Source organism: Oncorhynchus keta, unplaced genomic scaffold (genome assembly GCF_023373465.1).
Source record: "Oncorhynchus keta strain PuntledgeMale-10-30-2019 unplaced genomic scaffold, Oket_V2 Un_contig_1249_pilon_pilon, whole genome shotgun sequence".
Classification (NCBI taxonomy): Eukaryota; Metazoa; Chordata; class Actinopteri; order Salmoniformes; family Salmonidae; genus Oncorhynchus; species Oncorhynchus keta.
In genome coordinates, this window is record NW_026277894.1 from 7,499 (window position 1) to 73,421 (window position 65,923).

Consider the following 65,923-nt stretch of genomic DNA (forward strand, 5'->3'; position numbering starts at 1 on the left):
AGAACAGGTGTGACAAGATGCTGTACAGGTGTGACCGGGAGCGGCCAGGTGTATGAGGAGGTCACCCTTCATCCCTAAATTCGGTCTGGCCTGACTTCATGTGTGGAACAACAGCCCACCTGTACCAAGTCACTGATGCTGTTACACAGTGTGTGTGTGTGTGAGAGAGGGTGTTTCTCTTGTTTTCCTGGCTAGTGGTGTGTGTGTAATAGGACAAACTTTACCCTCTGTCCGTCTGATGGGCACGGCCCATTCTGATTAACATTGTGAGAGAGAGAGACTAGTGCATTCTATTTGTCCTGGCTATTGCATTCTATAATAAAGACCTACAGTACTTCTATCTAGTCTACGGGCACGGCCCATGGGTCTGATTAACAGTGTGAGAGAGAGAGAGACTAGTGTTTTCTCTTTTGTCCTGGCTAGTGGTGCATTCTAATAAAGACCTACAGTGCATTTACCCTCTGTCCGTCTGATGGGCACGGCCCATGGGTCTGATTAACAGTGTCTGAGAGAGAGACTAGTGTTTTCTCTTGTTTGTCCTGGCTAGTGGTGTGTGTAATAAAGACCTACAGTACTTTACCCTCTGTCCGTCTGACGGTGTGGGCTGATTAACAGTGTGTGAGAGAGGAGACTAGTGTTTTCTCTGGTTTGCTGGCTAGTGGTGTGTGTGTAATAAAGACCTACAGTACTTTATTGACGGGCACGGCCCATGGGTCTGATTAACAGTGTGAGAGAGAGACTAGTGTTTTCTCTGGTTTGTCCTGGCTAGTGGTGTGTGTGTTAATAAAGACCTACAGTACTTTACCCTCTGTCCGCCTGACGGGCACGGCCCATGGGTCTGATTAACAGTGTGAGAGAGAGACTAGTGTTTTCTCTGGTTTGTCCTGGCTAGTGGTGTGTGTGTTCTAGTGTTTTCTCTGGTTTGTCCTGGCTAGTGGTGTGTGTGTGTGAGAGAGACTAGTGTTTTCTCTTGTTTGTCCTGGCTAGTGGTGTGTGTGTGTAATAAAGACCTACAGTACTTTACCCTCTGTCCGTCTGACGGGCACGGCCCATGGGTCTGATTAACAGTGTGAGAGAGAGAGACTAGTGTTTTCTCTGGTTTGTCCTGGCTAGTGGTGTGTGTGTAATAAAGACCTACAGTACTTTACCCTCTGTCCGTCTGACGGGCACGGCCCATGGGTCTGATTAACAGTGTGAGAGAGAGACTAGTGTTTTCTCTGGTTTGTCCTGGCTAGTGGTGTGTGTGTAATAAAGACCTACAGTACTTTACCCTCTGTCCGTCTGACTAACGGCCCATGGGTCTGATTAACAGTGTGAGAGAGAGACTAGTGTTTTCTCTGGTTTGTCCTGGCTAGTGGTGTGTGTGTAATAAAGACCTACAGTACTTTACCCTCTGTCCGTCTGACGGGCACGGCCCATGGGTCTGATTAACAGTGTGAGAGAGAGACTAGTGTTTTCTCTTGTTTGTCCTGGCTAGTGGTGTGTGTGTAATAAAGACCTACAGTACTTTACCCTCTGTCCGTCTGACGGGCACGGCCCATGGGTCTGATTAACAGTGTGTGAGAGAGAGACTAGTGTTTTCTCTTGTTTGTCCTGGCTAGTGGTGTGTGTGTAATAAAGACCTACAGTACTTTACCCTCTGTCCGTCTGACGGGCACGGCCCATGGGTCTGATTAACAGTGTGAGAGAGAGAGACTAGTGTTTTCTCTTGTTTGTCCTGGCTAGTGGTGTGTGTGTAATAAAGACCTACAGTACTTTACCCTCTGTCCGTCTGACGGGCACGGCCCATGGGTCTGATTAACAGTGTGTGAGAGAGAGACTAGTGTTTTCTCTGGTTTGTCCTGGCTAGTGGTGTGTGTGTGTAATAAAGACCTACAGTACTTTACCCTCTGTCCGTCTGACGGGCACGGCCCATGGGTCTGATTAACAGTGTGAGAGAGAGAGACTAGTGTTTTCTCTCGTTTGTCCTGGCTAGTGGTGTGTGTGTAATAAAGACCTACAGTACTTTACCCTCTGTCCGTCTGACGGGCACGGCCCATGGGTCTGATTAACAGTGTGAGAGAGAGAGACTAGTGTTTTCTCTGGTTTGTCCTGGCTAGTGGTGTGTGTGTAATAAAGACCTACAGTACTTTACCCTCTGTCCGTCTGACGGGCACGGCCCATGGGTCTGATTAACAGTGTGAGAGAGAGAGACTAGTGTTTTCTCTGGTTTGTCCTGGCTAGTGGTGTGTGTGTAATAAAGACCTACAGTACTTTACCCTCGTCTGACGGGCACGGCCCATGGGTCTGATTAACAGTGTGATTATATCACCATGACAGACCTGGTGGGGGTGTATCATTAAGTCCATGACTGAGGACTCAAACAGCAGTTCTGTAGACTGACATGTTCAATGTACAAAAGAAAACAATAAGGACATTATTCTAATGGTGTGTTAGAATCTAATGGTGTGTGTGTGTTAGAGTCCCACAACGATATGACGGCATTGCTCAAAAAAACACCGTCAAATTGTTGGCGTGTTCGTGTTAGAATCTAATGGCGTGATTTCATCTGTCCTAAAACAACAATACATTCTCTCATCTCATCTGTCCTAAAACAAAAATACATTCTCTCATCTCATCTGTCCTAAAACAAAAATACATTCTCTCATCTGTCCTAAAACAAAAATACATTCTCTCATCTCATCTGTAGGCCTACAACAAAAATACATTCTCTCATCTGTAGGCCTACAACAAAAATACATTCTCTCATCTCATCTGTCCTAAAACAAAAATACATTCTCTCATCTCATCTGTCCTAAAACAAAAATACATTCTCTCATCTGTCCTAAAACAAAAATACATTCTCTCATCTCATCTGTAGGCCTACAACAAAAATACATTCTCTCATCTGTAGGCCTACAACAAAAATACATTCTCTCATCTGTAGGCCTACAACAAAAATACATTCTCTCATCTGTAGGCCTACAACAAAAATACATTCTCTCATCTGTAGGCCTACAACAAAAATACATTCTCTCATCTGTAGGCCTACAACAAAAATACATTCTCTCATCTGTAGGCCTACAACAAAAATACATTCTCTCATCTCATCTGTAGGCTAAAACAAAAATACATTCTCTCATCTCATCTGTGTCCTAACAACAAAAATACATTCTCTCATCTGTAGGCCTACAACAAAAATACATTCTCATCTCATCTGTAGGCCTACAACAAAAATACATTCTCTCATCTGTAGGCCTACAACAAAAATACATTCTCATCTCATCTGTAGGCCTACAACAAAACTACATTCTCATCTCATCTGTAGGAAAAATCTTTGGAACAAACACAAAGTTTCATCATATTCTTAAAAAAAAAAAAAAACATATTTTATTAATTTGTTTGTTTGCCAAGTCTTCATTTTTTTGGGAGAGAAACCATAACAAACCAGGTAACGCATCAGAGGGAATCACAGTCAAATCACATTTGGTTTGTCACATACACATATTTAGCAAAAATGGTTGTGCACCCTCACCATGGTAACGCGTCAGAGAGAATCACAGTGCACCAGAAGTAGTATTACCAGTTTAATTAAAGGGGACATTCCACCACTGTTAAACCTCATTCATCATCTCCAGTATACAACTTAGTTTGTCCCAAATGGCATCCCTTATATTTAACCGGGCAAGTCTGTTAAGAACACATTCTTATTTACAATGATGGCCTAGGAACAGTGGGTTAAACTGCCTTGTTTGGGGGCAGAACGACAGATTTTTACCTCGTCAGCTCGGGGGATCCAATCTAGCAACCTTTCGATTACTAGCCCAACTCTAACCACTAGGCTGCCTGCCGCCCCTACACTCTAACCACTAGGCTACCTGCCGCCCCTACACTCTAACCACTAGGCTACCTGCCGCCCCTACACTCTAACCACTAGGCTACCCTGCCGCCCCTACACTCTAACCACTAGGCTACCTGCCGCCCCTACACTCTAACCACTAGGCTACCTGCCGCCCCTACACTCTAACCACTAGGCTACCTGCCGCCCCTACACTCTAACCACTAGGCTACCCTGCCGCCCCTACACTCTAACCACTAGGCTACCTGCCGCCCCTACACTCTAACCACTAGGCTACCCTGCCGCCCCTACACTCTAACCACTAGGCTACCTGCCGCCCCTACACTCTAACCACTAGGCTACCTGCCGCCCCTACACTCTAACCACTAGGCTACCTGCCGCCCCTACACTCTAACCACTAGGCTACCTGCCGCCCCTACACTCTAACCACTAGGCTACCTGCCGCCCCTACACTCTAACCACTAGGCTACCTGCCCCTACACTCTAACCACTAGGCTACCTGCCGCCCCTACACTCTAACCACTAGGCTACCTGCCGCCCCTACACTCTAACCACTAGGCTACCTGCCGCCCCTACACTCTAACCACTAGGCTACCCTGCCGCCCCTACACTCTAACCACTAGGCTACCTGCCGCCCCTACACTCTAACCACTAGGCTACCTGCCTACACTCCCCTAGGCACTACACTCTAACCACTAGGCTACCCTGCCGCCCCTACACTCTAACCACTGGGCTACCTGCCGCCCCTCCACTCTAACCACTAGGCTACCTGCCGCCCCTCCACTCTAACCACTAGGCTACCTGCCGCCCCTACACTCTAACCACTAGGCTACCTGCCGCCCCTACACTCTAACCACTAGGCTACCTGCCGCCCCTACACTCTAACCACTAGGCTAGCCCCTACACTCTAACCACTAGGCCCTGCCGCCCCTACACTCTAACCACTAGGCTACCTAGGCTACCTGCCGCCCCTACACTCTAACCACTAGGCTACCTGCCGCCCCTACACTCTAACCACTAGGCTACCTGCCGCCCCTACACTCTAACCACTCTAACCACTAGGCTACCTGCCGCCCCTACACTCTAACCACTAACCTGCCGCCCCCTACACTCTAACCACTAGGCTACCTGCCGCCCCTACACTCTAACCACTAGGCTATTTTCCCTGCCGCCCCCTACACTCTAACCACTAGGCTACCTGCCGCCCCTACACTCTAACCACTAGGCTACCTGCCGCCCCTACACTCTAACCACTAGGCTGCCTGCCGCCCCTACACTCTAACCACTAGGCTACCTGCCGCCCCTACACTCTAACCACTAGGCTGCCTGCCGAACACTCTAACCACTAGGCTAACACTCTAACCAAGGCTTTAAAACCACTAGGCTACCTTTTGCCCTACACTCTAACCACAGGCTACCTGCCGCCCCTACACTCTAACCACTAGGCTACCTGCCGCCTCTACACTCTAACCACTAGGCTACCTGCCGCCCCTACACTCTAACCACTAGGCTACCTGCCGCCCTACACTCTAACCACTAGGCTGCCTGCCGCCCCTACACTCTAACCACTAGGCACCCTCGCCCTACACTCTAACCACTAGGCTGCCTGCCGCCCCTACACTCTAACCCTAGGCTACCTGCCGCCCCTACACTCTAACCACTAGGCTACCTGCCGCCCCTACACTCTAACCAACCTGCCACCTCTACACTCTAACCACTAGGCTACCTGCCGCCCTACACTCTAACCACTAGGCTACCCTGCTGCCCCTACACTCTAACCACTAGGCTACCTGCCGCCCTACACTCTAACCACTAGGCTGCCTGCCGCCCTACACTCTAACCCTAGGCTACACTCTAACCACTAGGCTGCCTGCCGCCCCTCCACTCTAACCACTAGGCTGCCTGCCGCCCCTCCACTCTAACCACTAGGCTGCCTGCCGCCCCTACACTCTAACCACTAGGCTACCTGCCGCCCCTACACTCTAACCACTAGGCTACCTGCCGCCCCTACACTCTAACCACTAGGCTGCCTGCCGCCCCTATATAGACCACAACTTACGGAAAAGTGGTTGAATTCCACTAAATGAAAAAATAAGAGATTTTTTTTTTTTTAAAGACAGATATTTAATCATTCAATCTACGCAATTAGAAACCAACCAACCTCAGGACAGGTGGGAAAGAATGAACCTATTCATGAACAATTAAACAAATTGACAATTTAAAACATCATTTTGTCACAAACAAACATAAAACATCCTTCAGGCCATTGGTTACATGAGAGGGACCAATGAGGCGATAGCCCTTTTATGTTAAACAATGGAGTCCCATCTGTCCCAGCGTTCATCCCAAACGGCACCCTCTGCACTATTTTTGACCAAGGCCCTATATGGCTTACCCTCTAGGCCCTGGTCAAAAGTAGTGCACTACATAGGGAATCGGGTGCCATTTGGGACGAACACTCAAACAGGCGATTTCCTTAAATTGAAAATGACAACAGCTGGATATCGCCATGTTTAAACTCTTTCTGAATGCAGGAAGTAGAAATAGTTTTTTTATTTACGATTACCATATGAAACTCAAGTGCTTAACTTAACCTTTTTTTTTAAGTAACCTTGTAAAAAGAAAAAAAAGGCATTATGTGTGTTGCCTTCCAACGAGACAAGCTGAGCTCCACATCACCATGGAAACAGAATGTTGTGGCACCCTATTCCCTACAGAGGTTCTGGTCAAATATAGTGCACACTGCACTATATAGGGAATAGGACAGGGTGTCAGAATAAAACTAACAGGAACCTGGGCCCCTACCCTCCTCTAGGTTTTATCTCCAACCCTGTTCCTGGAGAGATACCCTCCTGTAGGTTTTAACTCCAACCCTGTTCCTGGAGAGATGCCCTCCTGTAGGTTCTCTCCAGGAACAGGGTTGGAATTAAAACCTACAGGAGGGTATCTCTCCAGGAACAGGGTTGGAGTTAAAACCTACAGGAGGGTAGCTCTCCAGGAACAGGGTTGGAGTTAAAACCTACAGGAGGGTATCTCTCCAGGAACAGGGTTGGAGTTAAAACCTACAGGAGGTATCTCTCCAGGAACAGGGTTGGAGTTAAAACCTACAGGAGGGTAGCTCTCCAGGAACAGAGTGATTACATTTATCACCACTGACCCCCATAACAGAATCATATCAACCCTCTCTAGTTATTACCACTGACCCCCATAACAGACAAACACACAACCTCTTCCCTTCAATATGAATTACCCTCATTATATATATATTTAGAAACTGGGTGATTCGAGCCCTGAATGCTTATTGGCTGATAGCCGTGGTATATTAGACCGTATACCACGGGTATGACAACATTACGCTGTTAACCAGTTTATAATAGCAATAATGCTACTCGGGGGTTTGTGGATTTAAAAAAAAATATATATTTTATTTATTTAACCATTATTTAACCAGGCAAGTCAGTTAATAAGAACAAATTCTTATTTACAAAGACGGCCTAGGAACAGTGGGTTAACTGCCTTGTTCAGAACGACAGCTCGGGGATTTGATCTTCGCAACCTTTCGGTTTCTGTCCCAACGCTGTAACCACTAGGCGACTCCGCGATGCGTCATGCATGAAGAACAGCCCTCAGCCGTGGTATATTGGCCATATACCACACCCCCTCTGGCCTTATTGCTTAAACATACCACTTTAATTAAGACATTAGGAGAAACCATCCAATATTATACAGAACTTGGTCTGCGTCTCCATTGGTAACCCATTCCCTGTATAGTGCACTGCTGTTGACCAGAGCTCTATGGGGCTTCCTACGGTCCCGGGTCAAAAGTAGTTCACTATAATATAGGGAATAGTGAGCCTTTTGAGACACACACATTAAGACATTGGTTTGTCTGGCTCACAGATGGCTGCCTGTTGCTATGATACTGCGGGCTACACTGGCATCCTTCCCGTTGCTATGATACTGCGGGCTACGCTGGCATCCATCCCGTTGCTATGATACTGCGGGCTACGCTGGCATCCATCCCGTTGCTATGATACTGCGGGCTACGCTGGCATCCTTCCCGTTGCTATGATACTGCGGGCTACGCTGGCATCCTTCCCGTTGCTATGATACTGCGGGCTACGCTGGCATCCATCCCGTTGCTATGATACTGCGGGCTACGCTGGCATCCATCCCGTTGCTATGATACTGCGGGCTACGCTGGCATCCTTCCCGTTGCTATGATACTGCGGGCTACGCTGGCATCCTTCCCGTTGCTATGATACTGCGGGCTACGCTGGCATCCTTCCCGTTGCTATGATACTGCGGGCTACGCTGGCATCCATCCCGTTGCTATGATACTGCGGGCTACGCTGGCATCCATCCCGTTGCTATGATACTGCGGGCTACGCTGGCATCCTTCCCGTTGCTATGATACTGCGGGCTACGCTGGCATCCTTCCCGTTGCTATGATACTGCGGGCTACGCTGGCATCCATCCCGTTGCTATGATACTGCGGGCTACGCTGGCATCCTTCCCGTTGCTATGATACTGCGGGCTACGCTGGCATCCTTCCCGTTGCTATGATACTGCGGGCTACGCTGGCATCCTTCCCGTTGCTATGATACTGCGGGCTACGCTGGCATCCTTCCGTTGCTATGATACTGCGGGCTACGCTGGCATCCTTCCCGTTGCTATGATACTGCGGGCTACGCTGGCATCCATCCCGTTGCTATGATACTGCGGGCTCCGCTAGGGACTCTCATTCCGTTGCTATGATACACTACCCCATAGGGACTCTGAAGTAGTGCACTACCCCATAGGGACTCTGGTCAGAAGTAGTGCACTACCCCATAGGGACTCTGGTCAGAAGTAGTGCACTACCCCATAGGGACTCTGGTCAGAAGTAGTGCACTACCCCATAGGGACTCTGGTCAGAAGTAGTGCGCTACCCCATAGGGACTCTGGTCAGAAGTAGTGCGCTACCCCATAGGGACTCTGGTCAGAAGTAGTGCACTACCCCATAGGGACTCTGAAGTAGTGCACTACCCCATAGGGACTCTGAAGTAGTGCACTACCCCATAGGGACTCTGAAGTAGTGCACTACCCCATAGGGACTCTGAAGTAGTGCACTACCCCATAGGGACTCTGAAGTAGTGCACTACCCCATAGGGACTCTGAAGTAGTGCACTACCCCATAGGGACTCTGAAGTAGTGCACTACCCCATAGGGACTCTGAAGTAGTGCACTACCCCATAGGGACTCTGAAGTAGTGCACTACCCCATAGGGACTCTGAAGTAGTGCACTACCCCATAGGGACTCTGAAGTAGTGCACTACCCCATAGGGACTCTGAAGTAGTGCACTACCCCATAGGGACTCTGAAGTAGTGCACTACCCCATAGGGACTCTGAAGTAGTGCACTACCCCATAGGGACTCTGAAGTAGTGCACTACCCCATAGGGACTCTGAAGTAGTGCACTACCCCATAGGGACTCTGAAGTAGTGCACTACCCCATAGGGACTCTGAAGTAGTGCACTACCCCATAGGGACTCTGAAGTAGTGCACTACCCCATAGGGACTCTGAAGTAGTGCACTACCCCATAGGGACTCAGAAGTAGTGCACTACCCCATAGGGACTCAGAAGTAGTGCACTACCCCATAGGGACTCAGAAGTAGTGCACTACCCCATAGGGACTCAGAAGTAGTGCACTACCCCATAGGGACTCTGAAGTAGTGCACTACCCCATAGGGACTCTGAAGTAGTGCACTACCCCATAGGGACTCTGAAGTAGTGCACTACCCCATAGGGACTCAGAAGTAGTGCACTACCCCATAGGGACTCTAGAAGTAGTGCACTACCCCATAGGGACTCAGAAGTAGTGCACTACCCCATAGGGACTCAGAAGTAGTGCACTACCCCATAGGGACTCAGAAGTAGTGCACTACCCCATAGGGACTCAGAAGTAGTGCACTACCCCATAGGGACTCTGGTCAGAAGTAGTGCACTACCCCATAGGGACTCTGGTCAGAAGTAGTGCACTACCCCATAGGGACTCTGGTCAGAAGTAGTGCACTACCCCATAGGGACTCAGAAGTAGTGCACTACCCCATAGGGACTCTCAGAAGTAGTGCACTACCCCATAGGGACTCTGGTCAGAAGTAGTGCACTACCCCATAGGGACTCTGGTCAGAAGTAGTGCACTACCCCATAGGGACTCTGGTCAGAAGTAGTGCACTACCCCTAGGGACTCTGAAGTAGTGCACTACCCCTAGGGACTCTGGTCAGAAGTAGTGCACTACCCCTAGGGACTCTGAAGTAGTGCACTACCCCATAGGGACTCTGGTCAGAAGTAGTGCACTACCCCATAGGGACTCTGGTCAGAAGTAGTGCACTACCCCATAGGGACTTTCAGAAGTAGTGCACTACCCCATAGGGACTCTGGTCAGAAGTAGTGCACTACCCCATAGGGACTCAGAAGTAGTGCACTACCCCATAGGGACTCAGAAGTAGTGCACTACCCCATAGGGACCCAGAAGTAGTGCACTACCCCATAGGGACTCAGAAGTAGTGCCCTTCGTAGGGAGCCGGCCAGTCCTTCACGGCCCCCGTGTGTCCGGGTGCATTAGCTGCTGCACCACCAGGTCTATGTTGATGATGGGGTTGAAATACAGAGCCCAGTAGAACAGACAGTTACACACAAACTGAGGGACCACCGGCCAGAACAGGGCGAAGGCAAAACCCTGGGAGGACATCCTCCACAGGTGACCCCACATCTTCTGAGGGAGACTCCTGGAGGGGAGAGGGAGACTTCATTACATTAAACAACTAACTATGCAGAGATGGTGGAGAGAGAGGGAGGGATGAGGTAAGGGTGAGAGAGGGTGAGGGAGAGATGAGAGAGATGAGATGGGGGAGGTTGGGGGTGGGGGAGAGATGGGGGGTAGTGGGCGGACAGAGGGAGGAGAGGGGAGTGAGACAGGAGAGAGTAGTGAGGGATGAGATGGGGGGGAGGTGGGGGAGAGAGGGGTATGAGTGAGGGATGAGATGGGGGGAGGGGGTAGTGAGGGGGATGGGGGGGAGAGTGGGGAGAGAGAGAGGGATGAGGTAGGAGGGTGGAGAGAGAGGGAGGGATGAGGAAGGGGGAGAGAGAGGGTAGTGAGGGGATGAGATGGGGGGAGGGGGTAGTGGGGGAGAGAGAGGGAGGGATGAGGTAAGGGTGAGAGAGTGTGGTAGTGAGGATGAGATGGGGGGGGTAGTGGGGGGAGAGAGGGAGGTATGAGGTAAGGGGAGAGAGTGTGGTAGTGAGGATGAGATGAGGGGGTAGAGGGGTAGGGAGGGATGGTAAGGGGACGGAGATGGAGACAGTGAGACGGACAGAGAGACAGTTGGTGTGATGGGGACGGAGACAGTGAGACGGACAGAGAGACAGTTGGTGTGACGGAGATGGAGACAGTGAGACGGACAGAGAGACAGTTGGTGTGACGGGGACGGAGACAGTGAGACAGACAGAGAGACAGTTGGTGTGATGGGGACGGAGACAGTGAGACGGACAGAGAGACAGTTGGTGTGACGGGGATGGAGACAGTGAGACGGACAGAGAGACAGTTGGTGTGACGGAGACAGTGAGACGGACAGAGAGACAGTTGGTGTGACGGGGATGGAGACAGTGAGACAGACAGAGAGACAGTTGGTGTGACGGAGACAGTGAGACGGACAGAGAGACAGTTGGTGTGACGGGGACGGAGACAGAGAGACAGACAGAGAGACAGTTGGTGTGACAGAGACAGTGAGACGGACAGAGAGACAGTTGGTGTGACGGAGATGGAGACAGTGAGACAGACAGAGAGACAGTTGGTGTGACGGGACGGAGACAGTGAGACAGACAGAGAGACAGTTGGTGTGACGGGACGGAGACAGTGAGACAGACGGTACCTGATCTCAGCTCGGTTATAGAACCTCCACAGGACACAGCCCTCCAGCACAGACAGCAGCACGGCGTTGACGATGATGAACCGTGACGTCCAGTAGTGAACCGACAGCCAATCCCAGGCAAACTCAGCGATCAGCTGGTACGGAAGGAGGTACTTAACTAGGAACTCCGCCCACTGGCGCCAGCTGGGGTGCCCCTGGAGGGAGAGAGAGGGAGGGGTGGGGGAGAGTGAGAGGGGGTGGAGGGAGTGAGAGGGGGTGGAGGGAGAGAGAGAGGGGGGTGGGGGTGGGAGAGGGGGTGGGGGGAGAGAGAGGGGGTGGAGGGAGAGAGAGAGGGGTGGGTGGAGAGAGAGAGAGGGGTGGGTGGGTGGAGAGAGAAGAGAGAGGGGGTGGAGGGAGGGGAGAGAGGGGGTGGAGGGAGGGAGGAGGGGGTGGAGGGAGGAGAGGGGTGGGTGGAGAGAGAAGAGAGAGGGGGGTGGAGGGAGGGAGAGAGGGGGTGGAGAGGGGAGGGGGTGGAGGGGTGGAGGAGGGTGGAGGGAGGGAGAGAGAGGGGGTGGAGGGAGGGAGAGGGGTGGGTGGAGAGAGAAGAGAGAGGGGGTGGGAGGGAGAAGAGAGAGGGGGTGGAGGGAGGGGGAGAGAGGGGGTGGAGGGAGGGGAGAGAGGGGGTGGAGGGAGGGAGAGGGGGTGGAGGGAGAGAGAGGGGGTGGAGGGAGGGGAGAGAGAGGGGGTGGAGGGAGGGAGAGAGGGGGGTGGAGGGAGGGAGAGAGGGGGGGTGGAGGGAGGGAGATGGGGTGGGTGGAGAGAGAAGAGAGGGGTGGAGAGAGAAGAGAGAGGGGGTGGAGGGAGGGAGAGGGGTGGGTGGAGAGGGAGAGAGTGGAGGGAGGGAGAGAGAGGGGGTGGAGGGAGGGAGAGAGAGAGGGGGTGGAGGGGAGGGAGAGAGAGGGGGGTGGAGGGAGGGAGAGAGAGAGGGGGTGGAGGGAGGGAGAGAGAGGGGGGAGGGAGGAGAGAGAGTTGTCTATGACCAGACTACATTTACAGTAGTTTACGTCTCGTTGTCTATGACCAGACTACATCTACAGTAGTCTACGTCTAGTTGTCTATGACCAGACTACATCTACAGTAGTCTACGTCTAGTTGTCTATGACCAGACTACATCTACAGTAGTCTACGTCTAGTTGTCTATGACCAGACTACATCTACAGTAGTCTACATCTAGTTGTCTATGACCAGACTACATCTACAGTAGTCTACGTCTAGTTGTCTATGACCAGACTACATCTACAGTAGTCTACGTCTAGTTGTCTATGACCAGACATACTGACTACATCTACAGTAGTCTACGTCTAGTAGTCTATGACCAGACTACATCTACAGTAGTCTACGTCTAGTAGTCTATGACCAGACTACATCTACAGTAGTCTACGTCTAGTTGTCTATGACCAGACTACATCTACAGTAGTCTACGTCTAGTTGTCTATGACCAGACTACATCTACAGTAGTCTACGTCTAGTTGTCTATGACCAGACTACATCTACAGTAGTCTACATCTAGTTGTCTATGACCAGACTACATCTACAGTAGTCTACATCTAGTTGTCTATGACCAGACTACATCTACAGTAGTCTACGTCTAGTTGTCTATGACCAGACTACATCTACAGTAGTCTACGTCTAGTTGTCTATGACCAGACATACTGACCACATCTACAGTAGTCTACGTCTAGTAGTCTATGACCAGACTACATCTACAGTAGTCTACGTCTAGTAGTCTATGACCAGACTACATCTACAGTAGTCTACGTCTAGTTGTCTATGACCAGACTACATCTACAGTAGTCTACGTCTAGTTGTCTATGACCAGACTACATCTACAGTAGTCTACGTCTAGTTGTCTATGACCAGACTACATCTACAGTAGTCTACATCTAGTTGTCTATGACCAGACTACATCTACAGTAGTCTACATCTAGTTGTCTATGACCAGACTACATCTACAGTAGTCTACGTCTAGTTGTCTATGACCAGACTACATCTACAGTAGTCTACGTCTAGTTGTCTATGACCAGACTGACCACATCTACAGTAGTCTACGTCTAGTTGTCTATGACCAGACTACATCTACAGTAGTCTACGTCTAGTTGTCTATGACCAGACTACATCTACAGTAGTTTACGTCTAGTTGTCTATGACCAGACTACATCTACAGTAGTCTACATCTAGTTGTCTATGACCAGACTACATCTACAGTAGTCTACATCTAGTTGTCTATGACCAGACTACATCTACAGTAGTCTACGTCTAGTTGTCTATGACCAGACTACATCTACAGTAGTCTACAACTAGTTGTCTATGACCAGACTACATCTACAGTAGTCTACGTCTAGTAGTCTATGACCAGACTACATCTACAGTAGTCTACATCTAGTTGTCTATGACCAGACTACATCTACAGTATCTACGTGTCGTTGTCTATGACCAGACTACATCTACAGTAGTCTACGTCTAGTTAGTCTATGACCAGACTACATCTACAGTAGTCTGAGACGTCTAGTTGTCTATGACCAGACATACTGACTACATCTACAGTAGTCTACGTCTAGTTGTCGTCTATGTCTGGAGTCGTACCGACACGCCTACCTTTATTTATCAAATAAATACAATCAGACGTGACAGTTGAGCCGTCCAATGGTACCTGGTGGTTGAGGGGAGGCTGTCCTCCATTGGCTCGCTGGTGCGTGAGAGAGGCGGGACAGCAGGTGTGCAGGAAGGGGAGGAAGGTTTCGGAGTAGTCGAAGAGGTAGAGGTAGAGGATGGTGAGGCGAGGAGAACTCTTCAAAGCATAGAGCAGGAACAGAGATTTACCTGCATTCACAGCCTGGTGGGGGGTTGAGAGACGAGAGGGGTAGACAGGAGAGGGGGAGACAGAGGGAGGCAGGAGAGAGGTAGACAGGAGAGAGGTAGACAGGAGAGGGAGAGACAGGAGAGGGTAGACAGGAGAGGGGTAGACAGGAGAGGGGTAGACAGAGGGAGAGAGGAGAGGGGTAGACAGGAGAGGGGTAGACAGAGAGGGTAGACAGAGGGAGGCAGGAGAGGGGTAGACAGGAGAGGGTAGACAGGAGAGGGGTAGACAGGAGAGGGTAGACAGGAGAGGGGTAGACAGAGGGAGACAGGAGAGGGGGTAGACAGAGGGAGACAGGAGAGGGGTAGACAGGAGAGGGGAGACAGAGGAGGCAGGAGAGGGGTAGACAGGAGAGGGGGAGACAGAGGGAGGCAGGAGAGAGGTAGACAGGAGAGAGGTAGACAGGAGAGGGTAGACAGGAGAGAGGTAGACAGGAGAGGGGTAGACAGGAGAGGGGTAGACAGGAGAGGGGTAGACAGAGGGAGGCAGGAGAGGGGTAGACAGGAGAGGGGTAGACAGAGGGAGAGAGGAGAGGGGTAGACAGGGAGAGGGGTAGACAGGAGAGACGGAGGGTAGACAGGAGAGGGGTAGACAGAGGGAGACAGGCAGGGGACAGAGGGGTAGACAGGAGAGAGGGGTAGACAGGAGAGGGGTAGACAGGAGAGGGTAGACAGAGGAGACAGGAGAGGGTAGACAGAGGGATAGAGGAGAGGGGGTAGACAGGAGAGGGGGAGACAGAGGGAGGCAGGAGAGGGGTAGACAGGAGAGGGGTAGACAGAGGAAGGCAGGAGAGGGGTAGACAGAGGGAGAGAGAGAGAGGGTAGACAGGAGACGGGGGTAGACAGAGGGAGGCAGGAGAGGGGTAGACAGGAGAGGGGTAGACAGAGGGAGGCAGGAGAGGGGGAGACAGATGGAGAGAGGTAGACAGGAGAGGGGAGACGGAGGAGAGAGAGTAGACAGAGGAGAGAGGAGAGAGGGGGAGACAGAGGGAGAGAGAGGAGAGGAGTAGACAGAGGGAGAGAGGAAAGGGGTAGGAGGACAGAGAGAGAGGTAGACGGAGGGAGACAGGAGAGGGGTAGACGGAGGGAGACAGGAGAGGGGTAGACAGAGGGAGACAGGAGAGGGTAGACAGAGGGAGAGAGGAGAGGGGTAGACGGAGGGAGACAGGAGAGGGGTAGACGAGAGGGAGACAGGAGAGGGGTAGACAGAGGGAGACAGGAGAGGGGTAGACAGAGGGAGACAGGAGAGAGGTAGACAGAGGGAGACAGGAGAGAGGTAGACAGAGGGAGACAGGAGAGGGGTAGACAGAGGGAGACAGGAGAGGGGTAGACAGGGAGAGAGGTAGACAGGAGAGAGGTAGACAGGTAGACAGAGGGAGACAGGAGAGAGGTAGACAGGTAGACAGAGGGAGACAGGAGAGAGGTAGACGGTGGGAGACAGGAGAGAGGTAGACGGTGGGAGACAGGAGAGAGGTAGACAGAGGGAGACAGGAGAGGGGTAGACGGTGGGAGACAGGAGAGAGGTAGACAGGAGAGGGGTAGACAGAGGGAGACAGGAGAGGGGTAGACAGAGGGAGACAGGAGAGAGGTAGACAGAGGGAGACAGGAGAGAGGTAGACAGAGGGAGACAGGAGAGAGGTAGACAGAGGGAGACAGGAGAGAGGTAGACAGAGGGAGACAGGAGAGAGGTAGACAGAGGGAGACAGGAGAGAGGTAGACAGAGGGAGACAGGAGAGAGGTAGACAGAGGGAGACCGGAGAGAGGTAGACCGGAGAGAGGTAGACAGGAGAGAGGTAGACAGGAGAGAGGTAGACAGGACAGAGGGAGACAGGAGAGAGGTAGACAGGAGAGGGGTAGACAGGAGAGAGATAGACAGAGGGAGAGAGACAGTTCAAACCATCATTAAACCCTAAATGACTTATCAAATGATGCATACAGCATATCTTAACGGGCTTCAACTTCAACCAGAGCATATAAAGTATTTATTAAAGGGTGCGTCAATAGTAGAGGTCGAACGATTATGATTTCTCAACGCCGATACCGATTATTGGAGGACCGAAAAAGCCGATGCCGATTAATCGGACGATTCTTTTAACATTTATTTGTAATAATGACAATTACAACAATACTGAATGAACACTTATTTTAACTTAATATAATACATCAATAAAATCAATTTAGCCTCAAATAAATAATGAAACGTGTTCAATTTGGTTTAAATAATGCAAAAACACAGTGTTGGAGAATAAAATAAAAGTGCAATATGTGCCATGTAAGAAAGCGAACGTTTCAGTTCCTTGTTCAGAACATGAGAACATATGAAAGCTGGTGGCTCCTTTTGACACGAGTCTTCAATATTCCCAGTTCTTCAATATTCCCAGTTCTTCAATATTCCCAGTTCTTCAATATTCCCAGTTCTTCAATATTCCCAGGTAAGAAGTTTTAGGTTGTAGTTATTATAGGACTATTTCCCTCTATACCATTTGTATTTCATTAACCTTTGACTATTGGATGTTCTTATAGGCACTATAGTATTGCCAGTGTAACAGTATAGCTTCCGTCCCTCTCCTCGCTCCTCCCTGGGCTCGAACCAGCAACACAACGACAATTAGCGCGCGCTAACTAGCTAGCCATTTCACTTCGGTTACACCATCCTCATCTCGGGAGTTGATAGGCTTGAAGTCATAAACAGAGCAATGCTTGACGCACAACGAAGAGCTGCTGGCAAAACGCAAGAAAGTGCTGTTTAAATGAATGTTCAGGCGCCTGCTTCTGCCTAATAATAATAATAATAATAATAATAAATGCCATTTAGCAGACGCTTTTATCCAAAGCGACTTACAGTCATGTGTGCATACATTCTACGTATGGGTGGTCCCGGAATCGAACCCACTACCCTGGCGTTACAAGCGCCATGCTCTACCAACTGAGCTACAGAAGGACCACACAGCGCCTACCACCGCTCAGTCAGATAATATGCAACGCAGGACACGCTAGATAATATCTAGTAATATCATCAACCACGAGTGAATATGATTGTTTTTTATAAGATAAGTTTAATGCTAGCTAGCAACTTACCTTGGCTTACTGCATTTGCGTAACAGGCAGGTCGTTATTGCGTTGGACTAGTTAACTGTACGGTTGCAAGATTGGATGCCTCGAGCTGACAAGGTGAAAATCTGAACCCTGAGGTTCTGAGGTGGCTCGACCCAGGCAGTTTCTAAGTTAATATATAATAAGTGGTATTTCTGGGTTCTGAGGTGGGTTCTGTCACCTTGTACTCCCAGAGGTTCTGAGGTGGCTCGACCCAGGCAGTTTCTATATAATACGTAGTATTTCTGGGTTCACCTTGTATTCCCAGAGGTTCTGAGGTGGCTTGACCCCCAGTTCCTTGATCCTCTCCAGTTCAGCCATCATCGCTCTCCTGTGGGCCTGGTTGTCTATGTTATAGGGAGCTCTGGTCAGCTCCTCATCACCGAGCATCAACAATAACCTGAGAGATATATCATAAAGCCATTAAATAACCAGGACATAACTATAGTTCTCCATGTTACCTCATCACTACCTAACATCAACAATAACCTGAGAGATATATCATAAAGCCATTAAATAACCAGGTTCTCCATGTTAACTCATCACTTACCTAACATCAACAATAACCTGACCATGAAAGAAAGAGAGCGAGCGAGGAGACAGAGAGAGAGACACAGAGAGAGACACAGAGAGAGACACAGAGAGAGACAGAGAGAGACAGAGAGAGAGACAGAGAGAGAGACAGAGAGAGACAGGGAGAGAGACAGAGAGAGAGAGACAGAGAGAGCGAGACAGAGAGAGAGAGACAGAGAGAGCGAGACAGAGAGAGAGAGAGACAGAGAGAGACAGAGAGAGACACAGAGAGAGACACAGAGAGAGACACAGAGAGAGACACAGAGAGAGAGAGACAGAGAGGAGAGAGACAGAGAGAGACAGAGAGAGAGACAGAGGAAGGATTCTTTATAGACAGAGGTCCAAGCCCCAAGGCGTTCCAACCAGAACAGAACCGTACTACAAACATTCCTCACCGTCCATTAACGTTCTCCTGTAGGAAGGGTTCTTTATAGACAGAGGTCCAAGCCCCAAGGTGTTCCAACCAGAACAGAACCTCCTCCGGCGTCCATTTTGACACAGGCTTACTGACCAAGAGGTCATGGACTCCATCTCCACTGGACCAGTGGTACACCAGAAACATCACCTGGTAGGAGAGACACAGATAGGAGAGACGTGAGACAGGTAGGAGAGACACACAGATAGGAGAGACGTGAGACAGGTAGGAGAGACGTGAAAAAGGTAGGAGAGACACACAGATAGGAGAGACGTGAGACAGGTAGGAGAGACACAGATAGGAGAGACGTGAGACAGGCAGGAGGGACACACAGATAGGAGAGACGTGAGACGGGTATGAGAGACACACAGATAGGAGAGACGTGAGACAGGTAGGAGAGAGGAGAGACGGGTAGACAGAGAGAGAGGAGAGACAGGTAGGAGAGAGGAGAGACAGTAGGAGAGAGGAGAGACGGGTAGGAGAGAGGAGAGACGGGTAGGAGAGAGGTGAGACAGGTAGGAGAGAGAGGTGAGACAGGTAGGAGAGAGAGGTGAGACAGGTAGGGAGAGAGGAGACAGGTAGGAGAGACAGGAGAAAGGTAGGAGAGAGATGAAACAGGTAGGAGAGAGGAGACAGGTAGGAGAGAGGAGAGACGGGTAGGAGAGAGGAGAGACGGGTAGGAGAGAGGAGAGACGGGTAGGAGAGGAGAGACTGGTAGGAGAGAGGAGAGACTGGTAGGAGAGGAGAGACTGGTAGGAGAGAGGAGAGACGGGTAGGAGAGACAGGAGAGACGGGTAGGAGGAGAGGAGAGCGGGTAGGAGAGAGGAGAGACGGGTAGGAGAGAGGAGAGACGGGTAGGAGACAGGAGAGACGGGTAGGAGAGACGGGTAGGAGAGAGGAGAGACGGGTAGGAGAGAGGAGAGACGGGTAGAAGAGAGGAGAGACGGGTAGGAGAGAGGAGAGACGGGTAGGAGAGAGGAGAGACGGGTAGAAGAGAGGAGAGACGGGTAGGAGGGACAGGAGAGACGGGTAGGAGGGACAGGAGAGACAGGTAGGAGAGGAGAGACGGGAAGGAGAGAGGGAGAGGAGAGACAGGTAGGAGAGAGGAGACAGGTAGGGAGAGAGGAGACAGGTAGGAGAGAGGAGAGAAGGGTAGAGAGAGGAGAGACGGGTAGGAGAGAGGAGAGACGGGTAGGAGAGAGGAGAGACGGGTAGGAGAGAGGAGAGACGGGTAGGAGAGAGGAAAGACGGGTAGGAGGGACAGGAGAGACGCGTAGAAGAGAGGAGAGACGGGTAGGAGGGACAGGAGAGACGGGTAGGAGAGGAGAGGAGAGACAGGTAGGAGAGGAGAGACGGGTAGGAGAGGAGAGACGGGTAGGAGAGGAGAGACGGGTAGGAGAGAGGAGACAGGTAGGAGAGAGGAGACAGGTAGGAGAGAGGAGAGAAGGGTAGGAGAGAGGAGAGACGGGTAGGAGAGAGAGAGACGGGTAGGAGAGAGGAGACAGGTAGGAGAGAGGTGAGACAGGTAGGAGAGAGGAGACAGGTAGGAGAGAGGAGACAGGTAGGAGAGAGGAGAGACGGGTACGAGAGAGGAGAGACGGGTAGGAGGGACAGGAGAGACGGGTAGGAGAGAGGAGAGACGGGTAGGAGAGAGGAGAGACGGGTAGGAGAGAGGAGAGACGGGTAGGAGAGAGGAGAGACGGGTAGGAGAGAGAGGAGAGACGGGTAGGAGAGAGGAGAGACGGGTAGGAGAGAGGAGAGACGGGTAGGAGAGAGGAGAGACGGGTAGGAGAGAGGAGAGACGGGTAGGAGAGAGGAGAGACGGGTAGAAGAGAGGAGAGACGGGTAGGAGAGAGGAGAGACGGGTAGGAGAGAGGAGAGACGGGTAGGAGAGAGGAGAGACGGGTAGGAGGAACAGGAGAGACGGGTAGAAGAGAGGAGAGATGGGTAGGAGGGACAGGAGAGACGGGTAGGAGAGGAGAGGAGAGACGGGTAGGAGAGGAGAGACGGTTAGCAGAGAGGGAGAGGAGAGACGGGTAGGAGAGAGGAGACAGGTAGGAGAGAGGAGACAGGTAGGAGAGAGGAGAGAAGGGTAGGAGAGAGGAGAGACGGGTAGGAGAGAGGAGAGACGGGTAGGAGAGAGGAGAGACGGGTAGGAGAGAGGAGAGACGGGTAGGAGAGAGGAAAGACGGGTAGGAGGGACAGGAGAGACGCGTAGAAGAGAGGAGAGACGGGTAGGAGGGACAGGAGAGACGGGTAGGAGAGGAGAGGAGAGACAGGTAGGAGAGGAGAGACGGGTAGGAGAGGAGAGACGGGTAGGAGAGAGGGAGACAGGTAGGAGAGAGGAGACAGGTAGGAGAGAGGAGAGAAGGGTAGGAGAGAGGAGAGACGGGTAGGAGAGAGGAGAGACGGGTAGAAGAGAGGAGACAGGTAGGAGAGAGGAGAGACGGGTAGGAGAGAGGTGAGACAGGTAGGAGAGAGGAGACAGGTAGGAGAGAGGAGAGACGGGACGAGAGAGGAGAGACGGGTAGGAGGGACAGGAGAGACGGGTAGGAGAGAGGGAGAGACGGGTAGGAGAGAGGATTCAGACGGGTAGGAGAGAGGAGAGACGGGTAGGAGAGAGGAGAGACGGGTAGGAGAGAGGAGAGACGGGTAGGAGAGAGGAGAGACGGGTAGGAGAGAGGAGAGACGGGTAGGAGAGAGGAGAGAGGTCAGGAGAGAGGAGAGACGGGTAGGAGAGAGGTGAGACACAGACAGACGAAACAGAAAGTCAATTCCCACTAGTTTCGCACATACTAACATGAAGCATTCAGACTGTCATTCAAATAGACGGACGGACGGAGTAGGGTAAAACTAACCTGTCTCACGACGGTCTAAACCCAGACAGACAGACAGACAGACAGAGACAGAGAGACAGACAGACAGACAGACAGACAGCCACGCAGAAAGATATATACAGACGTTGCTCTCTTACTGCCACATGATCAGAACAAATAGACAAAACCACACACAGTGACCCTTCAACACACACACACACCCCCCCAACCCACCAAGACACACTTTGACCATTTCTGCAACAGAGAGAAAAGTCAGCTGACACACACACTACAATCATTCCTGTCTCCCCCCACACACTACAATCATTCCTGTCCCCCCCCACACACTACAATCATTCCTGCCCCCCCACACACTACAATCATTCCTGTCCCCCCACACACTACAATCATTCCTGCCCCCCACACTACAATCATTCCTGTCCCCCCCACACTACAATCATTCCTGTCCCCCCCACACTACAATCATTCCTGCCCCCCACACACTACAATCATTCCTGTCCCCCCCCACACACTACAATCATTCCTGTCCCCCCCCACACTACAATCATTCCTGTCCCCCCACACTACAATCATTCCTGTCCCCCACACACTACAATCATTCCTGTCTCACACACCCCCTACAATCATTCCTGTCCCCCCCCACACACTACAATCATTCCTGTCCCACACACACACTACAATCATTCCTGTCTCCCACACACTACAATCATTCCTGTCTCCCACACACTACAATCATTCCTGTCTCCCACACACTACAATCATTCCTGTCCCCCCCACACTACAATCATTCCTGCCCCCCACCCCCACACTCTACAATCATTCCTGACCCCCCACACACTACAATCATTCCTGTCCCCCCCCACACACTACAATCATTCCTGTCCCCCCCCACACACTACAATCATTCCTGTCCCCCCACACACTACAATCATTCCTGTCCCCCCCCCACACACTACAATCATTCCTGTCCCCCCACACACTACAATCATTCCTGTCCCCCCCCACACACTACAATCATTCCTGTCCCCCCTCACACACTACAATCATTCCTGTCTCCCACACACTACAATCATTCCTGTCCCCCCCCACACTACAATCATTCCTGTCCCCCCCCACACACTACAATCATTCCTGCCCCCCACACACTACAATCATTCCTGTCTCCCACACACTACAATCATTCCTGTCTCCCCCCACACACACTACAATCATTCCTGTCTCCCCCCACACACACTACAATCATTCCTGTCCCCCCACACTACAATCATTCCTATCCCCCCACACGCTACAATCATTCCTGTCCCCCCACACGCTACAATCATTCCTGTCCCCCCCACACACTACAATCATTCCTGTCCCCCTCACACACTACAATCATTCCTGTCTCCCACACACTACAATCATTCCTGTCTCCCCCCACACACACTACAATCATTCCTGTCTCCCCACACACTACAATCATTCCTGCCCCTCTCTCTCTCTGACCTCTCCCTATCAAACCCCCTCCCTCTCTCTGACCTCTCCCCAACAAACCCCTCCCTCTCTCTGACCTCTCCCCAACAAACCCCCCCCTCCCTCTCTCTGACCTCTCCCCATCAAACCCCCTCCCTCTCTCTGACCTCTCCCCAACAAACCCCTCCCTCTCTCTGACCTCTCCCCATCAAACCCCCTCCCTCTCTCTGACCTCTCCCCATCATCAAACCCCCTCCCCTCTCTCTGACCTCTCCCCATCAAACCCCCTCCCTCTCTCTGACCTCTCCCCATCAAACCCCTCCCTCTCTCTGACCTCTCCCCATCAAACCCCCTCCCTCTCTCTGACCTCTCCCCATCAAACCCCTCCCTCTCTCTGACCTCTCCCCATCAAACCCCCTCCCTCTCTCTCTCTGACCTCTCCCCAGGACCCCCTCGCTGATCTCTCCCCATCAAACCCCCTCCCCTCTCTCTCTGACCTCTCCCCAGGACCCCCTCGTTGACCTCTCCCCAGGACCCCTCGTTGACCTCTCCCCAGGATCCCCTCATCATCTCCCCAACCCCTCCCTCTCTCTGACCTCTCCCAAAACCCCTCCCTCTCCCTCTCTCTTACCGCGACACAGGTGAGTGCAGTGAGAACTCCAGAGAAGAACCCTCCTGCTCCTCTACCAGGACTGGTCTTGGGGATTCCTCTGGCTGCCTGATCACCATACCTACAGACAGGTTACACACAGACAGACACAGGTTACACACAGACAGACACAGGTTACACACAGACAGACAGGTTATACAGGCTACAGCCCGGTAGCAGACTGGTAACAGACCCGGTAGCAGACCGGTTACAGACTGGTAGCAGACTGGTAGCAGACCGGTTACAGACATGCTACAGACCGGTAGCAGACTGGTAACAGACCGGTTACAGACCGGTTACAGACATGCTACAGACCGGTAGCAGACTGGTAACAGACCGGTTACAGACCGGTTACAGACATGCTACAGACCGGTAGCAGACTGGTAACAGACCGGTTACAGACCGGTTACAGACCGGTTACAGACATGCTACAGACCGGTAGCAGACTGGTAACAGACCGGTTACAGACCGGTTACAGACATGCTACAGACCGGTAGCAGACTGGTAACAGACCGGTTACAGACCGGTTACAGACATGCTACAGACCGGTAGCAGACATGCTACAGACCGGTAGCAGACTGGTAACAGACCGGTTACAGACCGGTAGAAGACTGGTAGCAGACTGGTAACAGACCGGTTACAGACCGGTAGAAGACTGGTAGCAGACTGGTAACAGACCGGTAGCAGACTGGTAACAGACCGGTAGCAGACTGGTAACAGACCGGTAGCAGACTGGTAACAGACCGGTTACAGACCGGTAGCAGACTGGTAGCAGACCGGTGGCAGACTGGTAACAGACCGGTTACAGACTGGTAACAGACCGGTAACAGACATGCTACAGACCGGTAACAGACTGGTTACAGACCGGTTACAGACATGCTACAGACCGGTAACAGACTGGTAGCAGACCGGTAGCAGACTGGTAACAGACCGGTAACAGACCGGTTACAGACTGGTTACAGACCGGTAGCAGACTGGTAACAGACCGGTAACAGACCGGTTACAGACCGGTAGCAGACCGGTAACAGACCGGTAGCAGACCGGTAACAGACCGGTTACAGACCGGTTACAGACCGGTAGCAGACTGGTAACAGACCGGTAGCAGACTGGTAACAGACCGGTTACAGACTGGTAACAGACCGGTTACAGACTGGTAACAGACCGGTAACAGACTGGTTACAGACCGGTTACAGACATGCTACAGACCGGTAACAGACTGGTTACAGACCGGTTACAGACATGCTACAGACCGGTAGCAGACTGGTTACAGACCGGTAGCAGACTGGTTACAGACCGGTTACAGACATGCTACAGACCGGTAGCAGACTGGTTACAGACCGGTAGCAGACTGGTTACAGACTGGTAACAGCCCGGTTACAGACCGGTAGCAGACTGGTAACAGACCGGTAGCAGACTGGTTACAGACTGGTAACAGACCGGTTACAGACCGGTAACAGACGGGTTACAGCCCGGTAACAGCCCGGTTACAGACCGGTAGCAGACTGGTAACAGACCGGTAGCAGACTGGTAACAGACCGGTTACAGACTGGTAACAGACGGGTTACAGCCCGGTAGCAGACTGGTAACAGACGGGTTACAGCCCGGTAGCAGACTGGTAACAGACCGGTAACAGACTGGTAACAGACCGGTAGCAGACTGGTAACAGACCGGTAGCAGACTGGTAACAGACCGGTAGCAGACTGGTAACAGACCGGTTACAGACTGGTAACAGACGGGTTACAGACCGGTAACAGACTGGTTACAGACTGGTAACAGACCGGTTACAGACCGGTTACAGCCCGGTAACAGACGGGTTACAGCCCGGTAACAGACTGGTAACAGACCGGTAGCAGACATGCTACAGACCGGTAGCAGACTGGTAACAGACGGGTTACAGACCGGTAACAGACATGCTACAGACCGGTAGCAGACTGGTAACAGACCGGTAGCAGACTGGTAACAGACCGGTAACAGACATGCTACAGACCGGTAGCAGACTGGTAACAGACCGGTAGCAGACTGGTAACAGACCGGTAGCAGACTGGTAACAGACCGGTAGCAGACTGGTAACAGACCGGTAGCAGACTGGTAACAGACCGGTTACAGACTGGTAACAGACGGGTTACAGCCCGGTAACAGACTGGTAACAGACCGGTAACAGACCGGTAGCAGACTGGTAACAGACCGGTAACAGACCGGTTACAGACCGGTAACAGACCGGTAACAGACCGGTAACAGACCGGTAACAGACCGGTAACAGACCGGTAACAGACTGGTAACAGACCGGTAGCAGACTGGTAACAGACCGGTAGCAGACTGGTAACAGACCGGTAGCAGACTGGTAACAGACCGGTAACAGACTGGTAACAGACCGGTTACAGACCGGTAACAGACCGGTAACAGACCGGTAGCAGACTGGTAACAGACCGGTAGCAGACTGGTTACAGACCGGTAACAGACCGGTAGCAGACCGGTAGCAGACTGGTTACAGACCGGTAACAGACTGGTTACAGACCGGTAACAGACTGGTTACAGACCGGTAGCAGACTGGTTACAGACTGGTTACAGACCGGTAACAGACGGGTTACAGACCGGTAACAGACGGGTTACAGACCGGTAACAGACTGGTTACAGACCGGTAGCAGACTGGTAACAGACCGGTAACAGACTGGTAACAGACCGGTTACAGACCGGTAACAGACGGGTTACAGCCCGGTAACAGACCGGTAACAGACGGGTTACAGACCGGTAACAGACTGGTTACAGACCGGTAACAGACTGGTTACAGACCGGTAGCAGACTGGTAACAGACCGGTAACAGACTGGTAACAGACCGGTAGCAGACTGGTTACAGACTGGTAACAGTGGTAACAGACCGGTAGCAGACTGGTAACAGACCGGTAGCAGACTGGTTACAGACCGGTAGCAGACTGGTTACAGACCGGTAACAGACTGGTTACAGACCGGTAACAGACTGGTTACAGACCGGTAGCAGACTGGTTACAGACTGGTTACAGACCGGTAACAGACGGGTTACAGACCGGTAACAGACGGGTTACAGACCGGTAACAGACGGGTTACAGACCGGTAACAGACTGGTTACAGACCGGTAACAGACTGGTTACAGACCGGTAGCAGACTGGTAACAGACTGGTAACAGACCGGTAGCAGACTGGTTACAGACTGGTAACAGCCCGGTAACAGACCGGTAGCAGACTGGTTACAGACTGGTTACAGACCGGTAACAGACGGGTTACAGACCGGTAACAGACGGGTTACAGACCGGTAACAGACGGGTAACAGACCGGTAGCAGACTGGTAACAGACCGGTTACAGACTGGTAACAGACGGGTTACAGCCCGGTAACAGACTGGTAACAGACCGGTAGCAGACTGGTTACAGACTGGTAACAGCCCGGTTACAGACCGGTAACAGACTGGTAACAGACCGGTTACAGACCGGTAACAGACGGGTTACAGCCCGGTAACAGACTGGTAACAGACCGGTAGAAGACCGGTTTGGGGTGTCTACATGCTTCTGTAGATACAGTGCATTCAGAAAGTATTCAGACCCCTTCCCATTTTCCCACATTATGTTACAGCCTTATTCTAAAAAGGATTAAATAAAATATTTTCCTCATCAATCTACACACAATACCCCATAATGACATCACAATACCCCATAATGACATCACAATACCCCATAATGACATCACAATACCCCCATAATGACATCACAATACCCCATAATGACATCACAATACCCCATAATGACATCACAATACCCCATAATGACATCACAATACCCCATAATGACATCACAATACCCCATAATGACATCACAATACCCCATAATGACATCACAATACCCCATAATGACATCACAATACCCCATAATGACATCACAATACCCCATAATGACATCACAATACCCCATAATGACATCACAATACCCCATAATGACAAAGCTAAAATAGGTTTAGAAATGTTTGAAAAAAATTAAATAAACTGAAATACCTTATTTACATAAGTATTCAGACCCTTTGCTATGAGACTCAAAATTGAGCTCAGGTGCATCCTGTTTCCATTGATCATCCTCGACAGGTTTCTACAACTTGATTGGAGTCCACCTGTGGTAAATTCAATTGATTGGACATGATTTGTAAAGGCACACACCTGTCTATATAAGGTCCCACAGTTGACAGTGAATGTCAGAGCAAAAACCAAGTCATGAGGTCAAAGGAACTGTCAGTAGAGCTCAGAGGCAGGATTGCATCGAGGCACAGATTTCGGGAAGGGTACAAAAACATTTCTGCAGCATTGAAGGTCCCCAAGAACACAGTGGTCTCCATCATTCTTAAATGAAGGACGTTTGGAACCACCAAGACTCTTCCTGGAGCTGGCCGCCCGGCCAAACTGAGCAGTCGGGAGAAGGACCTTGGTCAAGGAGGTAACCAAGAACCTGATGGTCACTCTGACAGAGCTCCAGAGTTCCTCTGTGGAGATGGGAGAACCTTCCAGAAGGACAACTATCACTGCAGCACTCCACCAATCAGGCCTTTATGGTGGAGTGGCCAGACGGAAGCCACTCTTCAGTAAAAGGCCCATGACAGCCCGCTTGGAGTTTCCAAAAGGCACCTAAAGACTCTCAGACCTGATGAAACATGATTCTTTGGTCTGATGAAACGAACTCCTTGGCCTAAATGCCAAGCATCATGTCTGGAGGAAACCTGGGACCATCCCTACGGTGAAGCATGGTGTTGGCAGCATCATGCTGTTTTTCAGCGGCAGAGAGACTAGTCAGGATCAAGGCAAAGATGTACGGAGCAAAGTACAGAGAGAGATCCTTGATGAAATCCTGAGCGCTCTGGAGCAGGTTGTCAGACTGGGGAAAAGGTTCACCTTCCAAAGGGACAACGACCCTAAAGCACACAGCCAAGACAACGCAGGAGTGGCTTTTGGGCAAGTCTCTGAATGTCCTTGAGTGGCCCTGCCAGAGACCGGACTTGAACCTGATCTAGCATCTCTGGAGAGACCTGAAAATAGCTGTGCAGCGACGCTTCCCTTCCAACCTGACAGAGCTCGAGAGGATCTACAGAGAAGAATGGGAGAAACTCCCCAAATACAGGTGTGCCAATCATTCACATGAAGACTCGAGGCACCTTTGGTAGCGATTACAGCATCAACAAAGTACTGAGTAAAGGGTCTGAAAACGTACGTAAATGTGATAGTTTTTTAATAATAAATTAACGAGGGAAAATAAACAATTTCATCAATTTTAGATTAAGGCTGTGACCTAACAAAATGTGGAGTAAGTCAATAGGTCTGAATACTTTCCGAAGGCACTGTATGTATATATACAGTACCAGTCAAAAGACAGGACGTAACCCCTTGAATGATTAGGTTTCTTCATTTTTAAAAACTATTTTTCTACATTGTAGAATAACAGTGAAGACATCAAAACTATGAAATAACACGTATGGAATCATGTAGTAACCAAAAAAAAGTGTTAAATGGAAATATATTTTATATTTGAGATTCTTCAAAGTTGCCACCCCTTGCCCCGAAGACAGCCATGCACACTCTTGGCATTCTCTCAACCAGCCTCATGAGGTAGTCACCTGGAATGCATTTCAATTAACAGGTGTGCCTTGTTAAAAGTTCATTTGTGGAATTTCTTTCCTTCTTAATGCATTTTGAGCCAATCAGTTGTGTTGCGACACATTAGGGGAGTTATACAGACAAACCATCTCAATTGGGTTGAGGGTGATTATGGAGGCCAGGTCAAAATAGCCCTTACACAGCCTGGAGGTGTGTTGGGTCACTGTCCTGTTGAAAAACAAGTGATGTGCAAACCAGATGGGATGGCGTATCACTGCAGAATGCTGTGGAAGCCATGCTGGTTAAGTGTGTCTTGAATTCTAAATAAATCCCTGACAGTGTCACCAGCAAAGCACCACCACACCTCCTCCTCCATGCTTCACGGTGGGAACCACACATTCGGAGATCATCCGTTCACCTACTCTGCGTCTCACAAAGACACTTTGGTTGGAACCAAAAATCTCCAATTTGGACTCCAGACCAAAAGGACATCCACCGGTCTAATGTTCATTGCTCGTGTTTCTTGGCCCAAGCAAGTCTCTTCTTATTATTGGTGTCCTTTAGTAGTGGTTTCTTTGCAGCAATTCAACCATGAAGGCCTGATTCACGCAGTCTCCTCTGAACAGTTGATGTTGAGATGTGTCTGTTACCTGAACTATGAAGCATTTATTTAGACTGCAATCTGAGGTGCAGTTAATTGCTGTTTTCTGAGCCTGGTAACTCTAATGAACTTATCCTCTGCAGCAGAGGTAACTCTGTGTCTTCCTTTCCTGTGGCGGTCCTCATGAGACAGTTTCATCATAGTGCTTGATGGTTTTTGAGACTGCACTTGAAGAAACTTTCAAAGTTCTTGATATTTTCCGGGTTGACGGACCTTCATGTCTTAAAGTAATGATGAACTGTCATTTCTCTTTGATTATTTGAGCTGTTGTCGTCATAATATGGACTTGGTCTTTTACCACATAGCCCTATCTTCAGTATACCACCCCTACCATGTCACAACACAACTGATTGTCTCAAACGCATTAAGAAGGAAATAAATTCCACAAATTAACTTTTAACAAGGCACACCTGTTAATTGAAATGCCTTCCAGGTGACTACCTCATGAAGCTGGTTGAGAGAATGCCAAGAGTGTGCAAAGCTGTCAACAAGGCAAAGGGTGGCTGCTTTGAGTAATCTCAAATAGGCCAGCAGGCTCTGTGTGTTAGTACAGTACCTCTGATAGAGCCAGCAGGCTCTGAGTGTGTTAGTACAGTACCTCTGATAGAGCCAGTAGGCTCTGAGTGTGTTAGTACAGTACCTCTGATAGAGCCAGCAGGCTCTGAGTGTGTTAGTACAGTACCTCTGATAGAGCCAGCAGGCTCTGAGTGTGTTAGTACAGTACCTCTGATAGAGCCAGCAGGCTCTGAGTGTGTTAGTACAGTACCTCTGAAAGGCCAGCAGGCTCTGGGAGATCTTGGGGTTCCCCTGGATCTCTGCTCTCCTCCTACCCACCACCTCTGAGAACAACCGCTCTACTGCATCTCTGAAAGAGGGAGGAGGCAGGTAGAAAGTAGGGAGAGGGGTAGAGGAGGGAGAGAGGAGGAGATGAGAGAGGGGTAGAGGAGGGAGAGAGGAGGGGATGAGAGAGGGGTAGAGGATGGAGAGAGAAGGGGATGAGAGAGGGGTAGAGGATGGAGAGAGAAGGGGATGAGAGAGGAGTAGAGGATGGAGAGAGGAGGGGATGAGAGAGGAGTAGAGGATGGAGAGAGGAGGGGATGAGAGAGGAGTAGAGGATGGAGAGAGGAGGGGATGAGAGAGGGGTAGAGGAGGGAGAGAGGAGGGGATGAGAGAGGGGTAGAGGATGGAGAGAGGAGGGGATGAGAGAGGGGTAGAGGATGGAGAGAGGAGGGGAGAGAGGGTTAAAATCAGGTTAATGGGATGAAGAAGTCTATAAAATAAATTGTCCGTGTTTACATGGATGGATTTTTGGCCTTAGAGCTGGGTAAGACATGCCTCATTGGTTGAAGTTAAACATAAAGTAAAAAGCATCACATTGCAAGGTGGTGGGTGACACGCTGATACCCTGCCTGTAGCCCAGGTCTGCCCAACTCACTACTACTACTGATCTGCCTGTAGCCCAGGTCTGCCCAACTCACTACTACTACTGATCTTCCTGTAGCCCAGGTCTGCCCAACTCACTACTACTACTGATCTACCACGCTGATACCCTGCCTGTAGCCCAGGTCTGCCCAACTCACTACTACTACTGATCTTCCTGTAGCCCAGGTCTGCCCAACTCACTACTACTACTGATCTACCACGCTGATACCCTGCCTGTAGCCCAGGTCTGCCCAACTCACTACTACTACTGATCTTCCTGTAGCCCAGGTCTGCCCAACTCACTACTACTACTGATCTACCACGCTGATACCCTGCCTACCATTGACTGTAGCCCAGGTAAGTCCAACCCTCTTCCTGGAGATCTACTGTCCTGTGGGTTTTCAGTCCAACCCTCTTCCTGGAGATCTACTGTCCTGTACATTCAGTCCAACCCTCTTCCTGGAGATCTACTGTCCTGTACATTCAGGCCAACCCTCTTCCTGGAGATCTACTGTCCTGTAGGTTCAGGCCAACCCTCTTCCTGGAGATCTACTGTCCTGTACATTCAGTCCAACCCTCTTCCTGGAGATCTAGACCTCTTCCTGGAGATCTAGTGTCCTGTACATTCAGTCCAACCCTCTTCCTGAGATCTACTGTCCTGTGGGTTTTCAGTCCAACCCTCTTCCTGGAGATCTACTGTCCTGTACATTCAGTCCAACCTCTTCAGATCTACTGTCCTGTACATTCAGGCCAACCCTCTTCCTGGAGATCTACTGTCCTGTGGGATTCAGGCCAACCTCTTCCTGGAGATCTACTGTCCTGTACATTCAGGCCAACCCTCTTCCTGGAGATCTACTGTCCTGTACATTCAGGCCAACCCCTTCCTGGAGATCTACTGTCCTGTAGGTTCAGGCCAACCCTCTTCCTGGAGATCTACTGTCCTGTGGGTTTTCAGTCCAACCCTCTTCCTGGAGATCTACTATATAGAATTGCAATACATATGGTATCGGCACCTAAGTATGGTGATAATATGGTGATGTCTAGAGAGTAGTACCAGTACGTTAAGCTCATGCACCCTAGTACCTTACCTCAGCAGGATGTTGCACCTTACCTCAGCAGGATGTAGTACCTTACCTCAGCAGGATGTAGTACCTTACCTCAGCAGGATGTAGTACCTTACCTCAGCAGGATGTAGTACCTTACCTCAGCAGGATGTTGCACCTTACCTCAGCAGGATGTTGCACCTTACCTCAGCAGGATGTTGCACCTTACCTCAGCAGGATGTTGCACCTTACCTCAGCAGGATGTTGCACCTTACCTCAGCAGGATGTTGCACCTTACCTCAGCAGGATGTTACCTTACCTCAGCAGGATGTTGCACCTACCTCAGCAGGATGTTGCACCTTACCTCAGCAGGATGTTGCACCTTACCTCAGCAGGATGTTGCACCTTACCTCAGCAGGATGTTGCACCTTACCTCAGCAGGATGTTGCACCTTACCTCAGCAGGATGTTGCACCTTACCTCAGCAGGATGTTGCACCTTACCTCAGCAGGATGTTGCACCTTACCTCAGCAGGATGTTGCACCTTACCTCAGCAGGATGTTGACTTTCAGCAGGGGGAAGCCCTCCCACTTTTCCCTGCAGGGGGGGCATCAGTCTTCCTACGACTCCCACCAGAGAGCCAGGCAGTGGCGGCAGAAGCTGTGACCACAGTTCAACGTTGTCAGGGGTTGACCAGGACGTCAGCAACAGTGGCACCCAAACTGGTCTCAGCTGATGGAGGGGCTGGCAGAGGGCCGGGGGTACGGAGAGGGAGGGGGTCAGAGGTCACAGGAGGGGTTAGGGGGGGGAGGAGAGATCGGAGCAGGGTTGGGGGCGGGGGCACAGAGGAGGAGAGAGAACTCAGCGGCACCCCCTCCATCTGCTGGATCATCTGGGGTCTGGACCAGAGAGACACAAAGAATAAGTGAGAGGGGGACAGAGGAGAGAGAGAACTAAAAAGAGGGGACAGAGGAGAGAGAGAACTAAAGAGGGGGACAGAGGAGAGAGAGAACTAAAGAGGGGGACAGAGGAGAGAGAGAACCAAAGAGGGGGACAGAGGAGAGAGAGAACTAAAGAGGGGGACAGAGGAGAGAGAGAACTAAAGAGGGGGACAGAGGAGAGAGAGAACCAAAGAGGGGGGAGGAGAGAGGAGAGAGGAGAGAGAACTAAAGAGGGGGACAGAGGAGAGAGAGAACTAAAGAGGGGACAGAGGGAGCGAGAGAAAGAGAAAGAGAGAAACAAATATGGGGTAAAAAAAAACTAAGGGGACAGAGAGATATTGTAGAACTAAATGACAGGGGGAACCTCTGTGACAGATTTGCTTTGGCACCCCTAACACCAAAGGGGACAGAGAGAGAAGAGAACTAAAAGAGGGGGACAGAGGAGAGAGAGAGGGGACAGAGAGAGAGAGAGAACCAAAGGGGACAGAGAGAGACTAAAGAGGGGACAGAGAGAGAGAGCAAAAGGGGGAGAGAGAACTAAGAGAGGACAGGGAGAGAGGAGAGAGAGAACAAAGAGAGGAGACAGAGAGAGAGAGAGAACCAAAGAGGGGGGGGGACAGAGGAGAGAGAGAACTAAAGAGGGGGACAAGAGACTTTTGACAGAGAGGAGAGAGAGAACTAAAGAGGGGGACAGAGGAGAGAGAGAACTAAAGAGGGGGACAGAGGACAGAGAGAACTAAAGAGGGGGACAGAGAGAGAGAGAACTAAAGAGGGGACAGAGGAGAGAGAGAACCAAAGAGGGGGACAGAGAGAGAGAGAGAGAACAGAGGAGAACTAAAAGGGGAGTTAGAGTAAAGAGGGGGACAGAGGAGAGAGAGAACTAAAGAGAGGGGGACAGGGACAGGAGAGAGAGAACCAAAGAGGGGGACAGAGGAGAGAGAGACTATAGTTTGGGGACTAAAGAGAGAAGACAGAAAGAGCAAGAAACAGAATATGGGTTGTAAAAAAAAACTTGCACTAATTGCACTTCCTTACAACACTATATTGTATATCTACATAATATGACATTTGAAATGTCTTGATTATTTTGGAACCTCTGTGAGTGTAATGTTCACTGTTAGTTGTTAATTATCTACTCCATTTGCTTTGGCAGTTAATTATCTGACAGACATTTGCTTTGGACTAACTATTAACATATGTTTCCTGTGCCAGTAGAGCCCTTTGAATTGAATATAAATGAGAGAGAGAGAGCGAGAGAGAGCGAGACTAGAGAGCGAGAGAGAGAGACAGAAGCAGAGAGAACTAAAGACGAGTACCTGACCTTTGACAGACAAAGGGAGAGAGAGACAAACAGAAAGGGGGAGAGAGACAAAACTATGAACTGTGTAAGACCCCAAATGGCAACTTATTACCGCAAATTAAAGTGTATTGGTCCTTTACACAGATGTTCAATGTTATTGCAGGTGCAGCAAAATGCACACCTTTCTAGCGCCAACATTGCAGTAATATTGAGCAATACACACTATCCAAAAGGAGGGGGAAAAAACAAGAAATATCACAACGACTACTTTTGACCAGAGCCCAGGGTCCATAGCATAGACACTCCTCCACAGCCCTATGGGTCATGGTTGACATATGTACACTCACTATACTAGGGAATAGGTTGCCATTTGGGATGACATTTTTTTCAAATATTACAGAATAACTGGCTATGAGTTCTAACAATGTATTTTATAGCTAATAACAGGAACCCACTTTTATAGCTTCTTTAAATTGAGTAGTACCTGACGTTTTGATAGACATATAGTTTGACTAACTAAATGAGTTAGTACCTGACCTTTTGACAGACATATAGTTTGACTAACTAAATGAGTTAGTACCTGACCTTTTGACAGACATATAGTTTGACTAACTAAATGAGTTAGTACCTGACCTTTTGACAGACATACAGTTTGACTAACTAAATGAGTTAGTACCTGACCTTTTGACAGACATACAGTTTGACTAACTAAATGAGTTAGTACCTGACCTTTTGACAGACATATAGTTTGACTAACTAAATGAGTTAGTACCTGACCTTTTGACAGACATATAGTTTGACTAACTAAATGAGTTAGTACCTGACCTTTTGACAGACATACAGTTTGACTAACTAAATGAGTTAGTACCTGACCTTTTGACAGACATATAGTTTGACTAACTAAATGAGTTAGTACCTTTTGACCTGCAGTTTGACTAACAGTTAGTACATGACCTAGTTTGACTAACTAAATGAGTTAGTACCTGACCTTTTGACAGACATATAGTTTGACTAACTAAATGAGTTAGTACCTGACCTTTTGACAGACATATAGTTTGACTAACTAAATGAGTTAGTACCTGACCTTTTGACAGACATATAGTTTGACTAACTAAATGATGACCTAAATATAGTTTGAGTTAAATGAGTTAGTACCTGACCTTTGACAGACATGCAGTTTGACTAACTAAATGGGTTAGTACCTGACCTTTTGACAGACATATAGTTTGACTAACTAAATGAGTTAGTACCTGACCTTTTGACAGACATATAGTTTGACTAACTAAATGAGTTAGTACCTGACCTTTGACAGACATATAGTTTGACTAACTAAATGAGTTAGTACCTGACCTTTTGACAGACATATAGTTTGACTAACTAAATGAGTTAGTACCTGACCTTTTGACCATATAGTTTGACAGACATACAGTTTGACTAACTAAATGAGTTAGTACCTGACCTTTTGACAGACATATAGTTTGACTAACTAAATGAGTTAGTACAGTTTGACTAACTAAATGAGTTAGACCTTTTGACAGACATATAGTTTGACTAACTAAATGAGTTAGTACCTGACCTTTTGACAGACATATAGTTTGACTAACTAAATGAGTTAGTACCTGACCATTTTGACAGACATGCAGTTTGACTAACTAAATGAGTTAGTACCTGACCTTTTGACAGACATATAGTTTGACTAACTAAATGAGTTAGTACCTGACCTTTGACAGACATATAGTTTGACTAACTAAATGAGTTAGTACCTGACCTTTTGACAGACAGCAGTTTGACTAACTAAATGAGTTAGTACCTGACCTTTTGACAGACATATAGTTTGACTAACTAAATGAGTTAGTACCTGACCTTTGACAGACATATAGTTTGACTAACTAAATGAGTTAGTACCTGACGTTTTGACAGACATGCAGTTTGACTAACTAAATGAGTTAGTACCTGACCTTTTGACAGACATATAGTTTGACCTTTAACTAAATGAGTTAGTACCTGACCTTTTGACAGACATATAGTTTGACTAACTAAAATGAGTTGACAGACATACCTGACCTTTTGACAGACATATAGTTTGACTAACTAAATGAGTTAGTACCTGACCTTTTGACAGACATATAGTTTGACTAACTAAATGAGTTAGTACCTGACCTTTTGACAGACATACAGTTTGACTAACTAAATGAGTTAGTACCTGACCTTTTGACAGACATACAGTTTGACTAACTAAATGAGTTAGTACCTGACCTTTTGACAGACATACAGTTTGACTAACTAAATGAGTTAGTACCTGACCTTTTTTGACAGACTAACTAAATGAGTTAGTACCTGACCTTTAACTAAATGAGTTAGTACCTGACCTTTTGACAGACATATAGTTTGACTAACTAAATGAGTTAGTACCTGACCTTTTGACAGACATGCAGTTTGACTAACTAAATGAGTTAGTACCTGACGTTTTGACAGACATACAGTTTGACTAACTAAATGAGTTAGTACCTGACATTTTGACAGACATGCAGTTTGACTAACTAAATGAGTTAGTAAACAGGAAGTTGCTCAAATGAACACTGCAACAAATGCGTCCTTGTCAACAACTCAGATCAACTCAAACCGACGGGAGGAAACATGTTCCTGGGAAAGAGAGGTTCATACAGGGACTCATATTATGTCTAGCCATTCAATAAAAACAATCATTATTTTAGTTAGCTGATTCTTGACCAAATCACTGTATCTAACGTTAGATGCTAACTAGTTAGCCAGTCAGTGGCAAACTCCCACATAATTGCGCTAACGTTAGCTTACCGTTTGGTATTAAAAAAACAACATTTGTCATCTTTAGTTTCCTACCTCGGGAATAACGGCCGTTGCAACCAAGCTGGAAAATCACATCACTGCCGAATAGATGTTTTTCCAAAGTTAGTTTTGATTGTGCTAGCTAGCTAATAAGACAAGTAGTCAGGCTAAACAGCTTCTCATCTCACTTCTTTCTTGCCAGGGGTATATTCATTACGCGGAAGCAAACAGAGCCGACGGGGAGGGACCTATTAATATTTATTTATTTTTGTTGCAAAAACGTTTTCCGTTTGGAGTGAAAGGTTTCCGTTGCTAAACGTTTTGCAACAAACGATCAGCTTTTGAAGCGGAATCGGCGTAATGAATACACCCACAGACTCGCTGTGGGAAAATGATGCGTTCAAAACAACTGGGAACTCGGAAAGATACGAATTTATATATCGTCGTTAGTGATCTTCAGGTCGGAAAGTCGAAGCTCTAGAAAGAGGCCCGAGTTCTCGAGTTGGATGACTGTTCAAATACATTTCCCCCTCGGTTCTCAATTATTTTCCGAGTTCCCCGTTGTTTTGAACACACTGATGTCGGAGCTTTCCGACTACCTAGTTGCGAGATTCCAGTTGTTGTGAACGCGGCAAAACTCACACTCTGGTCACGTGAGCCGCGCGGTGACGTACTCATGAGCTAAAAAAACAAAAACAATGTGCTAATGCTCTTCCAGTTCAAAGTTCGATTGTTTTGTCCTTTCGTAGAATCTGTTTCCTGTTTATTATTGTTCATGGAAAGTCGTCTGTCACACCACGTATGTAGTAATTATCATAGTACATGTCTACGATTGCAGCGTGTGTGACTTAAGACGGAAGCTCAAAGAATCAAATGGTTAATGTCATCTAAGCTGAGCATACTGGTTACCCAGAGCAAACTGGCTACATCGGGCTCTAAAAAAGAGCGATCAGTGAGTGAACTAACTCTCTATATTGTGCTACATTGAACCTAAACCCATAGTCATCATGGATACTCTCTACACTTATAAATTACTACCACCCACATATACCAACACGAAGGACCCTGAATACAGTTATAGACTAGTGAAGCTCGAACTTGTAGACTGCTGGCAAACTCCAGACCTGAACATCATCATCAAACAAGAAGAGGAAGAGGATATTTCTCTGCAAGTTGAAGAAGAAGAAGAAGAGGAGGAGGAAGAGGATAGCTTTCTACAAGTTAAAGAAGAAGAGGAGGAAGAGGATAGCTTTCTACAAGTTAAAGAAGAAGAGGATAGCTTTCTACAAGTTAAAGAAGAAGAGGAGGAAGAGGATATTTCTCTGCAAGTTGAAGAAGAAGAAGAGGAGGAGGAAGAGGATATCTCTCTATGTGTTAAAGAAGAAGAGGAGGAAGAGGATATTTCTCTGCAAGTTGAAGAAGAAGAAGAAGAGGAGGAGGAAGAGGATAGCGTTCTACAAGTTAAAAAAGAAGAGGAGGAAGAGGATATTTCTCTGCAAGTTGAAGAAGAGGAGGAGGAAGAGGATATCTCTCTACGTGTTAAAGAAGAAGAAGAGGAGGAAGAGGATATTTCTCTACAAGTTAAAGAAGAAGAGGAAGATCACACTTTCATGGTCAAAGTAGAGGAAGAAGAGAAGGACAAAGCTCTTGAAGTTAAAGAAGAAGAAGAGGAGGGTGGTTTTACGGTCAAAAAAGAAGAAGAGGCTATAGAGGTTTTTATTTTTTCTGGTATGTACAGATAATGGGTACGTCCCAAAATGGCACCCTATTCCCTGTAGAGCCCTACAGGCCTTGGTCAAAAGTACTGCCCTATAAAGGGAATAAGGTGCCAATTGGGACGCAGACCAATATTGAGTGTTTGCTAGTACGAACCGTAACATGGTACTGTTTCTTCAGATTTAAACCCAGAACTCTTTATTTCCTTGACGCAGATGGAAAGTGCAACCAGTGGCCTGTCAGTGGGAAGAGTCCCTCCGTATCAGAAGAAGAAGAACAACAGACGCGACCAAAGAAACAGCCCCAGGAACCCCACCACTCCCCTCTGTACTGCCCCGACTGTGGGAGGAGTTTTGTCAGCCCTGGGATACTGAACGCGCACCGCAGAATCCACCAGTCCAGAATAATCCACACCACCACCGGTGAGCCGTCTCACTACTGCCATGACTGCGGCAAGACCTTCGACACCGCCCGCTACCTCAAAAAGCACCTCTTGGTTCACACAGCAGAGAGGACGCACCACTGTTCTCAGTGCGACCGGAGCTTCCTGAGACTCCAGCACCTCAAAGAGCACCAGAGAACCCACAGCGGAGAGAAGCCTCACTACTGCTCCGCGTGTGGGAAGGGCTTCACCAAGGTCCGACTGCTCCGGACACACCAGCGGCTGCATGCCGTGGAGGGGGCCGACGTCGTCGGGGATGGGGCGGAGACGGGGAGGAAGGAAGGTAGTGGGGTGGTGATGTCAGCGATGGGGCGGAAGAGAGCGCTGAGAGTTCTGGCCGGAGTGGACTACTACTACTGCTCTGAGTGTGGGAAGAGCTTCTCCAGTGCGGCCTATCTTAAGGTGTGTAAAATAGAATCACTCTCACACTACGTCTGTACGTTTTTGTTAAGGATGTGCGTATTGACCACAAATGTTTCTACAGATATCAAATCAAATTGTATTTGTCACATACACATGGTTAGCAGATGTTAATGCGAGTGTAGCGAAATGATTGTGCTTCAAGTTCCGACCTTGCAGTAATATCTAACAAGTAATCTAACCGAACAATCACGCTGACATGCAGTTGCCAGACTTGGCTCAGTAGCTGTCTCTCCCATTGAAATAGAACGAATAGAACGCACCTCCCCGTTCCAAGTCAATGATGTCATAATGGGTGAAATAGAACGTCAGTAGCTGTCTCTCCCATTGAAATAGAACAATGATGTCATAATGAAAAACGCACCTCCCCGTTCCAAGTCAATGATGTCATAATGGGTGAAATAGAACGTCAGTAGCTGTCTCTCCCATTGAAATAGAACGAATAGAACGCACCTCCCGTTCCAAGTCAATGATGTCATAATGGGTGGACGAACGGTTCAGTTTGCCAGTCAAATTGCCCGGGTTGGAGGTTCCTAGCCCGTTCCGTTCATTCCATTTCGATGGTGTCTCCAAATAACCACGTACAATAGAAAACCTATTGTCCATGAAACGTTCAGATAGAAATAGTCTATCTAGAACAAACATGCCTCTCTGACATGTAGCATACGGAATCACGTCGGCTCTATTCATGGCATTTCTATTCCGCAAAGTTCAACAACTTTTCGGCTACTGAACGTGGCGGCCCTGTTGTTTCAATTTTGATGAACGATGCGTTTCTAAACACAAGAGATCCTGTAAAATAAAGTTCTAATATGTAATTCTATGTTTCTGTCTCAGGTGCATCAGAAGGCTCACACAGGAGACAAACCATACCAGTGTGCTCACTGTAAGAAATCATTCAGCACGTCGTGGGGTTTAAAGGTTCACCGGCAGAATCGCTCTGGAGAGAAGCCCTACCAGTGCGCCGACTGTGGGAAGAGGTTCTCGGACCTGCGCAGCCACAAAGCCCACCGGAGCACCCACACTGGAGAGAAACCATACACATGCCCTGTCTGTGGAAAAGGCTTTGCCTGGCTAAAGAGCCTACAGAAACACCAGGCCACACACAGCAGCAGTGATGGTGGAGTCATAGAAGTACATATAGAATAATGTAGGATATCCTGAGAGGTTTCACTCCAACCCCAATCTAGCAGGGTAGTTACAACTACGGGACAGGAGGGTAGCTCTCCAGGAACAGGGTTACAGAAGGGTAGCTCTCCAGGAACAGGGTTGGGTTACAGAAGGGTAGCTCTCCAGGAACAGGGTTGGGTTACAGAAGGGTAGCTCTCCAGGAACAGGGTTGGGTTACAGAAGGGTAGCTCTCTAGGAACAGGGTTGGGTTACAGAAGGGTAGCTCTCCAGGAACAGGGTTGGGTTACAGAAGGGTAGCTCTCTAGGAACAGGGTTGGGTTAAAGAAGGGTAGCTCTCCAGGAACAGGGTTGGGTTACAGAAGGGTAGCTCTCTAGGAACAGGGTTGGGTTACAGAAGGGTAGCTCTCTAGGAACAGGGTTGGGTTACAGAAGGGTAGCTCTCCAGGAACAGGTTTGGGTTACAGAAGGGTAGCTCTCCAGGAACAGGGTTGGGTTACAGAAGGGTAGCTCTCCTACAGAAGGAGCTCTCTAGGAACAGGGTTGGGTTACAGAAGGGTAGCTCTCCAGGAACAGGGTTGGGTTACAGAAGGGTAGCTCTCCAGGAACAGGGTTGGGTTACAGAAGGGTAGCTCTCTAGGAACAGGGTTGGGTTAAAGAAGGGTAGCTCTCCAGGAACAGGGTTGGGTTAAAGAAGGGTAGCTCTCCAGGTTAATCAAGTCAAATCACCTGGATTTTAATTCCAGAAATGAGAATTAGATTCCAAATGAAAGCAATCATCTCAGTGTGGTGCAGGAGGACGGGGCTGGACCAGCTGACATCAAAAAATTAAAGGGGACAGTTTGATTAAAAGCTTGAAATAAAAGTACAAATCCAGGTCAAAACACAGGGCCTAATTATAGAAACACAACGTCACGGTCTCATAACACCGGCTGGTAAAGCTCTGTCTGGATGAGGGAATGTTGTTGTGTCTCATAACACCGGCTGGTAAAGCTCTGTCTGGATGAGGGAATGTTGTTGTGTCTCATAACACCGGCTGGTAAAGCTCTGTCTGGATGAGGGAATGCTGTTGTGTCTCATAACACCGGCTGGTAAAGCTCTGTCTGGATGAGGGAATGTTGTTGTGTCTCATAACACCGGCTGGTAAAGCTCTGTCTGGATGAGGGAATGTTGTTGTGTCCCATAACACCGGCTGGTAAAGCTCTGTCTGGATGAGGGAATGTTGTTGTGTCTCATAACACCGGCTGGTAAAGCTCTGTCTGGATGAGGGAATGTTGTTGTGTCTCATAACACCGGCTGGTAAAGCTCTGTCTGGATGAGGGAATGTTGTTGTGTCTCATAACACCGGCTGGTAAAGCTCTGTCTGGATGAGGGAATGTTGTTGTGTCTCATAACACCGGCTGGTAAAGCTCTGTCTGGATGAGGGAATGTTGTTGTGTCTCATAATACCGGCTGGTAAAGCTCTGTCTGGATGAGGAAATGTTGTTGTGTCTCATAACACCGGCTGGTAAAGCTCTGTCTGGATGAGGGAATGTTGTTGTGTCTCATAACACCGGCTGGTAAAGCTCTGTCTGGATGAGGGAATGTTGTTGTGTCTCATAACACCAGCTGGTAAAGCTCTGTCTGGATGAGGGAATGTTGTTGTGTCTCATAACACCGGCTGGTAAAGCTCTGTCTGGATGAGGGAATGTTGTTGTGTCTCATAACACCGGCTGGTAAAGCTCTGTCTGGATGAGGGAATGTTGTTGTGTCTCATAACACCGGCTGGTAAAGCTCTGTCTGGATGAGGGAATGTTGTTGTGTCTCATAACACCGGCTGGTAAAGCTCTGTCTGGATGAGGGAATGTTGTTGTGTCTCATAACACCGGCTGGTAAAGCTCTGTCTGGATGAGGGAATGTTGTTGTGTCTCATAACACCGGCTGGTAAAGCTCTGTCTGGATGAGGGAATGTTGTTGTGTCTCATAACACCGGCTGGTAAAGCTCTGTCTGGATGAGGGAATGTTGTTGTGTCTCATAACACCGGCTGGTAAAGCTCTGTCTGGATGAGGGATTGTTGTTGTGTCTCATAACACCGGCTGGTAAAGCTCTGTCTGGATGAGGGAATGTTGTTGTGTCTCATAACACCGGCTGGTAAAGCTCTGTCTGGATGAGGGAATGTTGTTGTGTCTCATAACACCGGCTGGTAAAGCTCTGTCTGGATGAGGGAAGGTTGTTGTGTCTCATAACACCGGCTGGTAAAGCTCTGTCTGGATGAGGGAATGTTGTTGTGTCTCATAACACCGGCTGGTAAAGCTCTGTCTGGATGAGGGAATGTTGTTGTGTCTCATAACACCGGCTGGTAAAGCTCTCTCTGGATGAGGGAAGGTTGTTGTGTCTCATAACACCAGCTGGTAAAGCTCTGTCTGGATGAGGGAATGTTGTTGTGTCTCATAACACCGGCTGGTAAAGCTCTGTCTGGATGAGGGAATGTTGTTGTGTCAGAAGGACATCAAAATGTCACATAAGTATGTGACTTGTAATTATATATTTTAGATGTTTATATTCATACGCCAGATGTCGTTTGTAAGCCTAGTTTTTGTTCTCTCAAAGTGTTCAGTTGGATGGATTGTGCAACAGGTGATGGTTATCTTTTGGGTTTTTTCCGACAGCAAAATGTGCTCACTATAACATGAAGTGTATGGAGCAATGTTTGGTTTGGATCTGAAATTAATGGATGATGAAAATAAACATGGTCAGTTGTTGCACTCTGATCTGATATGTGTCTTTATTTTGTAGCTGAGCTCAAAGCACATGCTAACGTCTGGTAGCATAACATCTGATTTCTGTCTTTATTTTGTAGCTGAGCTCAAAGCACATGCTAACGTCTGGTAGCATAACATCTGATTTCTGTATTTATTTTGTCGCTGAGTTCAAAGCACATGCTAACGTCTGGTAGCGTAACATCTGTTTCTGTATTTATTTTGTAGCTGAGCTGGCACATGCTAACGTCTGGTAGCATAACATCTGATTTCTGTATTTATTTTGTCGCTGAGTTCAAAACATGAAGTGTATGGAGCAATGTTTGTTTGGTCTGAAATTAATGGATGAGCAAATAAACATCTGATTGCACATAACTGATCTGATATGTGTCTTTATTTTGTAGCTGAGCTCAAAGCACATGCTAACGTCTGGTAGCATAACATCTGATTTCTGTCTTTATTTTGTAGCTGAGCTCAAAGCACATGCTAACGTCTGGTAGCATAACAGTTTTCCACATTGTCACGTCTTCAAATCCGCTTTGAAGCCTTTAAAAAGCAGATCTGGCATTGGAACTGGAGGCGGAGCAAAGCCACTCTATTGAGCAGTGGAGGCTGGTGGGAGGATCTATAGGAGGACGGGCTCGTTGTAATGGCTGGAAAGGATTGACATGGAATGGAGCCAAACGTGGTTTACATATGTATTGTTTGATATCGTTCCATTTCAGACATTACAATGACCCAGTCTTCCTATAGCTCCTCCCACCAGCCTCCACTGGTTTTGAGGTGTGTAACCCCCCTCCAAAACATGGCTGTAGTTACTAAATACACTACTTTAACAGATAAAGTGAAAGATGTTGTTTCGTTTCATGACTTATCTTCATTGATTAATTATACTCTATTGACAAATATGGTTTAACGGTAACCTTTACACAAACATGATTGCCAACAGATTTGTCCAAGAGAAACAATTCACATCATAAACTAGGTTTCCATCCAATTGGCGACAGATTTCCATGCGAATATTCTAGAATCAGCATACATAAAATATGTGCATATTCCCTCCAGTGGTGTTTCCACCAAACTGAATTGTTGCGAGAAAAAAATCAGTGCGTGATGACGTAGGGAACGCAACATGTACTTTTCCCACTTAAGTTTTCATGTACCGAATACATTTTTTCAATGTGTTTCCGTTGCATTTTCAACACTACGGATAGTTTTGTCACAGAAACTGTTAGAATGTATGCACACATGACTGTAAGTCGCTTTGGATAAAAGCGTCAGCTAAATGGCATATATTATTATTATATTAAATAGCAAATGTTCCTAGTCTGGTTTTGGTACGTGCTCTCGATCCAGCAGCTCACAGAGAGATTTTGGGTAGGTTAGTCTACAATAAAGTATGAGATTATGGATAAAGAGACAGAATATTTTGTTTTGTCAAAAGGCAATCAATCGTCGATTATCATATCACCAGAATAAGACCCTCGACATTTATTGGAAAGGAGCATCAAGATCACCGTGCACTTTCACCACCCTGTGAAATTCATGATTTCTACGTATTTCATCTGTAGCCTAATAAACTGCTTGCTTTCCGGACGAGTCGTAGGGGAGGACCACACACCACGTCATCGCGTGAGTGACTCCACATTTACTTCGACATGACGGGTATTAATTATATCAATATTTGCACACAAGGCGTTTCCAGCGCCATTTCTCGCATAAATAATTTGACCGACACAAAAATATCCCATCATGTCGACGTACAAATTATCTGTCGGCATTTATAAAATTGTATCAAAAACTAAACAGCTATCATTCTTTTTTTGGTTTATACAGGATGACTTCACACACATAAAAACTGTAACTGAAACGTAGTAAAGGTGTCTTTCATGTAATGTCAGTTTCCAAACAACCTAAAAAGTAAAAAATAAAAACATTTAAATCAAAATGACCATTTTGTCGACATCTAAAACAGAGCGTTGACCTTGTGTCTGCTCAGAACAATGACAGAACATTCTAATAGACATGTTGACATCACCACTGTGACGTCATCACGGAACGAGTAGAGTGCTAGCAAAGTAATGTTCTATCTCTCTTTCCAATGATGTGGCATCGATGGCATCCCGAGGATGATAAATATATATATATAATTTTTTTGAGGGGGCTTCTGAGTGGCACAGCGGTCTAAGGCACTGCATTTCAGTGCTAGAGGCGTTACTACAGTCCCTGGTTTGAATCCAGGCTGTATCACATCCGGCCGTGACTGGGAGTCCTACAGTGCGGCACACAATTGGCCCAGCGTCGTCCAGGTTTGGCCGGGGTGGGCCGTCATTATAAATAAAAATGTATTAACTGACTTGCCTAGTTAAATAAAATAAAACAATTAAATAAAATGTAATGTCTGTTTCTAGCCAACTAAAATAAAAAATAAATCAAGACATCGTTACATCATCATGTGACGTAGAGTAGAGCTGGTCCTCTATGTTACTGAGTAGAGCTGGTCCTCTATGTTACTGAGTAGAGCTGGTCCTCTATGTTACTGAGTAGAGCTGGTCCTCGTCCTCTATGTTACTGAGTAGAGCTGGTCCTCTATGTTACTGAGTAGAGCTGGTCCTCGTCCTCTATGTTACTGAGTAGAGCTGGTCCTCTATGTTACTGAGTAGAGCTGGTCCTCGTCCTCTATTTTACTGAGTAGAGCTTGTCCTCGTCCTCTATGTTACTGAGTAGAGCTGGTCCTCGTCCTCTATGTTACTGAGTAGAGCTGGTCCTCGTCCTCTATGTTACTGAGTAGAGCTGGTCCTCGTCCTCTATGTTACTGAGTAGAGCTGGTCCTCTATGTTACTGAGTAGAGCTGGTCCTCGTCCTCTATTTTACTGAGTAGAGCTTGTCCTCGTCCTCTATGTTACTGAGTAGAGCTGGTCCTCGTCCTCTATGTTACTGAGTAGAGCTTGTCCTCGCCCTCTATGTTACTGAGTCCGCTACGTGTGGTGCTGTGGTCCGGGTTGAACTTCATATGTTCCTTCAGCTGCTTCAGCTGATAGTAACTCTTCCCACAGTCGTAGCAGTAGAAGGGCTTCTCTCCCGTGTGAATCCTCTGGTGCACCTTCAACTCTGAGGACGTGATGAAACGCTTGTCACAGTCGGAGCAGGGGTAAGGCCTCTCTCCTGTGTGAGTCCTCAGGTGCACCTTCAAAGTAAAAAAAAAAAATACACAATATAAATTGTATTAATTAGTAAGAATTTCAGTATATAGTAAATAGCAAGTATTATGTTGTGTAACTGAAATAAAATCCACAACTATATTGTACCTTTAAGGTCCCCTGAGCACGGAAGGTCTTGTCGCAGTAGGAGCAGGCGTAAGGCTTCTGGTCAGAGTGTATTCTCTGGTGGAGCTTGAGGTTGGACAGCTGTTTGAATGCCTTGTCGCAGTAGGAACAGCTGTGAGGTTTCTCCTGGCTGTGGATCTTCTCATGGACCCTGGAGCAACAGATAATACATGAACCAGTAGTTCAAGTTCACTTGAATATCCCACAACGGGACATTGACTGGTTAAGTACTAGTAGTTCAAGTTCACTTGAATATCCCACAACGGGACATTGACTGGTTAAGTACTAGTAGTTCTAGTTCACTTGAATATCCCACAACAGGAACTTGGTTTGTGACAGTTAAAACATTTTTTTTTAAAGACATGACAACATTGAATCATAACAACAGAAAATACAGTTTAATGAAATAAATGACGACATAACGGATGTCGTAATAAAACAAACAGATGACTTAATAATAACTTTCTCCAGATAAAAACGTAGTAACTTGTTACAATGTCCGGTGGTTATTACGTTATCAGGTGAGTAACACATGGGCCCATACTCATAAAGCATCTCAAAGTAGGAGAGCTGATCTAGGATCAGATCCCCTGTACTTATGATGTTGTTCAGATCCAATAGGAGAGCTGATCTAGGATCAGGTCCCCTTGTACATGTGATGTTGTTCAGATCCAATAGGAGAGCTGATCTAGGATCAGGTCCCCTTGTACATGTGATGTTGTTCAGATCCAATAGGAGAGCTGATCTAGGATCAGGTCCCCTTGTACATGTGATGTTGTTCAGATCCAATAGGAGAGCTGATCTAGGATCAGGTCATCTTGTACATGCGATGTTGTTCAGATCCAATAGGAGTGCTGATCTAGGATCAGATCCAATAGGAGAGCTGATCTAGGATCAGGTCATCTTGTACATGTGATGTTGTTCAGATCCAATAGGAGAGCTGATCTAGGATCAGATCCAATAGGAGAGCTGATCTAGGATCAGATCCCCTTGTACATGTGATGTTGTTCAGATCCAATAGGAGAGCTGATCTAGGATCAGATCCCCTGTACATGTGATGTTGTTCAGATCCAATAGGAGAGCTGATCTAGGATCAGGTCCCCTTGTACATGTGATGTTGTTCAGATCCAATAGGAGAGCTGATCTAGGATCAGGTCCCCTTGTACATGTGATGTTGTTCAGATCCAATAGGAGAGCTGATCTAGGATCAGATCCAATAGGAGAGCTGATCTAGGATCAGGTCCCCTTGTACATGTGAAGTTGTTCAGAACAGATCCAATAGGAGAGCTGATCTAGGATCAGATCCCTCGATCCAGTCATTTTAATCTAAAAGACAAAAACGGATCCTAAATCAGCACTCCTACTCAGACGGATTATGACTACAGGCCCTGAGTTACCTGAGCTCGCTGGAGGAAGGGAACTTCATGGGGCAGCTGCTGCAGTGGTACGGCTTCTCTCCTGTATGGATACGCTGGTGCTTCTTCAGATGGCCAGACTCTACAAAGGTCTTCCCACAGAAGGAGCAGGAGAACGGTCTCTCTCCGGTGTGCCTGCGCTCGTGGGATTTCAGGTTCCCCGTTTGGGCGAAGCCCTTAAAAATCAAATCAAATTTAAAGTGCATTTAAAATCACAACACTCTTTAGTCTGGAGTATTTACACTGAGTGCACAAAACATTAGGAACGTCTTGCTAATATTGAGTTGCCCTTAGAACAGCCTCACTTCCTTGGGGGCGTGGCCTCTACAATAAGAGTTCCACAGGGATGCTGGCCCATGTTGACTCTAATGCTTCCCACAGTTGTGTCATGTTGGTTGAATGTGCTTTGGGTGGTTCAACAGGAAATTGTTGAGCGTGAAAAACCCAGCAGCGTTGCGGTATCTTGACACACTCAAACCGGTGTACCTGGCATCTACCTGGCACCTACCTGGCACCTACCTGGCATCTACCTGGCACCTACCTGGCACCTACCTCAATACTCCGTTCAAAGGCACTTAAATATTTTGTCTCGAGGCTTAACAATCCTTCTTTAAACCGTCTCCTCTCCTTCATCTACACTGATTGAAGTGGATTTAACAAGAGACATCAATAAGGGATCATAGCTTTCACCTGGATTCACCTGGTCAGTCTGTCATGGAAAGAGCAGGTGTTCACACTGTTTTGTACACTCAGTTTATACACCTGGCGACATGGGTACGAATCCTCTCTCTCTCTGTATCTGTCTCCCCTATACATTCAGACTATCACTGTCCATAAAAAACTATAAATTACTACAAAATGTATTTTAAATGTGCAACACTCTTTACAGTAAAAACAATCAAATGACAAAAAGTAAAAGCAAACCATCAGTAAAAGAGATTTAATAAAAATAATCAACCTTCCCACACACCTCACAGACGTAAGGTCTCTCTCCTGTGTGTGTTCTCTGGTGGGTCTTTAGAGATTTAATAAACAGAACCAACCTTCCCACACACCTCACAGACGTAAGGTCTCTCTCCTGTGTGTGTTCTCTGGTGGGTCTTTAGAGATTTAATAAACAGAACCAACCTTCCCACACACCTCACAGACGTACGGTCTCTCTCCTGTGTGTGTTCTCTGGTGGGTCTTTAGAGATTTAATAAACAGAACCAACCTTCCCACACACCTCACAGACGTAGGGTCTCTCTCCAGTGTGTGTTCTCTGGTGGGTCTTTAAAGATTTAATAAACAGAACCAACCTTCCCACACACCTCACAGACGTAGGGTCTCTCTCCTGTGTGTGTTCTCTGGTGGGTCTTTAGAGATTTAATAAACAGAACCAACCTTCCCACACACCTCACAGACGTAAGGTCTCTCTCCAGTGTGTGTTCTCAGGTGGGTCTTTAAAGCAGCCAGTATGGTGAAGCTCTTGTCACAGTCTGGACAGGGGAAGGGTCTCTCCCCTGTATTGGGTGAGAACACAAAACACACAACGTATTGAACTTGATTGTCTGATGATTGAATGCCTTTAGAAAAGGTTCACCAGAACGACCTTAAAACAATTCAACCCCCAAAAAAAGTGGACAGAACTTGTGGCAAAACTATTTATTGACCAGATTGGTTGAGAACCCGAATACTGAATACTGAATACTGAATACTGAATACTGAATACTTTCGAAAGGAACCAAAGTTAAAGAAACCTGTGTGTGTGAGTGTGTGTCTCTTCAGCTCGGCTGGTGAGCAGAACCTCTTGGCGCAGGCCGGTACGGAGCAGGGGTACGGTCTCAGTCGGGTGTGGATGACCTGGTGTTTGTCTAAGCTAACAGTGGTGGATAAACGCTTCCCACACCGAGAGCAGGGGAACGGCCTCTGACGACCGCCTTTGGTCTTGTTGGGCTTAGTCCCTGGGTTTGCTGAGATCTGGGGGCTCCTCTCCTCTCCCTCCTCGTCTTCCTCTCTGGATGCAGGGTCCTTGTCCGATGCCCCTCCACCGGCAGGGCCAGACCTGGGGTCGCTGTTATGGTGGGGGTTGTTCTTGTCAGGGGTGGCTCTAGGGCCATTGTCAGGGGTGGCTCTAGGGCCATTGTCAGGGCTGGAGTCGTCAGAACTGTGGCTGGTAAGGTCAGAAGTAGGGCTTGGGTTGTCATCTGAGGGAACAGAGAAATCTCAGGTCAGATAAGAGGCTTAGTAACGCCATGGTAGCTCCTCTGTGATGCTGTATAGGATATATTATGGCTCCTCTGTGATGCTGTATAGGATATACTATGACTCCTCTGTGATGCTGTATAGGATATATTATGGCTCCTCTGTGATGCTGTATAGGATATACTATGACTCCTCTGTGATGCTGTACAGGATATACTATGACTCCTCTGTGATGCTGTATAGGATATACTATGGCTCCTCTGTGATGCTGTATAGGATATACTATGACTCCTCTGTGATGCTAGGTGACTCCTCTGTGATGCTGTATAGGATATACTATGACTCCTGTGATCTGCTCCTCTGTGATGCTGTATAGGATGCTCCTCTGTGATGCTGTATAGGATATACTGACTCCTCTGTGATGTCTGTATAGGATATACTATGACTCCTCTGTGATGCTGTATAGGATATACTATGGCTCCTCTGTGATGTTGTACTCACTAGTCTGTATAGGATATACTATGACTCCTCTGTGATGCTGTACTCACTAGTCTGTATAGGATATACTATGGCTCCTCTGTGATGCTGTACTCACTAGTCTGTATAGGATATACTATGACTCCTCTGTGATGCTGTACTCACTAGTCTGTATAGGATATACTATGGCTCCTCTGTGAGTACTCACTAGTCTGTATAGGATATACTATGGCTCCTCTGTGATGCTGTACTCACTAGTCTGTATAGGATATACTATGACTCCTCTGTGATGCTGTATAGGATATACTATGACTCCTCTCTGTGATGCTGTATAGGATATACTATGACTCCCTCTGATGTTGTACTCATGTCTGTATAGGATATACTATGGCTCCTCTGTGATGCTGTACTCACTAGTCTGTATAGGATATACTATGACTCCTCTGTGATGCTGTAGGATATACTAGCTCCTCTGTATAGGATATACTATGACTCCTCTGTGATGCTCTATGACTCCTCTGTCTGTATAGGATATATTATAGGATATACTATGGCTCCTCTGATGCTGTAGGATGACTCCTCTGTGATGCTGTATAGGATATACTATGACTCCTCTGTGATGCTGTACTCACTAGTCTGTATAGGATATACTATGACTCCTCTGTGATGTTGTATAGGATATACTATGGCTCCTCTGTGATGCTGTATAGGATATACTATGACTCCTCTGTGATGCTGTATAGGATATACTATGCTCCTCTGTGATGCTGTATAGGATATACTATGACTCCTCTGTGATGCTGTATAGGATATACTATGACTCCTCTGTGATGCTGTATAGGATATACTATGGCTCCTCTGTGATGCTGTACTCACTAGTCTGTATAGGATATACTATGGCTCCTCTGTGATGCTGTACTCACTAGTCTGTATAGGATATACTATGACTCCTCTGCTGATAGTCTGTATAGGATATACTATGACTCCTCTGTGGTGCTGTATAGGATATACTATGGCTCCTCTGTGATGCTGTATAGGATATATTATGGCTCCTCTGTGATGCTGTATAGGATATACTATGGCTCCTATGTGATGCTGTACCTATGGCTCCTCTGTGATGCTGTATAGGATATATTATGGCTCCTCTGTGATGCTGTATAGGATATACTATGGCTCCTCTGTGATGCTGTATAGGATATACTCCTCTGTGATGCTGTATAGGATATACTATGGCTCCTCTGTGATGCTGTACTCACTAGTCTGTATAGGATATACTATGACTCCTCTGTGATGTTGTATAGGATATACTATGGCTCCTCTGTGATGCTAGGTACTCACTAGTCTGTATAGGATATACTATGGCTCCTCTGTGATGCTGTATAGGATATACTATGGCTCCTCTGTGATGCTGTATAGGATATACTATGGCTCCTCTGTGATGCTGTACAGGATATACTATGGCTCCTCTGTGATGCTGTACAGGATATACTATGGCTCCTCTGTGATGCTGTACAGGATATACTATGGCTCCTCTGTGATGCTGTATAGGATATACTATGGCTCCTCTGTGATGCTGTACAGGATATACTATGGCTCCTCTGTGATGCTGTACAGGATATACTATGGCTCCTCTGTGATGCTGTATAGGATATACTATGGCTCCTCTGTGATGCTGTACAGGATATACTATGACTCCTCTGTGATGCTGTCCTCACTAGTCTGTATAGGATATACTATGGCTCCTCTGTGATGCTGTATAGGATATACTATGACTCCTCTGTGATGCTGTCCTCACTAGTCTGTATAGGATATACTATGACTCCTCTGTGATGCTGTATAGGATATACTATGGCTCCTCTGTGATGCTGTATAGGATATACTATGGCTCCTCTGTGATGCTGTACAGGATATACTATGGCTCCTCTGTGATGCTGTACAGGATATACTATGGCTCCTCTGTGATGCTGTACTCACTAGGCTGTATAGGATATACTATGACTCCTCTGTGATGCTGTACTCACTAGGCTGTATAGGATATATTATGGCTCCTCTGTGATGCTGTATAGGATATACTATGACTCCTCTGTGATGCTGTATAGGATATACTATGACTCCTCTGTGATGCTGTACTCACTAGGCTGTATAGGATATATTATGGCTTCTTCCTCTTCCTCCTTTTTGACGTTGAACAACCCTGAAGGAAACACACAAGATTTAAATCACGGCAAGTTGTAAATAAACAAATCAAAGAGAGAGGAGGCAAGAGCACCTGTACTTGGGTGAGCCACACCCCATATCTCTTCCTCCTCTTCTTCTGTTTTCACATGAGCAAAACTCAGGTACGTTGTTAGGGGTGTTGTTAGGGGCCCACAGTCCTCCTGCTTCACCCCCCTCAGGGTCTGCATTACTTGGTCTCCATGGATACCTTTGGGCCCAGGGGACCCTGTGAGTTTGGTCTCCTGAGAGAGAAGAAAACAGAAGTGGATTTGTCACTACAATTATTTCCAGACAAAGCATTTTTATGGTTACATGTAGCTTTCTTTAGTGTGCGTATATATATTTTAAACTTTAATATATATATTTACTTTAACATTTTTCTAAGCACATGCCGGCCATGTGATGAATATAGTTGTTCAGTTTAATATAGTTGTTCAGTTTAACTCAATTCTTTGGTAGGTACCGAACATATTTTAACATGATTAAGTTTGAAAAATGTGTGAATGGCAAGTTGAATGGCTGTTTCCTGGGCTTAAAGGATAATCGCAATATTCAACTGACTCCTTCGTAAACCCAGATTCTGGTTTATTCTACATCATGCCTGAACATGCATCTCTATACATATTCATTGATGGAAACTGCTCGCACCAACATGGTCGCTGCATATCACCATTCTAGCTATTTCACTTCACTTCTGTAACGGGAAATATGTTGAAACGTATCGATTAGACTGCTTCCACCGGGCAAGGAAACTGCTGCTTTGTTCAGAACCACTGAACTGAGCAGACAAAAAAAAAACATACGTCCACCTTCGAAACATTATAAATGTTATATTTGAGTTTATTGTTATCTACTCACCACCACGTCCATTGTATATAGTAGTGCTCTTTGAAAAAAAAGAAGAAGCTCAGAATATGAAACAAACCGGTTGTTGTTTTTCTTCCGGCTTCCGCCTCAGTGTCGTCAGACGTGACCATCTAGACGAGAGTAATCAACTACCGCTTGTGATTTATCTTTTACTTCTGTCTTTTTTTTTTACTGTTAAGCTAGCGAGTTTATAGTTGGCGGATGGTAGCTTCTTATCTTCCCATTTGCTAATACAACTATTCAGCTATGAACTTCGCTTTTGTCTGACGATCATCGGCCACGGGACTTCGTTGAACGGCGACTTTTGGAGATCACCGTCATATGTGTTGTCCTGGGCAACAGACTTAACAGGTTAACAGGTTTAGCTACCGTTAGCCGTGGCCCTGTCCTGGTTGACATGACAACTTTCCCGACCCCTGTCCTGGTTGACATGACAACTTTCCCGACCTGCTGATGACCCGTATGTCATCCCTGTGATATTCCTGCCCGGTGGGACCATCTTAAACAACACATCATGGATGAGGTGACAGGAAACTAGTCTGGGGGGGGGGAAGGAACCGCTTTCTTTCAATATATATGAGTGTAAATATTTCATGTAGCTCGCTTGCTGGCTTGTCGCCGATGCTAACTAGTGTCTGCTGTCAGTTGAATTGTTGGTTGTAATAACAATGTCGTTTTTAGCTAATCACATAGTCACCTTTTTATGTGTGTAGCGTTAACTGTGTTGTTTCGCAATATGAACAAAAACAGCAACAACTTCTTGATTTGAGTTTTTTTAAACTTTAGTATCCGGCAGGAGACGATACAGCACAGCAGTGTAGTGATGTTCCTAACTCAGGGTCCAGCGGACTAGACTGAACCAAGTGCTGAATTTGTTTAAATTGTTTACCTGTAAGGGTGAAGCCTTGCCTGTGCTGTTCTCTGCTACAGGAGTCTGTAGACCAAGTGTCCAACCTGTCTCCTCTTCGCCACAATGCTGGAGCTGACTGCAACCATGGTGACCAGAGCTCACTGTTGAGCCAGCGGGAGATGGTGTTGGAAAACCACGATTATCTCCATCACCGTGAAACACTGGCCTCAAAGGTTTCAGCGGAAGAGAGAGGAGTGTGGTGCGAGTCTGATGTCCCTGTAGTACAACAGAACAACCTCGACAACACAACATCATCCACTAAGAAGTCTTTCCCTTGCTCTGTGTGTGGACGACTCTTCACTACAAAACAGTCCCGGGACCGACACATGAAGACCCACACGGGAGAGAAGCTGTCCCACTGCACCGTGTGTGGGAAGAGCTTCTCTCAGCAGTCCTCCTTTAGGATACACCAGAAGAGCCACACGGGAGAAGCCCTACCGCTGCCTTGCACCTGACTGTGGGAAGAGCTTCTACCAATCAGGAGCCTTGTTGAGACACGGAAGGGGTCACGCTGAGAGGTCGACTAGACTAAGAGCTGCTGAAGATGTGCTGCCACACCAACAGGAGCTGCTTGTCCAACAGGACGATACTAGTAACAAGGTGGGGAGGACTAGGGCTGTGTCTCAATTGGCACCTACTCCTTATATAGTGCACTACTTTTGACAGGAGCTGGCTATAATCAGTTACTCAGCCCTATGGGCCCTGGTCAAAGGTAGTATACTATTTAGGGAATAGGGATTGGTTCTGGTGCCTGGTAAAAAGTAGTGCACAATATAGGGATTAGGGTGCTATTTGAGACACGACTCCAAGACAACAAGCTGTACAATAACTTCTCAACAGGTTTTAACTGTCTTTAACTTCTCATTGTTGCCTCATTTTAGAATTCTAAACTTCAGGCTGTAGTGGATGTGCAGCCAGAGCAAGAGGATGTCCGTCGGGCTCAAGGTACTGACAGGTGGTCTAGGAAGACATGTTGCTACTATGCAAATCATGTTCAAGTTCCATAAATCACCCAGCCGGCCCCCATTGATAAAGGGCCGTAGTACCTCAAGGTACTGACGGGTGGTTTAGGAAGACATGTTGCTGCTATGCAAAACATGTTCAAGTGAGTTGCTGGCCCTTTGAGGTCCACAATATACACTGAGTGTACAAAACATTAAGAACACCAGCTCTTTCCATGATATATATATACACACACACACACACAGTGGGGCAAAAAGTATTTAGTCAGCCACCAATTGTGTAGTTCTCCCATAAAAAAGATGAGAGAGGCCTGTAATTTTCATCTAGGTACACTTCAACTATGACTAGTTAAATAAAATAGCAATATTTTTAAATGAAAACACAGACTGACCAGAATCCAGCTGAAAGCATCCTTATTGAGTCTTTTATTCCTCTTCAGAAAACCATAATTTTAATAAATCCTATTTCAATTTAAATTATGATGAAAATAAGTATTTGGTCAGCTACAAACAAGCAAGATTTCTGGCTTGTTAAATCCTCTTCAATCAGTGTAGATTGCCAACAAAGGGTATATAAAATTCTTGTCTATTCTTGAGATGAATTGAGAAACTTTTGTTATTGACCAAATACTTATTTTCCACCATAATTTGACAAATAAATTAATCCAAGTTTATCAATTTAAAATGCTAATTGATCATTAGAAAACCCTTTTGAATTATGTTAGCACAGCTGAAAATGCCATTGACTGGCAATAAAAATAAAAGATTTAAAGAAGCAATAAAACTTGCCTTCTTTGTGACTAAGTGGGTTTTTGAGCATCAGCATTTGTGCAAAGGGAGACTGTGAAACAGGCAACTTGGAAATGGCCAGAAACAAAGCACTTTTAGACACCTCATTCACCCACAGTTTCATCAGTGTAGATGAAGGGGAGACGGACAGGCTCAAAATGGAGAAACAAAGCACTTTCTTCTTCTCATGTCAGCTATTCTTGTTCAAATTGAGAAATCTGAAGACTATTCCAAACTGGAGAGCCTTTTGCAATTACCTCTGTAGAATCTGTTTCTAAAATCTTGTACAACACTGTGTACTATTCCCTTCACAGAACAGAACTGGCTCTAAAAACATACATGAATAGAAAAGTGGGTTAATCCCCGGTGTCCAACTTCAAATTTTTGAAAGTACATTAGAGTGTCCAGTTGCAGCTTCAGAGAGGAGTCATAGTACCCGATCAAAACACCAGTCTCAACGTCAGCAGTGAAGGAACTACAGGGATGCTTTTAAAGTTTATCTAGGCAGAGTTACGCAAAGAAAATGCAAGTGATTATCATCAGACTGGCCAATAAAAATAAAAGATTAAGACAAGGAATTCTTTGCCATAATGTTTATTTTTTAGTTGAGCCAGTACCCACTGAATACGCCCCAACAAGGGTTCTGTACCCCTGTGTCAACAGTGGGTCAAGCAACAAATTTGTCTTATGAACAGGTCGAGACCCTGGTGAGGACAACGAGCACGCAAATTAGCTTGAATGGGAGCTGAGACGGTGTTTCGCGGGTATATACATAGTTCATGCAGAAATTCTTTACATGTATTCTTGTGCAAATGATATAGAGTACAGTTTCATCATCTGTCCTGGTGGCTGGTTGTATTACATAAGGATGTGGAGGTCAGTGGTTATATGCGTGATGAATAATTAGGGTTGTAAGGCATTGGTTGGATGTACATCATTGCCAAATTTTCATTAAAATTTTAGATTAAATTCTCTGGCAACAGATGTGGTGAACATTCCTGCAGTCAGCATGCCAATTTCACACTCCTTCAAAACTTGAGACATCTGTGGCATTGTTTTGCCTTCCTGACAAAACAGGGCATTTGTACATTTGAGTGGCCTTTTGATGTCCCCAGCACAAGGTGCACCTCTGTAATGATCATGCTGTTTAATTAAAACCTCTTAGGGCTGCAATCCCGTTAACGGGATGATATGTCCACAACAGCCAGTGAAAGTACAGGCGCCAAATTTTCAAAACAACAGAAATCTCATAATTAAAATTCCTCAAACATACATGTATCTTATACCGTTTTAAAGGTAATCTTGTTGTTAATCCCACCACAGTGTCCAATTTCAAATAGGCTTTAGAGGGAAAGCACCACAAACGATTATGTTAGGTCACCACCAAGCCAAAGAAAAACTGCCAAAGAGAGGAGTCACAAAAAGCACAAAGAGATAAAATGAATCACTAACCTTTTGATGATCTTCATCAGATGACACTCATAGGACTTCATGTGACACAATACATGTATGTTTTGTTTGATAAAGTCTTGGACATATTTATATAAAAAAAAAATCTGAGTTTAGGTGTCAGGTTGAGGTCGTTTACTAGTTCCAAAAACATCAAGTGATTTTTGCATAGCCACATCAATTCAACAGAAATACTCATCATTAATGTAGATGATAATACAAGTTATACACATGGAATTATAGATATACCTCTCCTTAATGCAAGGAGAGTCTGCAGATATTTAAACTGTATTGTCCTCAAACGGAATAATCTGAGAAGGCTCTCAGAAAATAAATACAATTTTCCCCATGTTGGAGTCAACAGAAACAAAGAAATCACATTATAAATATTCCCTTACCTTTGATGATCTTCATCAGAATGCACTCACAGGAATCCTAGTTCCACAATAAATGCTTGATTTGTTCGATAGTGTCTATTATTTATGTCCAAGTAGCTACTTTTTGTTGGCGCGTTAGGTACACATATCCAAACTTTCAGGTGCAGATCGGACAAAAAAACTTCAAAAAGTTATTACAGGTGAAGAAACATTTCAAACTAAGTATATAATCAATCTTTAGGGTTTGTTATCATAAATCTTCAATAAATCTTAAAGTTCCAACTGGAGAATTCCTTTGTGTCTAGAGAAGCAATGGAATGCAGGTCGATATCATGTGAATACGCGTGACCAGGAAATGGCTCTCTGCTAGTAACCTGACTCATTCACCTCTTATTCAGGCACAACACAGTAGATGCCTCATTCAAGTTTCTAAAGACGGTTGACATCTCGTGGAAGCCCTAGGAAGTGCAACTTCATCCATATCCCACTGTGAATTCAATAGGGCCTGGGTTTAAAATCGACCAACCTCAGATTTCTCACTTCCTGTTTGGATTTCTTCTCAGGTTTTTTGCCTGCCATATGAGTTCTGTTATACTCACAGACATCATTCAAACAGTTTTAGAAACTTCAGAGTGTTTTCTATCAATATTAATAGTAATATGCATATATTATCAACTGAGACTGAGGAGCAGGTCGTTTACTCTGGGCACCTCTGCGCACCTTTCATCCAAGCTACTCAATACTGCCCCTGCAGCCATAAGAAGTTTTTAATCAGCTTCTTGATATGCCACACTGTCAGGTGGATGGATTATCTGGCAAAGGAGAAATGCTCACTAACAGGATGTAAACAAATTTATGCACAAAATGTGAGAGAAATAAGCTTTTATGGGAAATTTCTGGGATATTTTATTTCAGGTCGTGAAACATGGGACCAAAACTTGACATGTTGCGTTTTATATTTTTGTTTAGTGTATTTGAAGTCATTCCAAATACTTTATCTGGGGACTAATTGGGCTTAATTGAACCAATAAGAATAGAAGTCTTGCGCAATGGAACCAATAAGAGTAGACGCAAAAAAAACGCAACCCCGCCCATCTGGTACTCCTGGCAAGCTAGAGCAAACGCAAACAGTATCTGAAAGATTTCAGATAGTATTTGAACCCAGGTCTGGTGGCCACTGGTCTAACCCAGAGACATATATTTAGAGCGTTGGACCAACTTGGAAATTGTAATTTTGTTCTAATTCTAGACATAGTGACAGAATTATTTAAATGTTTCCCATGTTATGCTAATGATGTGCTAACATGGGTTATGCTAATGGGGTGCTAATGGAGTGCTAACACGGGTTATGCTAATGGGGTGCTAACATGGGTTATGCTAATGGAGTGCGAATGGAGTGCTAACATGGGTTATGCTAATGGGGTGCTAACATGGGTTATGCTAATGGAGTGCTAATGGAGTGCTAACATGGGTTATGCTAATGGGGTGCTAACATGGGTGCTAATGGAGTGCTAACATGGGTTATGCTAATGGGGTGCTAACATGGGTTATGCTCTAACATAGTTATGCTAATGTGCGAATGGAGTGCTCATGGGTTATGCTAATGCATGGGTTATGCTAATGTGCTAATGGCCTTAAATCGCCCAGCTGTCTAAAGCACATGGTTCTGGGGTGCTAACATGGCTCCATAGAATGCAAGCCTCAATCGCCCAGCTGTCTAAAAATGGTTCTGGTCTAACCAATCAATCAAATAAAGCCCTTTTACATCAGCCGATGTCACAAAGTGCTGTATAGAATCCCAGCCTAAAACCCCAAACAGCAATGCTGATGTTGAAGCACGGTGGCTAGGAGGTACTCCCTAGAAAGGCAGGAACCTAGAAAGAAACCTAGAGAGGAACCAGGCTAAGAGGGGTGGCCAGTCCTCTTCTGGCTGTGCCGGGTGGAGATTATAACAGTACATGGCCAAGACGTTCAAAGCGTTCATAGATGACCAGCATGGTCAAATAATAATAATAATAATCACAGTGGTTGTAGAGGGTGCACCTCAGGAGTAAATGTCAGTTGGCTTTTCATAGCTGAGCTTTCAGTTAGAGACAGCAGGTGTGGTAGAGAGAGAGAGTCCAAAACAGCAGATCCGGGAAGGTAGCATGTCTGGTGAACAGGTCAGGGTTCCATAGTCGCAGGCAGAATATATATATATATTAGTCCTGCCCCTCCTCCCAGGAGAGAGTAAACCTTCTCTCATTCCCACAGGAGACAGTCCTGCCTCCTCCCCAGCTCCGTCCCCTCTACACCGGGAGGACTACCTGTCCAACACCAGCAGAACCACAACAACACTTCCAACACCTGTCAGAAGTGCGGAGAGCAGTTCTCTACCTTCTACAAAGCTGCGTGTCCACCTGACCACCCACAGGGGAGAGAAGCCCTTCTCCTGTCAGACTGTGGTCAACGCTTCTCAGCCCGGGGCTACATGGAGTCACACCAGAGGGTAGGTTCAGTTGATTTGACTGCGTCCCAAATGGGATCCTATTACCATTGGGCTCTGGTCAAAAGTATGTCCCAAATGGGATCCTATTACCATTGGGATCTTGTCAAAAATTTGGGAGTATGGGTCCCAGGAACATTTGGATGTATCCCCTATTTCTTTACCATTGGGCTCTGGTCAAAAAGTGTTAAAGTCCCAAATGGGATGCCACTGTTACCCATTGGGATCTTGTCAACTGTTGACCCATTTGGGACCGTTCACCCAGACCGTTCACCCAGGATCACCCATATCATAGACCGTTCACCAGACCCGTTCACCCAGACATTTGGCATTCACCCAGATGTTCACCCAGGCTCCCACCCAGGCTGTTCACCCAGACTTCACCCAGATTTAAGACTGTTGTTCAATTTAAAAACATTTCAAGAAAGGCTGTTCACTCCATCAGTTCAAATCACCCAGAGGACAATCAAAGTGTTAAAGACTGTTCACCCAGACCGTTCACCCAACGGGGAAACTGGCACTGTTCACCCAGACTGTTGACCCAGACTGTTGACCCAGACTGTTCACCCAGACTGTTGACCCAGACTGTTGACCCAGACTGTTCACCCAGACTGTTCACCCAGACTGACCCAGACCGTTCACCCAGACTGTTCACCCAGACTGTTCACCCAGACTGTTCACCCAGGCGCTAATGTTGTTGAGGGTCCAGCAGCGCACCAACAAATATGGTGTTCTAGCGCGTGCAATGATGTCCGAGGGAAAAGTAAAGTGTTCATCGTTTTCAGTAACTTCTTTATTATTGTAATATCCTAAATGGACGTGGCAGTTCCACCAAATGCAGATTCCATGTTAAAGGATCACTTTAGTCAAACAATATATTTAGGGTATTTTCATTCATTAGCCAATGTTTGTACAACCCCCCAAAAAAAAAAAAAAATGTTTTTAATAATAATTGTGCATTTCAAGTTTTGTAGATTGAGCACTTATTGTCCAAAGCAAAAACTCTGATCGTTAAAAAAAAATGTTTAATTTAAATACACTTATTTCCAATGGGGTCCGGGGGGGGTGTAGGTACACATCAAGGAGAGACCACACCCCTGCCCCGACTGTGGTAAAAGGTTCCTCTTCCTGGGAGACCTGAAGAGACACCAGCAGAGCTTCTCCGAGGAGAGACCGTACAGCTGCTCCCGAGTGCAGGAAGAGTTTCACCCAGCCGGGGTTCCTAAGGGCACACCAGAGGACACACCGGGGTAAGGTTACCGCTGCCCCTACTGTCACAAGGGACTTCTTCACTGCCTCCAGTCTGAGGAGACACAGGAAGCAGGCGCATGCGGAAGAGACCGTTACGCTGCCCCTAGTGGTGGGCTCCAACTGTCACATGCTGGAGAGAGCCTGGGTCAAGCTGAAGATGGTGTACCAGGACTGAAGGTCATAGTGAAGGAGGAGGAGGATCCTGCTTTTGGTGAGTACATGTTCTGTCACATGTCATGGTCACACCTTATTATGTCAGACCGGGTTTAGTTACACACCAACTACTAATAAAACGAAGTATCAAATCAAATCAAATCTAATTTTATTTGTCACATACACATGGTTAGCAGATGTTAATGCGAATGTAGCGAAATGCTTGTGCTTCTAATTCCGACAATGCCGTAATAACCAACAAGTAATCTAACTAACAATTCCAAACTACTGTCTTATACACAGTGTAAGGATAAAGAATATGTACATAAAGATATATGAATGAGTGATGGTACAGAGCAGCATAGGCAAGATACAGTAGATGGTATCGAGTACAGTATATACATATGAGATGAGTATGTAAACAAAGTGGCATAGTTAAATGGCTAGTGATACATGTATTACATAAGGATGCAGTAGATGATATAGAGTACAGTATATACGTATGCATATGAGATGAATAATGTAGGGTATGTAACATCATATTAGGTAGCATTGTTTAAAGTGGCTAGTGATATATTTTACATCATTTCCCATCAATTCCCATTATTAAAGTGGTTGGAGTTGAGTCAGTGTCAGTGTGTTGGCAGCAGCCACTCAATGTTAGTGGTGGCTGTTTAACAGTCTGATGGCCTTGAGATAGAAGCTGTTTTTCAGTCTCTCGGTCCCAGCTTTGATGCACCTGTACTGACCTCGCCTTCTGGATGATAGCGGGGTGAACAGGCAGTGGCTCGGGTGGTTGTTGTCCTTGATGATCTTTATGGCCTTCCTGTAACATCGGGTGGTGTAGGTGTCCTGGAGGCAGGTAGTTTGCCCCCGGTGATGCATACCAGGCGGTGATACAGCCCGCCAGGATGCTCTCGATTGTGCATCTGTAGAGTTTGTGAGTGCTCTTGGTGATAAGCCAAATTTCTTCAGCCTCCTGAGGTTGAAGAGGCTGCCTTCTTCATGATGCTGTCTGGTGGACCAATTCAGTTTGTCTGTGATGTGTATGCCGAGGAACTTAAACTTACTACCCTCTCCACTACTGTTCCATCGATGTGGATAGGGGGTGTTCCCTCTGCTGTTTCCTGAAGTCCACAATCATCTCCTTAGTTTTGTTGACGTTGAGTGTGAGGTTATTTTCCTGACACCACACTCCGAGGGCCCTCACCTCCTCCCTGTAGGCCGTCTCGTCGTTGTTGGTAATCAAGCCTACCACTGTTGTGTCGTCCGCAAACTTGATGATTGAGTTGGAGGCGTGCGTGGCCACGTAGTCGTGGTGAACAGGAGTACAGGAGAGGGCTCAGAACGCACCTGTGGGGCCCCAGTGTTGAGGATCAGCGGGGTGGAGATGTTGTTGCCCTACCCTCACCACCTGGGCGGCCCGTCAGGAAGTCCAGTACCCAGTTGCACAGGAGCGGGATCGAGACCCAGGGTCTCGAGCTTGATGACGAACTTGGAGGGTACTATGGTGTTGAATGCCGAGCTGTAGTCGATGAACAGCATTCTCACATAGGTATTCCTCTTGTCCAGATGGGTTAGGGCAGTGTGGTTGAGATTGCATCGTCTGTGGACCTATTTGGGCGGTAAGCAAATTGGAGTGGGTCTAGGGTGTCAGGTAGGTGGAGGTGATATGGTCCTTGACTAGTCTCTCAAAGCACTTCATGATGACGGAAGTGAGTGCTACGGGGCGGTAGTCGTTTAGCTCAGTTACCTTAGCTTTCTTGGGAACAGGAACAATGGTGGCCCTCTTGAAGCATGTGGGAACAGCAGACTGGTATAGGGATTGATTGAATATGTCCGTAAACACACCGCCCAGCTGGTCTGCGCATGCTCTGAGGGCGCGGCTGGGGATGCCGTCTGGGCCTGCAGCCTTGCGAGGGTTAACACGTTTAAATGTTTTACTCACCTCGGCTGCAGTGAAGGAGAGAGTCCGCATGTTTTCCTTGCAGGCTGTGTCAGTGGCACTGTATTGTCCTCAAAGCGGGCAAAGTTATTTAGTCTGCCTGGGAGCAAGACATCCTGGTCCGTTTTCTTCTTGTAGTCCGCGATTGACTGTAGACCCTGCCACATACCTCTTGTGTCTGAGCCGTTGAATTGAGATTCTACTTTGTCTCTGTACTGACGCTTAGCTTGTTTGATAGCCTTATGGAGGTATATAGCTGCACTGTTTGTATTCGGTCATGTTACCAGTCACCTTGCCCTGATTAAAAGCAGTGGTTCGCTTTCAGTTTCATGCGAATGCCATCAATCCACGGTTTCTGGTTAGGAATGTTTTTAATCGTTGCTACCGGAACAACATCTTCAACGCACGTTCTAATGAACTCGCACACCGAATCAGCGTATTCGTCAATGTTGTTATCTGACGCAATACGAAACACATATCCCAGTCCCACGTGATGGAAGCAGTCTTGGAGTGTGGAATCAGTTAGTCGGACCAGCGTTGGACAGACCTCAGTGTGGGAGCTTCTTGTTTTAGTTTCTGTCTGTAGGCAGGGATCAGCAAAAATGGAGTCGTGGTCAGCTTTTCCGAAAGGAGGGCGGGCAGGGCCTTATATGCGTCGCGGAAGTTAGAGTAACAATGAGCCAAAGGTTTTCCAGCCCTGGTTGCGCAACGATATGCTGATACAATTTAGGGAGTCTTGTTTTCAGATTAGCTTTATTTAAAATTCCCAGCTACAATGAATGCAGCCTCCGGATAAATGGTTTCCAGTTTGCAAAGAGTTAAATAAAGTTCATTCAGAGCCATCGATGTGTCTGCTTGGGGGAATATATACGGCTGTGATTATAATCAAGAGAATTCTCTTGGTAGATAATGCGGTCGACATTTGATTGTGAGGAATTCTAAATCAGGTGAACAGAAGGATTTGAGTTCCTGTATGTTTCTTTGATCACACCATGTCTCGTTAGCCATAAGGCATACGCCCCGCCCCTCTTCTTACCAGAAAGATGTTTGTTTCTGTCGGCGCGATGCGTGGAGAAACCCGCTGGCTGCACCGCCTCCGATAGCGTCTCTCCAGTGAGCCATGTTTCCGTGAAGCAAAGAACGTTACATCTCTGATGTCCCTCTGGAATGCTACCCTTGCTCCCGGATTTCATCAACCTTGTTGTCAAGAGACTGGGCATTGGCGAGAAGAAT

The 65,923-nt window shown here is 47.2% G+C and overlaps 3 protein-coding genes, 4 long non-coding RNA genes and 1 pseudogene across 36 annotated transcripts; 4 read left to right on the plus strand and 4 right to left on the minus strand.

The window, feature by feature from the left end:
* Positions 1-3,351: 3,351 nt before the first annotated feature.
* On the minus strand, positions 3,352-8,565 carry LOC127917943 (uncharacterized). 25 transcript variants are annotated; one of them, XR_008098088.1, is made up of 6 exons: positions 6,943-8,565; positions 5,805-6,857; positions 5,037-5,132; positions 4,576-4,703; positions 4,149-4,308; positions 3,352-4,018 (listed from the first exon to the last, which is right to left on the minus strand). It is a non-coding gene; the product is annotated as an uncharacterized LOC127917943 (long non-coding RNA). The 25 variants fall into 25 exon arrangements; XR_008098093.1 differs by adding an exon at positions 4,338-4,401 and having other exon boundaries at positions 4,149-4,276; positions 5,805-8,565; XR_008098094.1 differs by adding an exon at positions 4,338-4,498 and having other exon boundaries at positions 4,149-4,244; positions 5,805-8,565.
* A 1,702-nt stretch (positions 8,566-10,267) lies between these two features.
* LOC127917950 (bifunctional apoptosis regulator-like) lies at positions 10,268-33,084 on the minus strand (annotated as a pseudogene).
* Positions 31,214-31,742, plus strand: LOC127917945 (uncharacterized). The gene is made up of 3 exons (XR_008098112.1): positions 31,214-31,348; positions 31,435-31,595; positions 31,639-31,742. It is a non-coding gene; the product is annotated as an uncharacterized LOC127917945 (long non-coding RNA).
* LOC127917944 (uncharacterized) lies at positions 31,392-32,934 on the minus strand. Its single transcript, XR_008098111.1, has 3 exons — positions 32,735-32,934; positions 32,148-32,691; positions 31,392-31,926 (listed from the first exon to the last, which is right to left on the minus strand). It is a non-coding gene; the product is annotated as an uncharacterized LOC127917944 (long non-coding RNA).
* Positions 33,085-38,110: 5,026 nt separating the features above from the next.
* LOC127917946 (zinc finger protein 239-like) lies at positions 38,111-42,034 on the plus strand. Of its 4 annotated transcripts, none has more exons than XM_052501109.1 (4): positions 38,111-39,166; positions 39,370-39,998; positions 40,854-41,598; positions 41,686-42,034. In XM_052501109.1, the coding sequence occupies exons 1-3, from the start codon at positions 38,446-38,448 to the stop codon at positions 41,163-41,165; spliced, it is 1,662 nt and encodes a 553-aa protein (XP_052357069.1). In that variant the 5' UTR covers positions 38,111-38,445; the 3' UTR covers positions 41,166-41,598; positions 41,686-42,034. The 4 variants fall into 4 exon arrangements, with proteins under 4 accessions (XP_052357069.1, XP_052357070.1, XP_052357071.1 ...); XM_052501110.1 differs by having other exon boundaries at positions 41,721-42,034; XM_052501111.1 differs by having other exon boundaries at positions 41,756-42,034.
* Positions 42,035-42,735: 701 nt separating this feature from the next.
* LOC127917947 (uncharacterized) lies at positions 42,736-43,889 on the plus strand. The gene is made up of 2 exons (XR_008098113.1): positions 42,736-43,457; positions 43,510-43,889. It is a non-coding gene; the product is annotated as an uncharacterized LOC127917947 (long non-coding RNA).
* A 2,120-nt stretch (positions 43,890-46,009) lies between these two features.
* Positions 46,010-54,526, minus strand: LOC118381020 (zinc finger protein OZF-like). Of its 3 annotated transcripts, none has more exons than XM_052501115.1 (8): positions 54,428-54,526; positions 53,555-53,744; positions 53,420-53,479; positions 50,364-50,810; positions 50,008-50,126; positions 48,607-48,800; positions 47,192-47,360; positions 46,010-47,070 (listed from the first exon to the last, which is right to left on the minus strand). In XM_052501115.1, the coding sequence occupies exons 2-8, from the start codon at positions 53,688-53,690 to the stop codon at positions 46,813-46,815; spliced, it is 1,383 nt and encodes a 460-aa protein (XP_052357075.1). In that variant the 5' UTR covers positions 53,691-53,744; positions 54,428-54,526; the 3' UTR covers positions 46,010-46,812. The 3 variants fall into 3 exon arrangements, with proteins under 3 accessions (XP_052357075.1, XP_052357074.1, XP_052357073.1); XM_052501114.1 differs by having other exon boundaries at positions 50,020-50,126; positions 54,361-54,504; XM_052501113.1 differs by having other exon boundaries at positions 54,361-54,504.
* Positions 54,527-54,654: 128 nt separating this feature from the next.
* On the plus strand, positions 54,655-55,873 carry LOC127917949 (gastrula zinc finger protein XlCGF26.1-like). Its single transcript, XM_052501116.1, has 2 exons — positions 54,655-54,892; positions 55,300-55,873. Exons 1-2 carry the CDS (start codon positions 54,884-54,886, stop codon positions 55,732-55,734), a joined length of 444 nt encoding a protein of 147 aa, XP_052357076.1. The 5' UTR covers positions 54,655-54,883; the 3' UTR covers positions 55,735-55,873.
* Positions 55,874-65,923: the final 10,050 nt, after the last annotated feature.

What these genes read in the sequence shown, in the direction of transcription:
- LOC127917946 (XM_052501109.1), top strand. Translation starts at nt 38,446, where the DNA reads ATGGATACTCTCTACACTTATAAATTACTACCACCCACATATACCAAC. An exon ending in AGAGGTTTTTATTTTTTCTG is followed by an intron (nt 39,167 to 39,369) that starts GTATGTACAGAT and finishes TCCTTGACGCAG; the next exon opens with ATGGAAAGTGCAACCAGTGG. An exon ending in CCAGTGCGGCCTATCTTAAG is followed by an intron (nt 39,999 to 40,853) that starts GTGTGTAAAATA and finishes TTTCTGTCTCAG; the next exon opens with GTGCATCAGAAGGCTCACAC.
- LOC118381020 (XM_052501113.1), bottom strand. An exon ending in ACACACACTCACACACACAG is followed by an intron (nt 50,127 to 50,363) that starts GTTTCTTTAACT and finishes CACCCAATACAG; the next exon opens with GGGAGAGACCCTTCCCCTGT. An exon ending in TCTGTGAGGTGTGTGGGAAG is followed by an intron (nt 48,801 to 50,007) that starts GTTGGTTCTGTT and finishes TTGATTTTTAAG; the next exon opens with GGCTTCGCCCAAACGGGGAA.